Source organism: Oncorhynchus clarkii, chromosome 5 (genome assembly GCF_045791955.1).
Source record: "Oncorhynchus clarkii lewisi isolate Uvic-CL-2024 chromosome 5, UVic_Ocla_1.0, whole genome shotgun sequence".
NCBI lineage: Eukaryota > Metazoa > Chordata > Actinopteri > Salmoniformes > Salmonidae > Oncorhynchus > Oncorhynchus clarkii.
This window is the reverse complement of record NC_092151.1, coordinates 97,493,994-97,566,082: the sequence shown is the minus strand read 5'-3', so window position 1 is coordinate 97,566,082 and position 72,089 is coordinate 97,493,994. Positions and strand designations below refer to the sequence as shown.

General features: G+C 44.1%; 1 protein-coding gene across 1 annotated transcript; it reads left to right on the top strand.

The window, feature by feature from the left end:
* Nucleotides 1–34,452: 34,452 nt before the first annotated feature.
* Nucleotides 34,453–64,381, top strand: LOC139409599 (mitochondrial import receptor subunit TOM70-like). The gene is made up of 12 exons (XM_071155005.1): nt 34,453–34,841; nt 45,121–45,294; nt 47,131–47,257; nt 48,359–48,468; nt 52,548–52,696; nt 53,041–53,248; nt 58,461–58,595; nt 58,870–58,977; nt 61,780–61,896; nt 62,053–62,150; nt 62,351–62,473; nt 63,150–64,381. Exons 1-12 carry the CDS (start codon nt 34,596–34,598, stop codon nt 63,301–63,303), a joined length of 1,749 nt encoding a protein of 582 aa, XP_071011106.1. The 5' UTR covers nt 34,453–34,595; the 3' UTR covers nt 63,304–64,381.
* Nucleotides 64,382–72,089: the final 7,708 nt, after the last annotated feature.

The following is a 72,089-nucleotide window of genomic DNA, read 5'->3' as shown; positions in this document are numbered from 1 at the left end:
CAGTGATGAGTGGAGGTCGTTTGACCGCTGACCCATTACGGATGCAGGCAATGAGGAAGTGATCGCTGAGATCTTGGTTGAAGACAGCAGAGGTGTATTTAGAGGGCAAGTTGGTTAGGATGATATCTATGAGGGTGCCCGTGTTTAAGGCTTTGGGGAGGTACCTGGTAGGTTCATTGATAATTTGTGTGAGATTGAGGGCATCAAGTTTAGATTGCAGGATGGCTTGGGTGTTAAGCATGTTATAGAGAGTTTATATAGAGATAGAGTTTATATATAGAGAGTTTATATAGAGAGATTTTATATATAGAGTTTATATATAGAGAGTTTATATAGAGAGAGTTTATATAGAGAGAGTATATATATAGAGAGTTTATATAGATATAGAGTTATATAGAGATAGTTTATATAGAGAGAGTTTATATATAGAGAGTTTATATAGAGATATAGTTTATATATAGAGAGTTTGTATAGAGGGATTTTATATATAGAGTTTATATAAATAGAGTCTATATATATAGTCTATATGTAGAGAGTTTATATATAGAGTTTATATATTGTCACGTTCTGACCTTTATTTCCTTTGTTTTGTATTTATTTAGTATGGTCAGGGCGTGAGTTGGGTAGGCAGTCTATGTTTGTTTTTCTATGTTTTGGGGTATTTCTATGTTTCGGCCTAGTATGGTTCTCAATCAGAGGCAGGTGTCATTAGTTGTCTCTGATTGAGAATCATACTTAGGTAGCCTGGGTTTCACTGTGTGTTTGTGGGTGATTGTTCCTGTCTCTGTGTTTGCACCAGATAGGGCTGTTTTGAGTTTTCACATTTCTTGTTTTGTTAGTTATTTCATGTATAGTTGTCTTTATTAAAAACATGAATAACCACCACGCTGCATTTTGGTCCGCCTCTCCTTCAGATGAAGAAAACCGTTACATATATAGAGAGTTTATATATAGAGTTTATATATAGAGTGTTTATATATAGAGAGTCTGTATATAGAGAGTTTATATATAGAGAGTCTGTATATAGAGAGTTTATATATAGAGAGTCTGTATATAGAGAGTTTATATATAGAGAGTCTGTATATAGAGAGTTTATATATAGAGTTTATATATAGAGTGTTTATATATAGAGAGTCTGTATATAGAGAGTTTATATATAGAGTTTATATATAGAGTGTTTATATATAGAGAGTCTGTATATAGAGAGTTTATATATAGAGTTTATATATAGAGTGTTTATATATAGAGAGTTTATATAGAGAGAGAGTTTATATATAGAGAGTCTGTATATAGAGAGTTTATATATGGAGAGTTTATATATAGTCTATATATAGAGTATATATATATACAGAGTCTATTTATAGAGAGTTTATATATAGAGAGAGTTTATATATATATAGAGAGTCCATATATAGAGAGTTCATATATATAGAGTCTATATATAGAGAGTTTATATATAGAGAGAGTTTATATATAGAGAGTTTATATATAGAGTGTATATATAGAGAGTTTATATAGAGAGAGAGTTTATATATATAGAGAGAGTTTATATCTATAGAGTCTATATATAGAGAGTTTATATATAGAGAGAGTTTATATATAGAGAGAGTTTATATATATATATAGAGTTTATATATAGAGAGAGTTTATATATAGAGAGAGTTTATATATATAGAGTATATACAGTATATAGAGAGAGTTTATATACTGTATATAGAGTCTATACATAGAGAGTTTATATAGAGAGAGTTTATATATAGAGAGTTTATATATATAGAGTTTATTTATAGAGAGAGTTTATATATAGAGAGTCTATATAGAGAGAGTTTATATATATAGAGTTTATATATATAGAGTCTATATATAGAGAGTTTATATATAGAGAGTTGTCATGACGTTGGCCTGGGGGTAGGTTTATGACAGTCAAATACCTCTTTCCCCCTTTTCCCTCTCTCTACCCTACTGATGTTACATTTGCAAACCCCTTGGTTAATATAGAGATTCTGGGAACATCAGAAGGTGGTGGGAAATGAACTATATTCTGGTAATCCGACCAATTGAACATATGCGGTGGTACTTAATTAATATGATGTCAGTTCGGTTGTCATCTGAGACATTCTCATCAATGATAAGATGACATAAACTCTACAGTGGAAAGTCTACACATCAGAGTTATCGGATTCACATGGAATTGTTGTTCAATTTAAATGTTTGAATATTAAATTATTTGTGATGGGATGAAATGTGATTTTAGCTTCTAAAAGGTGAGATTTGGGTTTTCATAAGAGAGGGCTCTGCTCAATTAGTGGCCCGCACCTGTGAAGGAACATGGGCTATAAAACTTTTCCTCCTCCTCTCCCTTCCTATATAAAGCCTTGACGACAAACAACTTCCTGTTCCGAGGATGTAGGACGACGGTCCGATGTCAGAATGGTTCAGATAATAACTACAGAACGAAGCCAACATCAGCGTGAGCTTTGGTTGCGAATAGTATGAACTTTGAACTCTTATTCACTACAGAAGTGATACCTCCTAGCAATTGAGTTAGCAACAGCAGCTGCAAACGAGGGTTAGGAAGGAACAGACAGAGTATCCCGTCTATCACACAACACGTTACTACATGTGATTATGTGTATGTGATTAATTATGTGTATGTGTAATTCTGTGTGATTAGTTAGGTATTTAGTAAATAAATAATTAAACCCAATTTTGTATCGCTGATTCAACTTGTTAGCCAGAGTTCATGAAGATAACCAAGAATTTACATCTTTCAGATGAGACTGAATTAAGGTGACAATTAATATTGACTGCTATTGATGTAAAATATTACTAGGTCTTTAAGAGTTTATTCAGAAGATGACAGCTCTATAAACATTATTTCGTGGTGCCCCGACTCTCTAGTTAATTACATTTACATGATTAGCTCAATCAGGTAATATTAATTACGGAGAAATTATTTTATAGAATAGCATGTCATATCACTTAGTCTGGCATAGCCAAAGACACGACAGAGTTTATATATAGAGTTTATATATATAGTTTATATCTAGAGTTTACATATAGAGAGTCTATATATAGAGAGTTTATATAGCGAGAGTTTATATATAGAGAGTTTATATAGAGAGAGTCTGTATATATAGAGTTTATATATAGAGAGTTTGTATATATAGAGTCTTCACCTGCGGGATCGTTTGAGACCGGCCACCTGGACAGCTGATGAAACTGTGGGTTTGCTCAACCAAAGAATTTCTGCACAAACTGTCAGAAACCATCTCAGGGAAGCTCATTTGCATGCTCTTCGTCCTCACCAGGGTCTTGACATGACTGCAGTTCAGAGTCGTAACCGACTTCAGTGAGCAAATGCTCACCTTCAATGGCCACTGGCACGCTGGAGTAGAGTGCTCTTCATGGATGAATCCCGGTTTCAACTGTACCAGGCAGATAGCAGACACCGTGTGCAGTTTGCTGATGTCAACGTTGTGAACAGAGTGCCCCATGGTGGCAGTGGGGTTATGATATGGGCAGGAATAAGCTACAGACCACGAACACAATTGCATTTTATCTATGCGCAGTGGTTCCCAAACTTTTTATAGTCCCGTACCCCTTCAAACATTCAACCTCTAGCTGCGTACCCCCTCTAGCACCAGGGTCAGCTGTACCCCCTCTAGCACCAGGGTCAGCTGTACCCCCTCTAGCACCAGGGTCACCTGTACCCCCTCTAGCACCAGGGTCAGCGCGCTCTCAAATGTTGTTTTTTGCCATCATTATAAGTCTGCCACACACACACACTATACAATACATTTATTAAACATGAGAATGAGTGTGAGTTTTTGTCACAACCAGGCTCCTGGGAAGTGACAAAGAGCTCTTATAGGACCAGGGCACAAATAATAACAATAACCAATCATTTTGCTCTTTATTTAGCCATCTGACCCTATATGTTCATCAAAAATTGTGAATAACTTGCCACAGGTTAATGACAAGGTTGTGCTTGAAAGGATGCACATAACTCTGCAATGTTAGGTTGTATTGGAGAGTCTCATTCTTAAATAACTTTCAACACACAGTCTCTGTCTGTATTTAGTTTTCATGCTAGTGAGGGCCGAGAATCCACTTTCAAATACAGTTGAAGTCGGAAGTTTACATACACTTAGGTTGAAGTCATTAAAACTAGTTTTTCAACCACTCCACAAATTTCTTGTTAACAAACTATAGTTTTGGCAAGTCGGATAGGACATCTACTTTGTGCATGACACAGTAATTTTTCCAACAATTGTTTACAGACAGATTATTTCACTGTATCACAATTCCAGTGGGTCAGAAGTTTACATACACTAAGTTGACTGTGCCTTTAAACAGCTTGGCAAATTCCAGAAAATGATGTAATGACTTTAGAAGATTCTGATAGGCTAATTGACATCATTTGAGTCAATTGGACTATGGATGTATTTCAAGGCCTACCTTCAAACTCAGTGCCTCTTTGCTTGATATCATGGGAAAATCAAAAGAAATCATTCAAGACCTCCACAAATAGACCTCCACAAGTCTGGTTCATCCTTAGGAGCAATTTACAAATGCCTAAAGGTACCACGTTCATCTGTACAAACAATAGTACGCAAGTATAAACACCCTGGGACCACACAGCCGTCATACCACTCGTGAAGAAGACGTGTTCTGTCTCCTAGAGATGAACGTACTTTGGTGCGAAAAGTGCAAATCAATCCCAGAACAACAGCAAAGGATCTTGTGAAGATGCTGTGTCACGCCTATGTCCTTTTTTCTATGTTTTGTGTTTCTATGTTTTGGCCTGGTATGGTTCTCAATCAGGGACAGCTGTCTATCGTTGTCTCTGATTGAGAACCATACTTAGGTACCCTTTTGTGGCAAGTTAACTTTGTCTTTGTTCAGGGCACATAGCCCAAAGCTTCACGGTTTGGTTTTGTTCTTTGTTTTGTCGGCGTCATTTTCAATAAAGAGATAATGTACGCTTACCATGCTGCACCTTGGTCCAGTCCTTCAGACAGCCGTGACATGCTGGAGGAAACAGGTACAAAAGTATCTATATCCACAGAAAAACAAGTCTTATATCGACATAACCTGAAAGGCCGCTCAGCAAGGAAGAAGACACTGCTCCAAAACCGCCATAAAAAAGCCAGACTACGGTTTGCAACTGCACATGGGGACAAAGATCATACTTTTTGGAGAAATGTCCTCTGGTCTGATGAAACAAAAATAGAACTGTTTGGTCATAATGACCATCGTTAAGTTTGGAGGAAAAAGGGGGAGCCTTGCAAGCCGAAGAACACCATCCCAACTGTGAAGCACGGGGGTGGCAGCATCATGTGGGGGTGCTTTGCTACAGGAGGGACTGGTGCACTTCACAAAATAGATGGTAACATGAGGAAGGAAAGTTATATGGATATATTGAAGCAACATCTCAAGACATCAATCAGAAAGTTAAAGCTTGGTCGCAAATGGGTCTTCCAAATGGACAATGACCCCAAGCATACTTCCAAAATTGTGGCAAAATGGCTAAAGGACAACAAAGTCAAGGTATTGGAGTGGCCATCACAATGCCCTGACCTCAATCCCATAGAAAATGTGTGGGCAGAACTGAAAAAGCGTGTGCGAGCAAGGAGGCTACAAACCTGACTCAGTTACATCAGCTCTGTCAGGGGGAATGTGTAAGGGGAACTACCGCATGCATCGAAGGGTCCAACAAGTCCCCCACCGGAACCCAGCATCTCTCCTCCAGAAATGTACCCCTCCCAGTTCACCAGGTACTGAAGGCCCCTCGCCCGATGCCTCGAATCCAATATGGATCAAACGGAGTACGCCGGGGCCCCCTCGATGTACAGAGAGGGCGGAGGAACCTCCCGCACCTCAGACTCCACCACCGGCCTAAGGAGAGACACATGGAACGAGGGGTTAATACAGTAATCAGGGGAGCTGTAACCTGTATCTCACCTTGTTCAGTCTCCTCAGGACTTTAAGTGGCAAACAAACCGCGGACCCAGCTTCCGGCAGTGCAGGCGGAGGGGCAGCTTTTGGGTCGAGAGCCAGACCCGGTCCCCGGTGCGAATACCGGGGCCTCACTGCGGTGAAGGTCTGCGCTGGCTTTCTGGCACAGCAAGATGCACTGAAGGTGAACATGAGCGGCATCCCATGTCTCCTCCACGCGCCAAAACCAGTCCTCTACCGCAGGAGCCTCGGTCTGACTCTGATGCCAAGGAGCCAGAACTGGCTGATACCCCAGTACACACTGGAAGGCGGAGAGGTTAGTGGAGGAGTGGTGGAGCGAGTTCTGGGCCATCTCTGCCCAGGGCACGAACGCCGCCCACTCCCCCGGCCGGTCCTGGCAATAAGACCTCAGAAACCTATCCACAACCTGGTTCACTCTCTCCACCTGCCCGTTACTCTCCGGGTGAACCTGAGGTAAGGCTGATCGAGAACCCCAGACGTTCCATGAACGCCCTCCAGACCCTCGAAGTGAACTGGGGACCCCGATCAGACACTATGTCCTCAGGCACCCCGTAGTGCCAGAAGACGTGTAAACAAGGCCTCCGCAGTCTGCAGGGCCGTAGGAAGCCCGGGCAGAGGGAGGAGATGGCAGGGCTTAGAAAAATGGTCCACAACAACCAGGATTGTGGTGTTACCCTGTGAGGGAGGAAGATCGGTAAGGAAATCCACCACCAGGTGCGACCACGGCCGTTGTGGAACGGGCAAGGGCTGTAGCTTTCCTCTGGGCAGGTGCCTAGTAGCCTTACACTGGGTGCATACCGAGCAGGAGGAAACATAAACCCTCACATCCATAGCCAAAGTGGGCCACCAGTACTTCCCACTCAGACAGCACACCGTCCGACTGTTGCCTGGATGACCAGAGGAGGGTGACGTGTGGGCCCAATATTTCAGCCCGGTCATGGACAGCAGACGGAACGTACAGACACCCAGCTGGACACTGGAGGGGAGTGGGAACTGCACGTAGCGCCTGCTCAATGTCCTCGTCCAGCTCCCACACTCCCGGCGCCTTGTCCGGGTGGACGGTTGCCAGGTGGAGCCGTACAGCCGTACAGCCGGGACAATGCGTCTGCCTTAACGTTCTGGGAGCCTGGTCTGTAGGAAAGGGTAAACACAAAATGGGTTAAAAACATGGCCCACCTTGCCTGGCGAGGGTTCAGTTGCGGTGGTCAGTCCAGATGAGAAAAGGATGTCTAGCTCCCTCAAGCCAATGTCTCCACGCCTTCAAGGCCTTGACGACAGCCAACAACTCCCGGTCCCCCACGTCATAGTTTTGCGGTGGCGTTCCCGAGCACTGAGAGAGCACAGCTCCTATCCCAGCCTCGGACGCGTCCACCTCCACTATGAACGCCAAAGAGGGATCCGGATGGGCCAGCACGGGAGCCGAGGTAAACAAAGCCCTCAGGTGACTAAAAGCCCTGTCCGCCTCAGCTGTCCACTGCAAGCGCACCGGGCCCCCCTTCAGCAGTGAGGTAATGGGAGCCGCTACCTGACCAAAACCCCGGAGAAACCTCCAGTTGTAGTTGGCAAACCCTAAATATCACTGCACTCCTTAACCGTGGTGGGAGTCGGCCAAATACGCACAGCTGCAATGTGGTCGCTCTCCATCTCCACCCCTGACATGGAAATACGATACCCTAGGAAGGAGACGGACTGTTGGAAGAACAGGCATCTCTCAGCCTTGACGTATAGGTCATGCTCCAACAGATGACCAAGCACCCTGCACACCAGGGACACATGCTCGGTGCGTGTAGCGGAGTATATCAAAATGCCATCAATATTCACCACTACACCCTGCCCGTGCAGGTCCCTGAAAATCTCGTCTACAAAAGCTTGGAAGACTGGCGCATTCATCAACCCGTACGGCATGACGAGGTACTCATAGTGCCCAGAGGTGGTACTGAAAGCCGTCTTCCACTACTCTCCTTCTCGGACACGCTCCAGGTTGTAAGCACTCCGGAGATCTAGTTTGGTGAAGAAGCACGCCCGTGCATTGACTCTATCGCTGTGGCTATGAGCGGTAGCGGCTAACTGTACCTCACAGGGTTGATTAGGGTGACCTCCCTAATCAACCCTGGCCCTAATGGTCGACTATCTAAGGCGTGAACGGGGAAAGGCACAGCCACTGGGAAAATGGGGATCCATAAACTATGGGCTAAAACTTTACCAATGAAATTCCCAGCTGAGTCTGAATCGACGAGTGCCTTATGCTGGGAATGCGGGGAAAACTCGGGGAAATGCGGGGAAAAGTGACAGACACAAACATAGTAGATCTACTGTATCTATTATAATATGACAGACCAGCTAGATCTACTGTCTCTATTATATTATGACAGACCAGCTAGATCTACAGTCTCTTTTGGATTATGACAGACCAGCTAGATCTACTGTCTCTATTATATTATGACAGACCAGCTAGATCTACTGTCTCTATTATAATATGACAGACCAGTTAGATCTACTGTCTCTATTATATTATGACAGACCAGCTAGATCTACTGTCTCTATTATAATATGACAGACCAGGTAGATCTACTGTATATATTATAATATGACAGACCAGCTAGATCTACTGTCTCTATTATATTTTGACAGGCCAGCTAGATCTACTGAACTATTATAATATGACAGACCAGCTAGATATACTGTCTCTATTATAATATGACAGACCAGCTAGATCTACTGTGTCTATTATAATATGACAGACCAGCTAGATCTACTGTCTCTATTATTTAATGACAGACCAGCTACATCTACTGTCTGTATTAGATTATGACAGACCAGCTAGATCTACTGTCTCTGTCATAATATGACAGATCAGCTAGATATGCTGTCTCTATTGTATTATTACAGACCAGCTAGATCTACAGTCTCTATTATTATATGACAGACCAGCTAGATCTACTGTCTCTATTATAATATGACAGACCAGCTAGATCTACTGTCTCTATTATAATATGACAGACCAGCTAGATCTACTGTCTCAATTATTTAATGACAGACCAGCTACATCTACTGTCTATATTAATTTATGACAGACCAGCTAGATCTACTGTCTCTGTCTCTATTATATTATTACAGACCAGCTAGATCTACTGTCACTATTTTATTATGACAGACCAGCTAGATCTACTGTCTCTATTGTATTACGACAGACCAGGTAGATCTACCGTCGCTATTATATTATGACAGACCAGCTAGATCTACTGTCTCTATTATAATATGACAGACCAGCTTGATCTACTGTCTCTATGTCTCTATTATATTATGACAGACCAGCTAGATCTACTGTCTCTATCATAATATGACAGACCAGCTAGATCTACTGTCTCTATTATATTATGACAGACCAGCTAGATCTAATGTCTCTATTATATTATGAAAAACCAGCTAGATCTACTGTCTCTATAATATTATGACAGACCAGCTAGATCTACTGTCTATATTATATTATGACAGACCAGCTAGATCTACTGTATCTATTATAATATGAAGGACCAGCTAGATCTACAAGTCTCTATAATAATATGAAAGACCAGCTATATCTACTGTATCTATTTTATTATGACAGACCAGCTAGATCTACTGTCTCTATTATAATATGACAGACCAGCTAGATCCACTGTCTCTATTATATTATGACAGACCAGGTTGATCTACTGTCTCTACTATATTATGACAGACCAGCTAGATCTACTGTATCTATTATAATATGACAGACCAGCTAGATCTGTTGTCTTTTCTATAATATGACAAACCAGCTATAGCTACTGTCTCTATAATAATATGACAGACCAGCTAGATATGCTGTCTCTACTATATTATGAAAGACCAGCTAGGTCTACTGTCTCTATTATAATATGACAGACCAGCTAGATCTACTGTATCAATTATAATATGGCAGACAAGCTAGATCTACTGTCTCTAAAATAATATGACAGACCAGCTAGATCTACTGTCTCTATTTTATTATGACAGACCAGCTAGATCTACTGTCTCTATTATATTATGACAGACCAGCTAGATCTACTGTCTCTATTATATTATGACAGACCAGCTAGATCTACTGTCTCTATTAAATGATGACAGACCAGCTAGATCTACTGTCGCTATTAAATTATGACAGACTAGCTAGATCTACTGTCTCTATTATATTATGACAGACCAGGTAGATCTACTGTCTCTACTATATTATGACAGACCAGCTAGATCTACTGTATCTATTATATTATGACAGACCAGCTAGATCTACTGTCTCTATGTCTCTATTATATTATGACAGACCAGCTAGATCTACTGTCTCTATCATAATATGACAGACCAGCTAGAGCTACTGTCTCTATTATATTATGACAAACCAGCTAGATCTACTGTCTCTATTGTATTACGACAGACCAGGTAGATCTACCGTCTCTATTATATTATGACAGACCAGCTAGATCTACTGTCGCTATTATAATATGACAGACCAGCTTGATCTACTGTCTCTATGTCTCTATTATATTATGACAGACCAGCTAGATCTACTGTCTCTATCATAATATGACAGACCAGCTAGAGCTACTGTCTCTATTATATTATGACAAACCAGCTAGATCTAATGTCTCTATTATAATATGACAGACCAGCTAGATCTACTGTCTCTATCATAATATGACAGACCAGCTAGATCTACTGTCTCTATTATAATATGACAGACCAGCTAGATCTATTGTCTCTATTATAATATGACAAACCAGCTATAGCTACTGTCTCTATAATAATATGACAGACCAGCTAGATATGTTGTCTCTGTCTCTATTATATTACTACAGACCAGCTAGATCTACTGTCACTATTTTATTATGACAAACCAGCTAGATCTACTGTCTCTATTGTTTAACGACAGACCAGGTAGATCTACCGTCTCTATTATAGTATGACAGACCAGCTAGATCTACTGTCTCTATTATAATATGACAGACCAGCTTGATCTACTGTCTCTATGTCTCTATTATATTATGACAGACCAGCTAGATCTACTGTCTCTATCATAATATGACAGACCAGCTAGATCTACTGTCTCTATTATATTATGACAGACCAGCTAGATCTAATGTCTCTATTATAATATGACAGACCAGCTAGATCTACTGTCTCTATCATAATATGACAGACCAGCTAGGTCTACTGTATCTAAAATAATATGACAGACCAGCTAGATCTACTGTCTCTATTTTATTATGACAGACCAGCTAGATCTACTGTCTCTATTATATTATGACAGACCAGCTAGATCTACTGTCTCTATTATATTATGACAGACCAGCTAGATCTACTGTCTCTATTATATTATGACAGACCAGCTAGATCTACTGTCTCTATTATATTATGACAGACCAGCTAGATCTACTGTCGCTATTAAATTATGACAGACTAGCTAGATCTATTGTCTTTTCTATAATATGACAAACCAGCTATAGCTAATGTCTCTATAATAATATGACAGACCAAATCAAATCAAATCAAATTTATTTATATAGCCCTTCAAACATCAGCTGATATCTCAAAGTGCTGTACAGAAACCCAGCCTAAAACCCCAAACAGCAAGCAATGCAGGTGTAGAAGCACGGTGGCTAGGAAAAACTCCCTAGAAAGGCCAAAACCTAGGAAGAAACCTAGAGAGGAACCAGGCTATGTGGGGTGGCCAGTCCTCTTCTGGCTGTGCCGGGTGGCGATTATAACAAAACATGGTCAAGATGTTCAAATGTTCATAAATGACCAGCATGGTCGAATAATAATAAGGCAGAATATTTGAAACTGGAGCAGCAGCACAGTCAGGTGGACTGGGGACAGCAAGGAGTCATCATGTCAGGTATTCCTGGGGCATGGTCCTAGGGCTCAGGTCCTCCGAGAGAGAGAAAGAAAGAGAGAATTAGAGAGAGCATATGTGGGATGGCCAGTCCTCTTCTGGCTGTGCCGGGTGGAGATTATAACAGAACATGGCCAAGATGTTCAAATGTTCATACATGACCAGCATGGTCGAATAATAATAAGGCAGAACAGTTGAAACTGGAGCAGCAGCACAGCCAGGTGGACTGGGGACAGCAAGGAGTCATCATGTCAGGTAGTCCTGGGGCATGGTCCTAGGGCTCAGGTCCTCCGAGAGAGAGAAAGAGAGAAGGAGAGAATTAGAGAACGCACACTTAGATTCACACAGGACACCGAATAGGACAGTAGAAGTACTCCAGATATAACAAACTGACCCTAGCCCCCCGACACATAAACTACTGCAGCATAAATACTGGAGGCTGAGACAGGAGGGGTCAGGAGACACTGTGGCCCACTCCGAGGACACCCCCGGACAGGGCCAAACAGGAAGGATATAACCCCACCCACTTTGCCAAAGCACAGCCCCCACACCACTAGAGGGATATCTTCAACCACCAACTTACCATCCTGAGACAAGGCTGAGTATAGCCCACAAAGACCTCCGCCACGTCACAACCCAAGGGGGGGGGGGGGGGGGGGCGCCAACCCAGACAGGATGACCACAACAGTGACTCAACCCACTCAGGTGACGCACCCCCTCCAGGGACGGCATGAGAGAGCGCCAGTAAAGCCAGTGACTCAGCCCCTGTAATAAGATTAGAGGCAGAGAATCCCAGTGGAGCTAGATATGCTGTCTCTACTATATTATGAAAGACCAGCTAGGTCTAATGTCTCTATTATAATATGACAGACCAGCTAGATCTACTGTATCAATTATAATATGGCAGACAAGCTAGATCTATTGTATCTAAAATAATATGACAGACCAGCTAGATCTACTGTCTCTATTTTATTATGACAGACCAGCTAGATCTACTGTCTCTATTATATTATGAAAGACCAGCTAGATCTACTGTCTCTATTATATTATGACAGACCAGCTAGATCTACTGTCTCTATTGTATTATGACAGACCAGCTAGATCTACTGTCTCTATTATATTATGACAGACCAGCTAGATCTACTGTCTCTATTAAATGATGACAGACCAGCTAGATCTACTGTCGCTATTAAATTATGACAGACTAGCTAGATCTACTGTCTCTATTATATTATGACAGACCAGGTAGATCTACTGTCTCTATTATATTATGACAGACCAGCTAGATCTACCGTATCTATTATAATATGACAGACCAGCTAGATCTATTGTCTTTTCTATAATATGACAAACCAGCTATAGCTACTGTCTCTATAATAATATGACAGACCAAATCAAATCAAATTTATTTATATAGCCCTTCGTACATCAGCTGATATCTCAAAGTGCTGTACAGAAACCCAGCCTAAAACCCCAAACAGCAAGCAATGCAGGTGTAGAAGCACGGTGGCTAGGAAAAACTCCCTAGAAAGGCCAAAACCTAGGAAGAAACCTAGAGAGGAACCAGGCTATGTGGGGTGGCCAGTCCTCTTCTGGCTGTGCCGGGTGGCGATTATAACAAAACATGGTCAAGATGTTCAAATGTTCATAAATGACCAGCATGGTCGAATAATAATAAGGCAGAATAGTTGAAACTGGAGCAGCAGCACAGTCAGGTGGACTGGGGACAGCAAGGAGTCATCATGTCAGTTATTCCTGGGGCATGGTCCTAGGGCTCAGGTCCTCCGAGAGAAAGAAAGAAAGAGAGAATTAGAGAGAGCATATGTGGGATGGCCAGTCCTCTTCTGGCTGTGCAGGGTGGAGAATATAACAGAACATGGCCAAGATGTTCAAATGTTCATAAATGACCAGCATGGTCGAATAATAATAAGGCAGAACAGTTGAAACTGGAGCAGCAGCACAGCCAGTTGGACTGGGGACAGCAAGGAGTCATCATGTCAGGTAGTCCTGGGGCATGGTCCTAGGGCTCAGGTCCTCCGAGAGAGAGAAAGAGAGAAGGAGAGGATTAGAGAACGCACACTTAGATTCACACAGGACACCGAATAGGACAGGAGAAGTACTCCAGATATAACAAACTGACCCTAGCCCCCCGACACATAAACTACTGCAGCATAAATACTGGAGGCTGAGACAGGAGGGGTCAGGAGACACTGTGGCCCACTCCGAGGACACCCCCGGACAGGGCCAAACAGGAAGGATATAACCCCACCCACTTTGCCAAAGCACAGCCCCCACACCACACCACTGCGCATTATGCCCTGAATATAGTCTACCATGCCCAGAAACCTGCTCCTCTTATTCTCTGTCCCCAACGCCCTAGGCGACCAGTTTTGATAGCCTTCAGCCGCACCCTCATACTACTCCTTCTCTGTTCCGCGGGTGATGTGGAGGTAAACCCAGGCCCTGCATGTCCCCAGGCACCCTCATTTGTTGACTTCTGTGATCGAAAAAGCCTTGGTTTCATGCATGTCAACATCAGAAGCCTCCTCCCTAAGTTTGTCTTACTCACTGCTCTAGCATACTCTGCTAACCCTGACGTCCTTGCCGTGTCTGAATCCTGGCTCAGGAAGGCCACCAAAAATTCTGAGATTTCCATACCCAACTATAACATCTTCCGTCAAGATAGAACTGCCAAAGGGGGAGGAGTTGCAGTCTACTGCAGAGATAGCCTGCAAAGTAATGTCATACTTTCCAGGTCCATACCCAAACAGTTCGAACTACTAATTTTGAAAATTACTCTCTCCAGAAATAAGTCTCTCACTGTTGCCGCCTGCTACCGACCACCCTCAGCTCCCAGCTGTGCCCTGGACACCATTTGTGAATTGATCGCCCCCCATCTAGCTTCAGAGTTTGTTCTGTTAGGTGACCTAAACTGGGATATGCTTAACACCCCGGCAGTCCTACAATCTAAGCTAGATGCCCTCAATCTCACTCAAATCATCAAGGAACCCACCAGGTACAACCCTAACTCTGTAAACAAGGGCACCCTCATTGACGTCATCCTGACCAACTGGCCCTCCAAATACACCTCCGCTGTCTTCAACCAGGATCTCAGCGATCACTGCCTCATTGCCTGTATCCGCTACGGAGCCGCAGTCAAACGACCACCCCTCATCACTGTCAAACGCTCCCTAAAACACTTCTGTGAGCAGGCCTTTCTAATTGACCTGGCCCGGGTATCCTGGAAGGACATTGACCTCATCCCGTCAGTTGAGGATGCCTGGTCTTTCTTTAAAAGTAACTTCCTCACCATTTTAGATAAGCATGCTCCGTTCAAAAAATGCAGAACTAAGCACAGATATAGCCCCTGGTTCACTCCAGACCTGACTGCCCTCGACCAGCACAAAAACATCCTGTGGCGGACTGCACTAACATCGAATAGTCCCCGCGATATGCAACTGTTCAGGGAAGTCAGGAACCAATACACACAGTCAGTCAGGAAAGCTAAAGCCAACTTCTTCAGGCAGAAGTTTGCATCCTGTAGCTCCAACTCCAAAAAGTTCTGGGACACTGTGAAGTCCATGGAGAACAAGAGCACCTCCTCCCAGCTGCCCACTGCACTGAGGCTAGGTAACACGGTCACCACCGATAAATCCATGATTATCGAAAACTTCAACAAGCATTTCTCAACGGCTGGCCATGCCTTCCGCCTGGCTACTCCAACCTCGGCCAACAGCTCCCCCCCCCCCCCGCAGCTACTCGCCCAAGCCTCTCCAGGTTCTCCTTTACCCAAATCCAGATAGCAGATGTTCTGAAAGAGCTGCAAAACCTGGACCCGTACAAATCAGCTGGGCTTGACAATCTGGACCCTCTATTCCTGAAACTATCCGCCGCCATTGTCGCAACCCCTATTACCAGCCTGTTCAACCTCTCTTTCATATCGTCTGAGATCCCCAAGGATTGGAAAGCTGCCGCAGTCATCCCCCTCTTCAAAGGGGGCGACACCCTGGACCCAAACTGTTACAGACCTATATCCATCCTGCCCTGCCTATCTAAGGTCTTTGAAAGCCAAGTCAACAAACAGGTCACTGACCATCTTGAATCCCACCGTACCTTCTCCGCTGTGCAATCTGGTTTCCGAGCCGGTCACGGGTGTACCTCAGCCACGCTCAAGGTACTAAACGATATCATAACCGCCATCGATAAAAGACAGTACTGTGCAGCCGTCTTCCTAGACCTTGCCAAGGCTTTCGACTCTGTCAATCACCGTATTCTTATCGGCAGACTCAGTAGCCTCGGTTTTTCGGATGACTGCCTTGCCTGGTTCACCAATTACTTTGCAGACAGAGTTCAGTGTGTCAAATCGGAGGGCATGCTGTCCGGTCCTCTGGCAGTCTCTATGGGGGTGCCACAGGGTTCAATTCTCGGGCCGACTCTTTTCTCTCTATATATCAATGATGTTTCTCATGCTGCGGGCGATTCCCTGATCCACCTCTACGCAGACGACACCATTCTATATACTTCCGGCCCGTCCTTGGACACTGTGCTATCTAACCTCCAAACGAGCTTCAATGCCATACAGCACTCCTTCCGTGGCCTCCAACTGCTCTTAAACGCTAGTAAAACCAAATGCATGCTTTTCAACCGTTCGCTGCCTGCACCCGCACGCCTGACCAGCATCACCACCCTGGATGATTCCGACCTTGAATATGTGGACATCTATAAGTACCTAGGTGTCTGGCTAGACTCTAAACTCTCCTTCCAGACCCATATCAAACATCTCCAATCGAAAATCAAATCAAGAGTCGGCTTTCTATTCCGCAACAAAGCCTCCTTCACTCACGCCGCCAAACTTACCCTAGTAAAACTGACTATCCTACCGATCCTCGACTTCGGCGATGTCATCTACAAAATTGCTTCCAACACTCTACTCAGCAAACTGGATGCAGTTTATCACAGTGCCATCCGTTTTGTCACTAAAGCACCTTATACCACCCACCACTGCGACTTGTATGCTCTAGTCGGCTGGCCCTCGCTACATATTCGTCGCCAGACCCACTGGCTCCAGGTCATCTACAAGTCCATGCTAGGTAAAGCTCCGCCTTATCTCAGTTCACTGGTTACGATGGCAACACCCATCCGTAGCACGCGCTCCAGCAGGTGTATCTCACTGATCATCCCTAAAGCCAACACCTCATTTGGCCGCCTTTCGTTCCAGTTCTCTGCTGCCTGTGACTGGAACGAATTGCAAAAATCGCTGAAGTTGGAGACTTTTATCTCCCTCACCAACTTCAAACATCTGCTATCTGAGCAGCTAACCGATCGCTGCAGCTGTACATAGTCTATTGGTAAATAGCCCACCCATTTTCACCTACCTCATCCTCATACTGTTTTTATTTATTTATTTTTCTGCTCTTTTGCACACCAATATCTCTACCTGTACATAACCATCTGATCATTTATCACTCCAGTGTTAATCTGCATAATTGTAATTATTTGCCTACCTTCTCATGCCTTTTGCACACAATGTATATATAGACTCCCCTTTTTTCTACTGTGTTATTGACTTGTTAATTGTTTACTCCATGTGTAACTCTGTGTTGTCTGTTCACACTGCTATGCCTTATCTTGGCCAGGTCGCAGTTGCAAATGAGAACTTGTTCTCAACTAGCCTACCTGGTTAAATAAAGGTGAAATAAAAAAAATAAAAAAAAATAGAGGGATATCTTCAACTACCAACTTACCATCCTGAGACAAGGCTGAGTACAGCCCACAAGGACCTCCGCCACGGCACAACCCAAGGGGGGGGGGGGGGGGGCGCCAACCCAGACAGGATGACCACAACAGTGACTCAACCCACTCAGGTGACGCACCCCCTCCAGGGACGGCATGAGAGAGCGCCAGTAAAGCCAGTGACTCAGCCCCTGTAATAGGGTTAGAGGCAGAATCCCAGTGGAGCTAGATATGCTGTCTCTACTATATTATGAAAGACCAGCTAGGTCTACTGTCTCTATTATAATATGACAGACCAGCTAGATCTACTGTATCAATTATAGTATGGCAGACAAGCTAGATCTACTGTATCTAAAATAATATGACAGACCAGCTAGATCTACTGTCTCTATTTTATTATGACAGACCAGCTAGATCTACTGTCTCTATTATATTATGACAGACCAGCTAGATCTACTGTCTCTATTAAATGATGACAGACCAGCTAGATCTACTGTCGCTATTAAATTATGACAGACTAGCTAGATCTACTGTCTCTATTATATTATGACAGACCAGGTAGATCTACTGTCTCTACTATATTATGACAGACCAGCTAGATCTACTGTCTCTATTAAATGATGACAGACCAGCTAGATCTACTGTCGCTATTAAATTATGACAGACTAGCTAGATCTACTGTCTCTATTATATTATGACAGACCAGGTAGATCTACTGTCTCTACTATATTATGACAGACCAGCTAGATCTACTGTATCTATTATAATATGACAGACCAGCTGGATCTATTGTCTCTATTATAATATGACAAACCAGCTATAGCTACTGTCTCTATAATAATATGACAGACCATCTAGATATGCTGTCTCTACTATATTATGAAAGACCAGCTAGGTCTACTGTCTCTATTATAATATGACAGACCAGCTAGATCTACTGTATCTATTATAATATGGCAGACAAGGTAGATCTACTGTCTCTAAAATAATATGACAGACCAGCTAGATCTACTGTCTCTATTTTATTATGACAGACCAGCTAGATCTACTGTCTCTGTCATAATATGGCAAATCAGCTAGATATGCTGTCTCTATTATAATATGACAGACCAGCTAGATCTACTGTCTCTATTATAATATGACAGACCAGCTACATCTACTGTCTCTGTTATTTAATGACAGACCAGCTACATCTACTGTCTATATTAATTTATGACAGACCAGCTAGATCTACTGTCTCTATTATTTAATGACAGACCAGCTACATCTACTGTCTATATTATATTATGACAGACCAGCTAGATCTACTGTCTCTGTCATAATATGACAGATCAGCTAGATATGCTGTCTCTATTATATTATTACAGACCAGCTAGATCTACTGTCTCTATTATTATATGACAGACCAGCTAGATCCACTGTATCTATTATAATATGACATACCAGCTAGATCTACTGTCTCTAATATAATATGACAGACCAGCTAGATCTACTGTCACTATTTTATTATGACAGACCAGCTAGATCTACTGTCTCTATTGTATTACGACAGACCAGGTAGATCTACCATCTCTATTATATTATGACATACCAGCTAGATCTACTGTCTCTATTATAATATGACAGACCAGCTTGATCTACTGTCTCTATGTCTCTATTATATTATGACAGACCAGCTAGATCTACTGTCTCTATCATAATATGACAGACCAGCTAGATCTACTGTCTCTATTATATTATGACAGACCAGCTAGATCTAATGTCTCTATTATATTATGAAAGACCAGCTAGATCTACTGTATCTATTATAATATGATGGACCAGCTAGATCTACTGTCTCTATTATATTATGACAGACCAGCTAGATCTACTGTCTCTATTATATTATGACAGACCATCTAGATCTACTGTCTCTATTATATTATGACAGACCAGCTAGATCTACTGTCTCTATTATACTATGACAGACCAGCTAGATCTACTGTCTCTATTATATTATGACAGACCAGCTAGATCTACTGTCTCTATTAAATAATGACAGACCAGCTAGATCTACTGTCGCTATTAAATTATGACAGACTAGCTAGATCTACTGTCTCTATTATATTATGACAGACCAGCTAGATCTACTATCTCTACTATATTATGACAGACCAGCTAGATCTACTGTATCTATTATAATATGACAGACCAGCTAGATCTATTGTCTTTTCTATAATATGACAAACCAGCTATAGCTACTGTCTCTATAATAATATGACAGACCAGCTAGATATGCTGTCTCTACTATATTATGAAAGACCAGCTAGGTCTACTGTATCTATTATAATATGACAGACCAGCTAGATCTACTATCTCTACTATATTATGACAGACCAGCAAGATCTACTGTCTCTATTATAATATGACAGACCAGCTAGATCTACTGTATCTATTATAATATGGCAGACAAGCTAGATCTACTGTCTCTAAAATAATATGACAGACCAGCTAGATCTACTGTCTCTATTTTATTATGACAGACCAGCTAGATCTACTGTCTCTATTATATTATGACAGACCAGCTAGATCTACTGTCTCTATTATATTATGACAGACCAGCTAGATCTACTGTCTCTATTAAATGATGACAGACCAGCTAGATCTACTGTCGCTATTAAATTATGACAGACTAGCTAGATCTACGGTCTCTATTATATTATGACAGACCAGGTAGATCTACTGTCTCTACTATATTATGACAGACCAGCTAGATCTACTGTATCTATTATAATATGACAGACCAGCTAGATCTATTGTCTCTATTATAATATGACAAACCAGCTATAGCTACTGTCTCTATTATAATATGACAGACCAGCTAGATCTACTGTATCTATTATAATATGGCAGACAAGGTAGATCTACTGTCTCTAAAATAATATGACAGACCAGCTAGATCTACTGTCTCTATTATAATATGACAGACCAGCTACATCTACTGTCTATATTAATTTATGACAGACCAGCTAGATCTACTGTCTCTGTCTCTATTATATTACTACAGACCAGCTAGATCTACTGTCACTATTTTATTATGACAGACTACCTAGATCTACTGTCTCTATTGTATTACGACAGACCAGGTAGATCTACCGTCTCTATTATATTATGACAGACCAGCTAGATCTACTGTCGCTATTATAATATGACAGACCAGCTTGATCTACTGTCTCTATGTCTCTATTATATTATGACAGACCAGCTAGATCTACTGTCTCTATCATAATATGACAGACCAGCTAGATCTTCTGTCTCTATTATATTATAACAGACCAGCTAGATCTACTGTCTCTATTATATTATGACAGACCAGCTAGATCTACTCTCTCTATTATATTATGACAGACCAGCTAGATCTACTCTCTCTATTATATTATGACAGACCAGCTAGATCTACTGTCTCTATTATATTATGACAGACCAGCTAGATCTCCTGTCTCTATTATATTATGACAGACCAGCTAGATCTACTGTCTCTCTTATATTATGACAGACCAGCTAGATCTACTGTCTCTATTATATTATGACAGACCAGCTAGATCTACTGTCTCAATTATAATATGATAGACCAGCTTGATCTACTGTCTCTATGTCTCTATTATATTATGACAGACCAGCAAGATCTACTGTCTCTATTATAATATGACAGACCAGCTAGAACTACTATCTCTATTATAATTTGACAGACCAGCTAGATCTGCTGTCTCTATAATAATATGACAGACCAGCTAGATCTACTGTCTCTATTATATTATGACAGACCAGCTTGATCTACTGTCTCTGTTATATTATGACAGACCAGCTAGATCTACTGTCTCTATTATATTATGACAGACCAGCTTGATCTACTGTCTCTATGTCTCTATTATATTATGACAGACCAGCTAGATCTACTGTCTCTATTATATTATGACAGACCAGCTGGATCTACTGTCTCTATAATAATATGACAGACCAGCTAGATCTACTGTCTCTGTTATATTATAACAGATCAGCTAGATCTACTGTTTCTATTATAATATGGAGGCCAGGTATAATGTGTAGGCCAGGTCATCTGCTGCAGCACTCCATCACTCTCCTTAGTCAAATAGCTCTTACACATCCTGGAGGTGTGTTTTGGGTCATTGTCCTGTTGAAAAACAAATTATAGTTCCACTAAGCGCAAACCAGATGGGATTGCATATCGCTGCAGAATGCTGTGGTAGCCTGCTGGTTAAGTGTGCCTTGAATTCTAAATAAATCACAGACAATGTTACCAGCAAAACACCCCCACATCATCGCACCTCCCCCTCCATCATCGCACCTCCCCCTCCATGCTTCATGGCGGGATCCACACATGCAGAGATCATCCGTTCACCTGCGTCTCACAAAGACACGATGGTTGGAACAAAGAATTTCAAATTTGGACTCCAGACCAAAGGACAGATTTCCACCGGTTTGATGTCCATTGCTTGGCCCAAGCAAGTCTCTTCTTATTATTGGTGTCCTTTAGTGGTTTCTTTGCAACCATGAAAACTGATTCACGCAGTCTCCTCTGAACAGTTGATGTTGAGATGTGTCTGTTACTTGAACTCTGTGAAGCATTTTTTTGGGCTGCAATCTGAGGTGTGGTTAACTCTAATAAACTTATCCTCTACAGCTGGGTCTTTCTTTCCTGTGGCTGTTGTCATGAGAGCCAGTTTCATCACAGCGCTTGATGGTTTTTGCAACTGCACTTTCAGTTTCACTTTCAAATTCTCAGAATTTACTGATCTACATGTGTTAAAGTAATGATGGACTGTCATTTCTCTTTGCTTATTTGTGCTGTTCTTGCCATAATATGGACTTTTACCAAACAGGGTTATCTTCTATATACCACCCCTACCTTGTCACAACACAACTGATTGGCTTAAACGCATTAAGAAGGAAAGAAATTCCACAACTTAACTTTTAAGAAGGCACACCTGTTCATTGAAATTGATTCCAGGTGACTACCTCTTGGTCACTACATGATTCCATATGTATTATTTCATAGTTCTGATGTCTTCACTGTGATTCTACTATGTATACATTTTTAAAAAATAAAGAAAAACCCTTGAATGGTTAGATGTGTCCAAACTTTTGATTGGTACTGTAGGTCCTGGATGGCAGGAAGCTTGGCCCCAGTGATGTACTGGGTCGTCCCCATACCCTCTGTAGCGCCTTTAGGTCGGATGCCGAGCAGCTGCCATACCAGGCGGTGATGCAACCGGTCAGGATCCTCTCGATTGTGCTGCTATAGATTTTTTTGAGGATCTGGGGACCCATGGCCAATATTTTCAGTCTCCTGGTGGAAAAATATATTGTCGTGCCCTCTTCACGACTGTCTTGGTGTGTTTGGACCATGATAGTTCGTTGGTGATGTGGACACCAAGGAACTTGAAACTCTCGACCCACTCCACTACAGCCCTGTCGATGTTAATGGGGGCCTGTTTGGCCCTCCTTTTCCCTGTAGTCCATGATCAACTCCTTTGTTTTGCCCATGTTGAGGGAGAGGTTGTTGTCCTGGCACCACACTACCAGGTTTCTGACCTCCTCCCTATAGGCTGTCTCGTCGTTGTCGGTGATCAGGCCTCCCACTGTTGTGTCAAAATGTAGTGATGGTGTTGGAGTCATGCCACAGCGTAGCCTAGTGGTTAGAGCGTTGGACTAGTAACCGGAAGGTTGCAAGTTCAAACCCCCGAGCTGACAAGGTAAACTTGTCGTTCTGCTCCTGAACAGGCAGTTAACCCACTGTTCCTTGGCCGTCATTGAAAATAAGAATTTGTTCTTAACTGACTTGCCTAGTTAAATAAAGGTCAAATAAAAAAAAATTAAAAATGCCTGGCCAGTTATACGTGGGTCAACAGGGAGTACAAGAGAGGACTAAGCACGCCGCCCTGAGGGCCCCGGTGTTGAGGATCAGCGTGGCAGATGTGTTGTTTCCTACCCTTACCACCTGGGGACGGCTCATCAAGAAGTCCAGGATCCAGTTGCAGAGGGAGGTGTTTAGTCCCAGGGTCCTTAGCTTAGTGAATGGATTTGTGGGCACTATGGTGTTGAACGCTGAGCTGTAGTCAATGAACAGCATTCTCACATAGGTGTTCCTTTTGTCCAGGTGGGAAAGGGCAGTGTGGAGTGCGATTGAGATTGAGTCATCTGTGGATCTGTTGGGGCAGTATGTGAATTGGACTGGGTCCAGGGTTTCTGGGATGATGGTGTTGATATGGGCCATGACCAGCCTTTCTGCTACGGGGTGGTAGTAATTTAGGCAGGTTACCTTCACATTCTTGGTACAGGTACTATGGTGGTCTGCTTGAAACATGTGGGTATTACAGACTCGGTCAGGGAGATGTTGAAAATATCAGTGAAGACACTTGCCAGTTGGTCCGCGCATGCGCAGTGTACACGTCCTGGTAATATGTCTGGTCCCACGGCCTTATGAATGTGGACCTGTTTAAAGGTCTTGCTCACATCGGCCATGGAGAGCGTGATCATACAGTTGTCCGGAACAGCTGGTGCTCTCATGCATGTATAACAGTATAAATTTAGACCGTCCCCTCGCCCATACCCGGGCGCGAACCAGGGACCTTCTGCACACATCAACAACTGACACCCACGAAGCATCGTTACCCATCGCTCCACAAAAGCCGCGGCCCTTGAAGAGCAAGGGGAACTACTACTTCAAGGTCTCAGAGCAAGTGACGTCACCGATTGAAACGCTATTTAGCGCACACTGCTAACTAAGCTAGCCGTTTCACATCCGTTACACATGCTTCAGTGTTGCTTGCCTCGAAGCGAGCATAAAAGGCATTTAGCTCTTCTGGTAGGCTCACGTCACTGGGCAACACGTGGCTGGGTTTCCCTTTCTAGTCCATAATAGTTTGCAAGCCCTGCCACATCCAACGAGCGTCGGAGCCGGTGTCGATCTATTAGATCAAAGATTAGCTCAGATTTGAATAAATGCTCAACATTTTTACCTCACTCCCTCGGCCAGTCTCCTCTCCTTGGGTCTTGATGACAAGACCATCATCCTGATAACAGGGCCTGGCTTCACACCCTGGGAATACCAAGGGGCACTTAGATCATCAAATTGACATCTCTCATTTATATGACTCATATTAGCCTTCAATAAACATCCGCACAGCCTTACCATTGTTCTTGACTTGTGCTACCTCTTTTCACTCTCAGTGCAGCTATGGATGAGGGAACCGCACCAATCCCAAGTTGAGAGGTGCTGTCTGGTAGAGCAGTGTTTTTAAAATTAGATTGAAAAAACAGATAAAAATACACCTTATGGAACAGCGGGGACTGTGAAGCAACACAAACATAGGCACAGACACATGCACACACACGTAACCTACACACACACACGATAACATATGCACTATACACACACATACACATGGATTTAGTACTGTGGATATGTGGTAGTTGTGGAGTCGGGGCCTGAGGGCACATAGTGTGTTGTTAAATCTGTGAATGTATTGTAATGTTTTTAAAGTTGTATAAACTACCTTAATTTTGCTGGGCAGCAGCTGTTGGAGATCCATAATAAATACAAATAAAAACTGTGGACGGGGGAGCAGCACCAATCCCAAGTTGAGAGGTGCTGTCTGGTAGAGCAGTGCAACTGTGTGGTTGTGGCACAATGTAGTCCCAGCAACACAGGAGCAGCAGCAGAGGGCCAGGATGACAGGGAGTGAGTCCTTTAACACAATGTGTGTAGATAATGAAAGGATAAATCAACAATTCTCAGCAATAACAGTGATGTTCAAATGTAGGTAAGTCAACAAACCAAACTCAGAGAAAAACATCCTCACACTACTTTATGGGGAGCCTATCCTAAATTCACACCTTAAGTGGATTATTTAGTACAGTTTAACAGTGTATATGCTGACTACACTATCTATCTAGCAAATCAATTTCCAAGTAGCCACGCCAATACGTTATTTTTAAACTTTGTAAATGTATTTTACCTTTATTTATTTATACAGGTTTTTCTCATTGAGATAACATCTCTTTTCCAAGAGAGACCTGGTCCAATAGCAGCAGGGGGAACAACGTTTCAGACACTAACACAACATTAAACAAAACTATAAACACACATACAGTACAACAATTACATATTACATTAAAAACACAAACATCTTGACTAGAAACAGCTGGCCTAAAAACAATTACACTCTTCTATGATATATACATCGATCAAGTGTTCAAACTCCACCAACGAAACTAGATCATCACATTTTAAAATGTTCAGGAGAGAATTCCAGGACCACGGAGCTGAGTAACTAAAACTATTTCTACCATGACCTGTTCTAATTTTTGGTACTGTTAGAAGAAAATCAGAATGGGACCGTAATTGATATTTATTTACTGACCTGACTAAAAAATAACAGAGATAAAATGGCATTTTACCCAATATGACCTTATAAATCAGTGTAAACCAGTGTTAAAGCCAACGCAAGGTCAATGACGACCAGCCAACAGCGCTGTAGAGATCACAATCATGTGTTAGACGTTTCTGATTTGTAATGAACCTGAGGGCTGCATGATACACTGAATCAAGTGCTCTCAGGGTAGTGGCTGAGGCCTGCATATATCACTCAAATCTAAAACCGACAGTAATGTATATCGTACCAGCTCCTTCCTGGCCCCCAAAGAAAAACAAGCCTTATGCCGGTAATAAAATCCTATTCTCAGCTTGAGCTTCCTTATCAAGTTCTCTACATGCACAGTGAAGCTCAGCTTATCATCAACCCACACACCCAAATATTTGTACACTTTAACTTGCTCTATAGTATGTCCAGCCAATGTAGCAATGACATGATTAGCAATATGCCTGGCATTTGAAAATACCATGCATTTTGTTTTACCTGAATTTAGAATCAGCTTTAAATCAATCATACAGATTATGTTGTGTGATGTTAAATGCTCTTTGGGCATTTTCAAAAGCTAAAGATAAACTACTACCACTTGAGTAAAGTACAGTATCATCTGCTTAAAAATTTACATCCGCTGTTTCAATAAGATCCCCAATGTTGTTGATGTACAAAATGAACAACAGTGGGCCTAAAATAGAACCTTGCGGAACACCTGAGCACACCTCTATGGACTCAGATTTACAACCATCCACGATTACACATTGTGTACGATTTGATAGGTAATTTATTAACCAATCTAGAGCATGACCAGTAATTCCACAACATTTTAACCTTTGCACTAACACAGCATGGTCCACGGTGTCAAAAGCCTTCGACAAATCAATGAAAACAGACACACAATGTAACTTCTTATCAAGAGCACAGTGGATATCATTTAAAACCTTCAATGTTGCTGAAACAGTGCTGTGGCCAGACCTAAAACCTGATTACATTCCATTTAAGATGTTTTCTTGGAAATAGGTCTTTAGCTGCCTACTAACTAAGGACTCCAGTACCTTTGACAGTACAGACAATGTTGATATGGGTTGATAGTTGTCAAGTAGCGAAGGATCTCCACCTTTCAGAGGCAGTACAAAAGCAGATTTCCATAACTTGGGGATTTCCTTAACATCAAGCGTAAGGTTAAAAATACATGTTCAGGGGGAGCAATGATGATGATGACGGCTAGGTGTAGGAGGCGGGGGTCTAGTTCTTCAGGGCCAGGGGATTTTTTTAAATCATTTTCTTTCAGGGCTTTACACACTTCTGAAACAGAGAAGGATGAGAAGGAGAACCTTATTTGAGACACTTATAAATCCCCAGCTCCAACACTGACCTCTAGAGGCTGCATCTTCCACACTGACCTCCATGTGTGTTTTGTATCAAAAGGTGGTTGAGCCTCTCTGTATGTAATAAGAGAGCAGCCTTCACTTCTGTTTATTTACAAACCACTCCTACATAATCATCCGATGCATCTGACATCACTAATCAATGTCAAAACAATAGAATACAGTACAAGAGCACCCTATTGGATAGTGCTAGATGTTCCAAGGTAGCTTCTGATTTAGGGAGAGCTGCTTTGGGTTTTTATATTCCACAGATGTGGAATGTGTTGCAGGGGAGGCTCAGGCTGGGATGTGTTGCAGGGGAGGCTCAGGCTGGAATGTGTTGCAGGGGAGGCTCAGGCTGGAATGTGTTGCAGGGGAGGCTCAGGCTGGAATGTGTTGCAGGGGAGGCTCAGGCTGGAATGTGTTGCAGGGGAGGCTCAGGTTTGAATGTGTTGCAGGGGAGGCTCAGGCTGGAATGTGTTGCAGGGGAGGCTCAGGTTTGAATGTGTTGCAGGGGAGGCTCAGGCTGGGATGTGTTGCAGGAAGAGCTGCTTTGGGTTTTTATATTCCACATATGTGGAATGTGTTGCAGGGGAGGCTCAGGCTGGAATGTGTTGCAGGGGAGGCTCAGGCTGGAATGTGTTGCAGGGGAGGCTCAGGCTGGAATGTGTTGCAGGGGAAGCTTGAATGCCTGTTCCGTTTAGGGAATTTAGTATTTTATATTGATGTATGTGTTTGTATTGTGCAGGGCTCATTTGAAAAAGAGACTTGAGCTGTGTTTGAATTCCCATACAAACCGCACTAAGCGTACTATTTGTGACGTAAATTGAGTATATAGTACGCTTATTGGTCATAGTATGGATATAGTTAGCATGCCAAAAGTTCACAGATGTTGTACTACACGTACATTCGCCAAAATACGAAGTATAAAAGCAGTGGACACTATTTCTGTACTTTTAGGGCCCATAATGCAAATCTTCAGGAAATGGTCATAGCTTCACAACGTTTTGATATTTGAGGAAAATGGCGGAAAATATGCAGCGAAGTACAACTGGAGCGGATACAAATTCATTGCTTTAACAAATTATGATAAATGTTGAGAAAATGTTGAGCAATGTAATAAAGTAATGACTTTTCAAATAAATTACCTTACACGTTATGTTGGCTGACAATTTGTTAGCTAAGCTTTCCTTATGAACACATAGCATATCATTACAGCAATATGTACCGGTATTCCCGTCATTCTTAGCTTAGGTAAATGGTATAGCCGTTGTGCGTACTCAATGGACAATCGAGTGCTTTTGTAAATTTGCTCTGACCATCTACTCCGAGTTACCAGAGCACAGAATAACTGATGAATTTACAAGCGCTCAACACCAGTTGAAAATGGCTGGTGTCAGCAAACTTTGCAAAAAAGCGTAATTAAATTGTTGCCAACAGCACAGTTACAGTCACCACCGCTCTTGATAACATGAAAACTGCCTAACCAGCTCTGCTGGGGCGAGTAAAATGGTCAGAGTGGTCTCATTTGTGTCTGGAAGTAGCTAGCAAGCTAGCCAACGTTATCTTGGGTCCTTGACTGCCGTTGTAAGGTCAGAACGCTCAAATCAACCCTACTCCTGTCCAGTGTCTGAATTTACTAATGGACAATCTGACAACACTTTGAGCGAGTGCATTCTGGCACTCCAGATTGAATTTAAGAACACACCCGAAGTTGTAAAATGTATAACTACTAATTTGTTTTGCTAACTACCTAGCAAGAGGATGCATAACAACAGTATCAACTTCCGGTAGACAGGCGAAGAGCTATATGCTCAAATGAAACAATACCATTTGTTTCCAGTATGCTAAAATTAACTAGTAGTATATAGTATGTAGTATACAGTATGTTAGTATGGGTATTGGAACACAGCTCTAGACCTATAGACTAATAGTATATAGTATACAGTATGTAGTATACAGTATTTTAGTATGGGTATTGGAACACAGCTCTAGACCTATAGACTAATAGTATATAGTATATAGTATGTAGTATACAGACTAATAGTATATAGTATTTAGTATATAGTATGTAGTATACAGTATGTTAGTATGGGTATTGGAACACAGCTCTAGTCTCTAGACCTATAGACGAATAGTATATAGTATAGAGTATGTAGTATACAGTGTGTTAGTATGGGTATTGGAACACAGCTCTAGACCTATAGACTAATAGTATATAGTATATAGTATGTAGTATACAGACTAATAGTATATAGTATTTAGTATATAGTATGTAGTATGTTAGTATGGAGGTCTTTGTGGGCTATACTCAGCCTTGTCTCAGGATGGTAAGTTGGTGGTTGAAGATATCCCTCTAGTGGTGTGGGGGCTGTGCTTTGGCAAAGTGGGTGGGGTTATATCCTTCCTGTTTGGCCCTGTCCGGGGGTGTCCTCGGATGGGACCACAGTGTCTCCTGACCCATCCTGTCTCAGCCTCCAGTATTTATGCTGCAGTAGTTTATGTGTCGGGGGGCTAGGGTCAGTTTGTTATATCTGGAGTACCTCTCCTGTCCTATTCGGTGTCCTGTGTGAATCTAAGTGTGCGTTCTCTAATTCTCTCCTTCTCTCTTTCTTTCTCTCTCTCGGAGGACCTGAGCCCTAGGACCATGCCCCAGGAATACCTGACATGATGACTCCTTGCTGTCCCCAGTCCACCTGGCCTTGCTGCTGCTCCAGTTTCAACTGTTCTGCCTTATTATTATTTGACCATGCTGGTCATTTATGAACATTTGAACATCTTGGCCATGTTCTGTTATAATCTCCACCCGGCACAGCCAGAAGAGGACTGGCCACCCCACATAGCCTGGTTCCTCTCTAGGTTTCTTCCTAGGTTTTGGCCTTTCTAGGGAGTTTTTCCTAGCCACCGTGCTTCTACACCTGTATTGCTTGCTGTTTGGGATTTTAGGCTGGGTTTCTGTACAGCAAATCAAATCAAATGTATTTATATAGCCCTTCGTACATCAGCTGATATCTCAAAGTGCTGTACAGAAACCCAGCCTAAAATCCCAAACAGCAAGCAATACAGGTGTAGAAGCACGGTGGCTAGGAAAAACTCCCTAGAAAGTAGAAGCACGGTGGCTAGGAAAAACTCCCTAGAAAGGCTCCCTAGCCACCGTGCTTCTACTTTCTAGGGAGTTTTTCCTAGCCACCGTGCTTCTACACCTGTATTGCTTGCTGTTTGGGATTTTAGGCTGGGTTTCTGTACAGCACTTTGAGATATCAGCTGATGTACGAAGGGCTATATAAATAAATTTGATTTGATTTGATTTGAGTATGGGTATTGGAACACAGCTCTAGTCTCTAGACCTATAGACTAATAGTATACAGTATACAGTATATAGTATACAGTATGTTAGTATGGGTATTGGAACACAGCTCTAGTCTCTAGACCTATAGACTAATAGTATACAGTATACAGTATATAGTATACAGTATGTTAGTGTGGGTATTAGAACACAGCTCTAGTCTCTAGACCTATAGACTAATAGTATACAGTATGTAGTATACAGTATGTTAGTATGGGTATTGGAACACAGCTCTAGTCTCTAGACTAATAGTATATAGTATGTAGTATGTAGTATACAGTATGTAGTATACAGTATGTAGTATACAGTATATTAGTATGGGTATTGGAACACAGCTCTAGTCTCTAGACTAATAGTATATACGCATTAAGTATGTAGTATACAGTATGTTAGTATGGGTATTAGAACACAGCTCTAGTCTCTAGACCTATAGACTAATAGTATATAGTATGTAGTATACAGTATGTTAGTATGGGTATTGGAACACAGCTCTAGACCTATAGACTAATAGTATATAGTATGTAGTATATAGTATACAGTATGTAGTATACAGTATGTAGTATACAGTATATTAGTATGGGTATTGGAACACAGCTCTAGTCTCTAGACCTATAGACTAATAGTATATAGTATGTAGTATATAGTATACAGTATGTAGTATACAGTATATTAGTATGGGTATTGGAACACAGCTCTAGTCTCTAGACCTATAGACTAATAGTATATAGTATGTAGTATACAGTATGTTAGTATGGGTATTGGAACACAGCTCTAGTCTCTAGACTAATAGTATATACTATGTAGTATGTAGTATACAGTATGTTAGTATGGGTATTGGAACACAGCTCTAGACCTATAGACTAATAGTATATAGTATATGGTGTGTAGTATACAGTGTGTAGTATACAGTATGTAGTATACAGTGTGTTAGTATGGGTATTGGAACACAGCTCTAGTCTCTAGACCTATAGACTAATAGTATATAGTATATAGTATGTAGTATACAGTATGTTAGTGTGGGTATTGGAACACAGCTCTAGTCTCTAGACCTATAGACTAATAGTATATAGTATATAGTATGTAGTATACAGTATATTAGTATGGGTATTAGAACACAGCTCTAGTCTCTAGACCTATAGACTAATAGTATATAGTATATAGTATACAGTGTGTAGTATACAGTATGTAGTATACAGTATGTTAGTATGGGTATTAGAACACAGCTCTAGTCTCTAGACCTATAGACTAATAGTATATAGTATATAGTATGTAGTATACAGTATGTTAGTGTGGGTGTTGGAACACAGCTCTAGTCTCTAGACCTATAGACTAATAGTATTTAGTATATAGTATATAGTATACAGTATGTAGTATACAGTATGTTAGTATGGGTGTTGGAACACAGCTCTAGTCTCTAGACCTATAGACTAATAGTATTTAGTATATAGTATATAGTATACAGTATGTTAGTATGGGTATTAGAACACAGCTCTAGTCTCTAGACCTATAGACTAATAGTATATAGTATATAGTATGTAGTATACAGTATGTTAGTATGGGTATTGGAACACAGTTCTAGTCTCTAGACCTATAGACTAATAGTATGTAGTATATAGTATACAGTATGTTAGTATGGGTATTAGAACACAGCTCTAGTCTCTAGACCTATAGACTAATAGTATATAGTATATAGTATGTAGTATACAGTATGTTAGTATGGGTATTAGAACACAGCTCTAGTCTCTAGACCTATAGACTAATAGTATATAGTATATAGTATACAGTATACAGTATGTTAGTATGGGTATTAGAACACAGCTCTAGTCTCTAGACCTATAGACTAATAGTATATAGTATGTCGTATACAGTATGTTAGTATGGGTATTAGAACACAGCTCTAGTCTCTAGACCTATAGACTAATAGTATATAGTATATAGTATGTAGTATACAGTATGTTAGTATGGGTATTAGAACACAGCTCTAGTCTCTAGACCTATAGACTAATAGTATATAGTATATAGTATGTAGTATACAGTATGTTAGTATGGGTATTAGAACACAGCTCTAGTCTCTAGACCTATAGACTAATAGTATACAGTATATAGTATACAGTATGTTAGTATGGGTATTGGAACACAGTTCTAGTCTCTAGACCTATAGACTAATAGTATACAGTATATAGTATACAGTATGTTAGTGTGGGTATTGGAACACAGCTCTAGTCTCTAGACCTATAGACTAATAGTATATAGTATATAGTATGTAGTATATAGTATGTTAGTATGTAGTATACAGTATGTTAGTATGGGTATTGGAACACAGTTCTAGTCTCTAGACCTATAGACTAATAGTATACAGTATATAGTATACAGTATGTTAGTGTGGGTATTAGAACACAGCTCTAGTCTCTAGACCTATAGACTAATAGTATATAGTATATAGTATGTAGTATATAGTATACAGTATGTAGTATACAGTATGTTAGTATGGGTATTGGAACACAGTTCTAGTCTCTAGACCTATAGACTAATAGTATACAGTATATAGTATGTAGTATACAGTATGTTAGTATGGGTATTAGAACACAGCTCTAGACCTATAGACTAATAGTATATAGTATGTAGTATACAGTGTGTAGTATACAGTGTGTAGTATACAGTATGTAGTATACAGTATGTTAGTATGGGTATTAGAACACAGCTCTAGTCTCTAGACCTATAGACTAATAGTATATAGTATGTAGTATACAGTATGTTAGTATGGGTATTAGAACACAGCTCTAGTCTCTAGACTAATAGTATATAGTATACAGTATGTTAGTGTGGGTATTAGAACACAGCTCTAGACCTATAGACTAATAGTATATAGTATACAGTATGTTAGTGTGGGTATTAGAACACAGCTCTAGACCTATAGACTAATAGTATATAGTATGTAGTATGTAGTATATAGTATGTAGTATACAGTATGTTAGTATGGGTATTGGAACACAGCTCTAGTCTCTAGACCTATAGACTAATAGTATATAGTATGTAGTATGTAGTATACAGTATGTTAGTATGGGTATTAGAACACAGCTCTAGACCTATAGACTAATAGTATATAGTATACAGTATGTTAGTGTGGGTATTAGAACACAGCTCTAGACCTATAGACTAATAGTATATAGTATGTAGTATGTAGTATATAGTATGTAGTATACAGTATGTTAGTATGGGTATTGGAACACAGCTCTAGACCTATAGACTAATAGTATATAGTATATAGTATGCAGTATGTTAGTATGGGTATTGGAACACAGCTCTAGACCTATAGACTAATAGTATATAGTATATAGTATACAGTATGTTAGTATGGGTATTGGAACACAGCTCTAGACCTATATACTAATAGTATATAGTATGTAGTATGTAGTATACAGTATGTATTGGTATGGGTATTCAAACGCAGCTTTGGTCTCAATATGACACCTTGTTAAAATAAAGGTTAATAACATTAACAGTTTATGTGTGTTAAATAATGACCATCTTTATCAGTGGTAAAGCACAGGTGGTAAAGCACAACAAATACAGACACTGTATCTCTCATAGTCAAGGTGGGTCTGTTGATATGAATTTGTTGCAGCCTCCATTACATACAACGTACACTAGATGGGGCCCTTGCACTGCATGTCATTTTGCAGTGGTGTTTTTGTTGTTGTTGTCCTGTGTAGTCCGGAAGTACAGAGTACCCCGCCCCGGTTGCAGTTGCAAGGCGCCCGCCAGTATCCCAAGATTCCGCTGTTTCTGCAATGACCTCGCCGATAACGGAGTCGGTAGTGTAAGCAGTGTTGTGTGCTCTCCTTGCATGGTGGATGATGGCCGCTTCAAAGCCCGTTGAGCCGCAGTCCGGGAGCAGTCTCCCTCGCTGGCAGCTGGCCCTCCTGATCGGAACCCCCATAGTGCTGGGTGTAGGAGCTGTTTACCTGTGGAACCGCAGCAAGACGAAGGACTCACCGGGGAAACGGAATGGGGAACGGACAACTCCAGAAGGCAGCGCGAGCCCCGTCCAGGGCCAAGACGGCGCAGCTAACCGAACCAGTCGCGAGCTGGAGGACATGGTATGAGAATCTCAGGCTCTCCTAGATATAACTCTGCTTTACTCCAGTTTTCCTGCCCAGCCTGGTACTAGCTATAACACTAAATCCGTGTTCCTTGAGCAGAATTTGTTCAGTACCGAAATACATTCAAGGACAGACAGTCAATGAATCCCACCTACATGTAGCAGATGGCCGCTAACTAGCTAGGTAGCTAGTTAGAATGGTAAAAAAAAGCACGCTAACTAACGTTAACTAGGCGCCTAAATAACAATTGCAATGAAGGAAACTAATGTAGTTACACTAAGTCATATTTTGCATGGTATGAGCAAAACATGTCGCTAACTAGCTAGTTGAACTGAGAGCCAAGCACATGTTTTACTAATTCTATAGAGCCATCAAGAAGGATTCATACCCCTTGACTTTTTAAATTTAACCTTAACCGGGAGGCAAGTCAGTTAAGAACAAATTCGTACAATGACGGCCTAGGAACAGTGGGTTAACTGTCTGTTCAGAGGCAGCTCGGGGATTTGATCTAGCAACCTCCCAGTCCAACTCTCTGACCACTAGGCTACCTGACTCCCGGTCCAACTCTCTGACCACTAGGCTACCTGCCTCCCGGTCCAACTCTCTAAACACTAGGCTACCTGCCTCCCGGTCCTACTCTCTAACCACTGGGCTACCTGCCTCCCGGTACTACTCTCCAACCACTAGGCTACCTGACTCCCGGTCCAACTCTCTGACCACTAGGCTACCTGCCTCCCGGTCCAACTCTCTAACCACTAGGCTACCTGCCTCCCGGTCCTACTCTCTAACCACTGGGCTACCTGCCTCCCGGTCCAACTCTCTAACCACTGGGCTACCTGCCTCCCGGTCCAACTCTCTAACCACTGGGCTACCTGCCTCCCGGTCCAACTCTCTAACCACTAGGCTACCTGCCTCCCGGTACTACTCTCTAACCACTAGGCTACCTGCCTCCCGGTCCAACTCTCTAACCACTAGGCTACCTGCCTCCCGGTCCTACTCTCTAACCACTAGGCTACCTGCCTCCCGGTACTACTCTCTAACCACTAGGCTACCTGCCTCCCGGTCCAACTCTCTAACCACTGGGCTACCTGCCTCCCGGTCCAACTCTCTAACCACTAGGCTACCTGCCTCCCGGTCCAACTCTCTAACCACTAGGCTACCTGCCTCCCGGTCCTACTCTCTAACCACTGGGCTACCTGCCTCCCGGTCCAACTCTCTAACCACTAGGCTACCTGCCTCCCGGTCCAACTCTCTAACCACTGGGCTACCTGCCTCCCGGTCCTACTCTCTAACCACTAGGCTACCTGCCTCCCAGTCCAACTCTCTAACCACTAGGCTACCTGCCTCCCGGTCCAACTCTCTAAACAGTAGGCTACCTGCCTCACGGTCCAACTCTCTAACCACTGGGCTACCTGCCTCCCGGTCCTACTCTCTAACCACTAGGCTACCTGCCTCCCGGTCCAACTCTCTAACCACTGGGCTACCTGCCTCCCGGTCCTACTCTCTAACCGCTAGGCTACCTGCCTCCCGGTCCAACTCTCTAAACAGTAGGCTACTTGCCTCCCGGTCCAACTCTCTAAACAGTAGGCTACCTGCCTCCCGGTCCAACTCTCTAAACAGTAGGCTACCTGCCTCCCGATCCAACTCTCTAAACAGTAGGCTACCTGCCTCCCGGTCCAACTCTCTAACCACAGGGCTACCTGCCTCCCGGTCCAACTCTCTAACCACTGGGCTACCTGCCTCCCGGTCCAACTCTCTAACCACTGGGCTACCTGCCTCCCGGTCCTACTCTCTAACCACTAGGCTACCTGCCTCCCGGTCCTACTCTCTAACCACTAGGCTACCTGCCTCCCGGTCCTACTCTCTAACCACTAGGCTACCTGCCTCCCGGTCCTACTCTCTAACCACTGGGCTACCTGCCTCCCGGTCCTACTCTCTAACCACTGGGCTACCTGCCTCCCGGTACTACTCTCTAACCACTAGGCTACCTGCCTCCCGGTCCAACTCTCTAACCACTAGGCTACCTGCCTCCCGGTCCAACTCTCTAACCACTAGGCTACCTGCCTCCCGGTCCTACTCTCTAACCACTGGGCTACCTGCCTCCCGGTCCAACTCTCTAACCACTGGGCTACCTGCCTCCCGGTCCAACTCTCTAACCACTACAGTATTACTTTAGTGCCTTGTTGCAAACAAGGTTTTGGAGTATTAGTATTCTGTACAGGCTTCGTTCTTTTCACTCTGTCAATTAGTTTAGTATTGTGGAATAACTACAATGTTGTTGATCCATCCTCAGTTCTCTCCTATCACAACCATTAAACTCTGTAACTGTTTTAAAGTCACCATTGGCCTCATGGTGAAATCCCTGAGCAGTTTCCTTCTTCTCCGGCAACTGAGTTAGGAAGGACGCCTGTATCTTTGTAGTGATTGGGTTTTATTGATACACCATCCAACGTGTAATTAATAACTTCACCATGATCAAAGGGATATTCAAGGTGTGCTTTTTTAAACATTTTACCCATCGAGGCTTTGGAAAACATCCCTGGTCTTTGGTTGAATCTGTTTTGAAATTCAGTGCTGGACTGAGGGACCTTACAGATGTAGTCATTCAAAATCATGTTAAACAACTTATTTAGCGGTTGAATACTTATTGACTCAAGTCATATACATTTTTTCATTTATTTATTAATTTGTAACAATTTCAATAAACACAATTCCACTTTGACATTATGGGGTATTGTGTGTGTTTTGGCCAGTGACCAAAACAATCTCAATTGTATCCCTTTTATAAATTCAGGCTGTGTAACAACAAAATGTGGAAAAAGGGGTGTGAATATTTTCTGACTGTATTGAGTCACCTTGCTTTTCCTTTCGTTTACTCGTTAGCTAACAAGTCACCAAACACTACGGATGGTCAGAACTCCTGCTCATTGTTGCTCATTGGTTGGTCTCTGTGATTGCCCTTGTTCCCATAGTTGGTAAGGGGGGACAGATCTTAATTGGTTCAGACAGGGAAGGGCTTGCCAGTCAAACAAAAAGTCTGATCCTGAATCTGCATTTAAAGGTAGCTACATAGTTCTGACATCTTGTTGTGTTACTTGCTTGTACACATTCACACAACCCAATCAATGTGACAAGTCCACAGTCAGTGTTGTATAGAAACCTTCCACTGCACTGCCTCACTCCATTCTGAGGTCATTTGTAACCTGCTAGCTACACCCAACATGAGTCCACAGTTCAAAGTCTCTCCTCATTTGAATGAATTCACCCACAGAAGTGATCTGTCTGTGATGAGCCTAACGTCTAGCTATGCAGGTGAGCTGCCAATGAGTAAGGCACACAATCATACCATTATTGTGGACTGTCAGATTAATATAATAGTTTGAATAAAACATTTGCGTGATATGCAAGAACGATTTCCCTAATAATCCTGTTTACATGGACTGAAATCAGGCTACCTGTTGGGACTTCGTCAATCAAAATAAACGTTCTAATACAGCGACCATGTTCTTTTTGGGAAGCGTATTTGATTTGATAAAATGTGTATGTTTACTAAAATGCATACTCCCCTCACTCGCCCTAAAGAGGGAGGCCCACTCGCCCTAAAGAGGGAGGCCCACTCGCCCTAAAGAGGGAGGCCCCCTCGCCCTAAAGAGGGAGGCCCACTCGCCCTAAAGAGGGAGGCCCACTCGTCCTAAAGAGGGAGGCCCACTCGCCCTAAAGAGGGAGGCCCCCTCGCCCTAAAGAGGGAGGCCCCCTCGCCCTAAAGAGGGAGGCCCACTCGCCCTAAAGAGGGAGGCCCACTCGCCCTAAAGAGGGAGGCCCACTCGTCCTAAAGAGGGAGGCCCACTCGCCCTAAAGAGGGAGGCCCCCTCGCCCTAAAGAGGGAGGCCCACTCGCCCTAAAGAGGGAGGCCCCCTCGCCCTAAAGAGGGAGGCCCCCTCGCCCTAAAGAGGGAGGCCCCCTCGCCCTAAAGAGGGAGGCCCACTCGCCCTAAAGAGGGAGGCCCACTCGCCCTAAAGAGGGAGGCCCACTCGCCCTAAAGAGGGAGGCCCACTCGCCCTAAAGAGGGAGGCCCACTCGCCCTAAAGAGGGAGGCCCCCTCGCCCTAAAGAGGGAGGCCCCCTCGCCCTAAAGAGGGAGGCCCACTCGCCCTAAAGAGGGAGGCCCACTCGCCCTAAAGAGGGAGGCCCACTCGTCCTAAAGAGGGAGGCCCACTCGCCCTAAAGAGGGAGGCCCCCTCGCCCTAAAGAGGGAGGCCCACTCGCCCTAAAGAGGGAGGCCCCCTCGCCCTAAAGAGGGAGGCCCACTCGGCTGGTGCTGGCACGTGCGCAGATCAAACACACCACTGGAACGCCCATTAAGGTGTTTACTTGTCCGAATCATTCAAAACATTGCTCAGAAAACCAGGTGTTTTAATCAGCGTATGTTTACTTGTATTATTAACTTATGTTGATTTTAAGATAAGGTGTTTAAATTACTACTGCCATAATGTTTAATATTCAATTATTAGTGTGCATGTAAACTTAATCAATGTCAGGGCTGCAGGTTTGCAGGGGTCTCCGTTTACACAAGTCAGCATCATGAAGCCCACTCCTCCCTAGTGTCTTTAGGCTTATTTTCAAGCCAACAAGAACCACTCAGCCTGTCTGTCTAACCCCTCCCTTTCTTGGACATGGTCGATTACACCATCTGAGTGGGATCCCTTCTCACTCCCTGGAGTAGGGGGACAGTGTGGCTGGATGGTTAGGGATGGAGTAGGGGGACAGTCAGGATGGATGGTTAGGATGGAGTAGGGGGACAGTCAGGCTGGATGGATGGTTAGGGATGGAGTAGGGGGACAGTCAGGATGGATGGTTAGGATGGAGTAGGGGGACAGTCAGGCTGGATGGATGGTTAGGGATGGAGTAGGGGGACAGTCAGGCTGGATGGATGGTTAGGGATGGAGTAGGGGGACAGTCAGGATGGATGGTTAGGGATGGAGTAGGGGGACAGTCAGGATGGATGGTTAGGATGGAGTAGGGGGACAGTCAGGATGGATGGATGGATGGTTAGGATGGAGTAGGGGAACAGGATGGATGGTTAGGGATGGAGTAGGGGGACAGTCAGGATGGATGGATGGTTAGGGACGGAGTAGGGGGACAGTGTGGCTGGATGGATGGTTAGGGATGGAGTAGGGGGACAGTCAGGCTGGATGGTTAGGGATGGAGTAGGGGGACAGTCAGGCTGGATGGTTAGGATGGAGTAGGGGGACAGTCAGGCTGGATGGATGGTTAGGGATGGAGTAGGGGGACAGTCAAGCTGGATGGTTAGGGATGGAGTAGGGGGACAGTTTGGATGGATGGTTAGGATGGAGTAGGGGGACAGGATGGATGGATGGTTAGGATGGAGTAGGGGGACAGGATGGATGGATGGTTAGGGATGGAGTAGGGGGACAGGATGGTTAGGGATGGAGTAGGGGGACAGTCAGGATGGATGGTTAGGATGGAGTAGGGGGACAGGATGGATGGATGGTTAGGATGGAGTAGGGGGACAGGATGGATGGATGGTTAGGGATGGAGTAGGGGGACAGGATGGATGGATGGTTAGGGATGGAGTAGGGGGACAGGATGGATGGATGGTTAGGGATGGAGTAGGGGGACAGTCAGGATGGATGGTTAGGGGGACAGTCGGGATGGATGGATGGTTAGGGACGGAGTAGGGGGACAGTCAGGATGGATGGATGGTTAGGGATGGAGTAGGGGGACAGTCAGGATGGATGGATGGTTAGGGACAGAGTAGGGGGACAGTGTGGCTGGATGGATGGTTTGGATGGGGGACAGCCAGGATGGATGGTTAGGGATGGAGTAGGGGGACAGTCAGGCTGGATGGTTAGGGATGGAGTAGGGGGACAGTCAGGCTGGATGGTTAGGGATGGAGTAGGGGGACAGTCAGGCTGGATGGTTAGGGATGGAGTAGGGGGACAGTCAGGCTGGATGGTTAGGGATGGAGTAGGGGGACAGTCTGGCTGGATGGATGGTTAGGATGGAGTAGGGGGACAGTCAGGCTGGATGGTTAGGGATGGAGTAGGGGGACAGTCAGGCTGGATGGTTAGGATGGAGTAGGGGGACAGTCTGGCTGGATGGATGTGTCATGATGTTGGCCTGGGAGGTAGGTTTATGACAGTCATAAACTGTCCTTTCTCTACCCAACTGAGGTTACATTTGCAAAACCCTTGGTTAACATAAAGATTCTGGGAACATCAGAAGGTGGTGGGAAATGAACTATATTCTGGTAATCCGAATAATTGAACATATGCGGTGGTACTTAATGAATATGATGTCAGTTCGGTTGTCATCTGAGACATTCTCATCAATGATAAGATGACAAACTCTACAGTGGAAAGTCTACACATCAGAGTTATCGGATTCACATGGAATTGTTGTTCAATTTAAATGTTTGAATATTAAATTATTTGTGATGGGATGAAATGTGATTTTAGCTTCTAAAAGGTGAGATTTGGGTTTTCATAAGAGAGGGCTCTGCTCAATTAGTGGCCCGCACCTGTGAAGGAACATGGGCTATAAAACTTTTCAAACACCCCCTCCTCTCCCTTCCTATATAAGCCCTTGACGACAATATAACTTCCTGTTCCCGAGGATGTAGGACGACGGTCCAATGTCAGAATGGTTCAGATAATAACTACAGAATGAAGCCAACATCAGCGTGAGCTTTGGTTGCGAATGGTATGAACTTTGAACTCTTATTCACTACAGAAGTGATACCTCCTAGCAGTTGAGTTAGCAACCGCAGATGCAACAAGGGTTAGGAAGGAACAGACAGAGTATCCCGTCTATCACACAATGACGTTACTACATCGTATCCAATTGACAACCAGAGACATTCTTCAAAGGACTCAGTTTGGCAACACGGCCTTCCATCTACCACCAACCTACCGAAGCGCAGCTCAGAGTAAATATTTATTGCAGTTTCCTTTTCCAAATGGGCGGTAATTTAGAATGCAGCAGATACTGTATTTACGATAGCACAGCTTCTCCCTGTGTCCCTCAGTCTTCCCGCTCTTTCACTCAAACCCAGCCCTTTTCCTTTGTGTAACAAGCTGTCATATCTGTTCCGCCCGCTAGGGACGTTTTCCTTTATGACGTAATTTGTAATCAAGTTATGATTGAATTATATGTATGTGTAATTCTGTGTGATTAGTTAGGTATTTAGTAAATAAATAATTAAACCCAATTTTGTATTGCTGATTCAAATTGTTAGCCAGGGTTCGTGCAGATAACCAAGAATTTACAACTTTCAGATGAGACTGAATTAAGATCACGATTGATATTGACTGCTATTGATGTAAAATATTACTAGGTCTTTAAGAGTTTATTCGGAAGATAACAGCTCTATAAATATTATTTCGTGGTGCCCCGACTCTCTAGTTAATTACATTTACATGATTAGCTCAATCAGGTGATATTAATTACGGATAAATTATTTTATAGAATAGCATGTCATATCACTTAATCCGGCATAGCCAAAGACACTACATAATTGGAGCCCCCTGATAGGAATCTAAAATAGAATGACGCTTTCATTTTGATTCAGCCTGTATAAAATTGAATGGCAGATTACATAATATACCACGTTTATCGTACACATTTTTGGAGTGGTAGACGAGCATTATTGTGTGTGTGTGCTGAGGCTTCCCCTCCTCCGTGTTGTTCTCTGACGTAGTCGGTGGGTAATACAGTTCTGTATTAGGGCCCGAGAAAGCTAATTATAGAAATCTGAGAAATAGAGCGTTTGGCCAAACGCGTTTCAGACGCGGGTAGGCTCGGTAATTATTAATTTCTCGAGCGAGGACAAAGAGCCAGCCGATCGGGAGATGTAAGCTTGACCAGCGATATATGTCTCTGTCTCTCTCATGAGTAGACCAAGGCACATTTCGTTGTTGCCGCGTGTTCTGGTTAAAACATTGTCAAAAAAACGCTGAAAAGGGTTTGAACATAATACGTTCTAAGGAAAACCTTTCCCTTGCCAAGGGAATCCTATGTGCTGCATTTTCAGGCACAAAGGAGGCTTTAGCTTGCATGCTAAAGCTAACAAGGGAAAATGCCATTTGGGTTTCTTGTGCTACGTTAAAACTCCTCCGCCTTGCGGAATGGAAGTTCCGCCCCGGGTAGTTCCTTTTGATTTCAGCGTGTGAAATTATTGACCGCTGACTGGTGCCTACTATATTCGTTCATGAAGAATTATTCAGGTCATGCTCAAGTCATTACTTATGATATCCAGACGGATATCAATGTCTTATCCAATTGAACTAATAAGTGTAAACCTGGCAATTTACATTCTGAAATAGATATTTTAAATAATATCCAAATTGATGAGTTTTCTAAATAAGACATTGTAAACTTTTTCCAAACTAACCTAGATGAAGCAACTTCTCAGGTTAATTCAAGTTTCATTCCCAAATAGCCTATACAGGTCTGATTTATCATTAAATTGATAAATCAGTAAAATTTGTTTTTTGCAAAACCATTCAGTAATCCAGTACTGACAGAAGCCCCGCCCCAGCAGGAATCCCATGTGGCTTCGGCCTTAGGGAGAAGTGCACCACAGTGTTGAATGTTCCCAACATTTGATCTACTCTTTACACTTATGATATCCAATCAATGGAGATTGTATGGATTATCGTCTCATTCCATTTTTAATAAGTTAAATTGTTGAACATAACTGAATGTTCTTCTAATCAAATGAGACACTTTTAAACTTCTCATATTAACCTAGATGAAGAAACTTCTCAGGTTAATTAAAGTTTAATACCCAGATAGCCTACCCAGGTAGGATTAATCATTGGCATTGATTAATGAATTAAATTTGCTTTTGCAAATTCATTCACTTCCAACTTCCACATTACTGGTACAGTACTGATAGTTCGTCAACATCTATAAATAGATTAAACGTGTCTTTGCAGATTCCAATGAATTCCAAACCCAAACTTTGAAAGAAAATAGGAAAAATGTTCCTCTAAATGTTTCTAATAATGTGCAAGCTATCAAAGGTGGTCCTCCGCTAATTAGTGAACCTCCACCCATAAAAGGATTGATCTCTGACCACATACCAACCCTAATTATGCCATTAGCGAAAAAACTGCCGAAATTGCAAAAGGCTCTCCAAAATCAACCATCAAACACAGGCTTTGTGACGGTTCTCCCCACTTTTGCACTGATGTATCACCATAAAAATGTGGCATCGGCTAATACTCTACAATTCTCACCACAGTTGATCACTACCCAACTGACAGTTCCATTCCCCCCAAGATAAAGGAAACCTGGAGGGGTACTCCCTGTCCTATCTCACCAGAGGTATAGCTGGGTTGGTTCAAACATAGGTTAAGGACCCTCTTTGTTTTCGTTAGGCACACACATGCATTCCTCTCTTCCCCCCTCCAACCCAGTTGGAGCTGTGTTTATTATTTTTAATTACTCCTTGTTCACCCTTGACCCAGAGTGCCACTAACTCTGTCTCCCTCCCTTCCATCCTGCAGAGTCCTCTGGACCGAGCCCTGGGTGCCACTAACTCTCCCTTCCATCCTGTAGAGTCCTCTGGACCGGGCCCAGGGTGCCACTAACTCTCCCTTCCATCCTGTAGAGTCCTCTGGACCGGGCCCAGGGTGCCACTAACTCTCCCTTCCATCCTGTAGAGTCCTCTGGATCGGGCCCAGGGTGCTACTAACTCTCCCTTCCATCCTGTAGAGTCCTCTGGATCGGGCCCAGGGTGCTACTAACTCTCCCTTCCATCCTGTAGAGTCCTCTGGACCGGGCCCAGAGTGCCACTAACTCTGTCTCCCTCCCTTCCATCCTGCAGAGTCCTCTGGACCGGGCCCAGGGTGCCACTAACTCTCCCTTCCATCCTGTAGAGTCCTCTGGACCGGGCCCAGGGTGCCACTAACTCTCCCTTCCATCCTGTAGAGTCCTCTGGATCGGGCCCAGGGTGCTACTAACTCTCCCTTCCATCCTGCAGAGTCCTCTGGACCGGGCCCAGGGTGCCACTAACTCTCCCTTCCATCCTGTAGAGTCCTCTGGACCGGGCCCAGGGTGCTACTAACTCTCCCTTCCATCCTGCAGAGTCCTCTGGACTGGGCCCAGGGTGCTACTAACTCTCCCTCTTTTCCATCCTGTAGAGTCCTCTGGACCGGGCCCAGGGTGCCACTAACTCTCCCTTCCATCCTGTAGAGTCCTCTGGACCGGGCCCAGGGTGCTACTAACTCTCCCTCTTTTCCATTCTGTAGAGTCCTCTGGACCGGGCCCAGGGTGCTAAGAACAAGGGTAACAAGTACTTCAAAGCTGGGAAGTATGAGCAGGCCATCCAGTGTTACACAGAGGCCATCGGTCTGTGTCCTAGAGACAACCAGACAGACCTGTCCACCTTCTACCAGAACAGAGCTGCTGCCTACGAACAGCAGGTTAGTGACAACTATCACCATGGAAACCATTCATTATGTTGCTCTGTATGTGTTCATGTGGGTTTATAGCAGTGGAGGCTGGTGAGGGGAGGACAGCTCATAATACTAGCTGGAATGGAATGCCGTTTCATTAATTCCATACCAGCCATTACAATGAGCCCATCTTCTGATTGAAGGTGTCATCAGACATCACTGGTTTACACTGGACAACTAGAGTGTCCTCGTGTTAACATTAACAACATTGGTTGTCACCTCTAGGTGAAGTGGACAGAGGTGGTACCCAGGGTTTGGGTTTCATGTGGTGCTGTACCCAGGGTTTGGGTTTTATGTGGTGCTGTATCCAGGGTTTGGGTTTTATGTGGTGCTGTACCCAGGGTTTGGGTTTCATGTGGTGCTGTACCCAGGGTTTGGGTTTTATGTGGTGCTGTATCCAGGGTTTGGGTTTTATGTGGTGCTGTATCCAGGGTTTGGGTTTCATGTGGTGCTGTATCCAGGGTTTGGGTTTCATGTGGTGCTGTACCCAGGGTTTGGGTTTCATGTGGTGCTGTATCCAGGGTTTGGGTTTTATGTGGTGCTGTATCCAGGGTTTGGGTTTTATGTGGTGCTGTATCCAGGGTTTGGGTTTTATGTGGTGCTGTATCCAGGGTTTGGGTTTCATGTGGTGCTGTACCCAGGGTTTGGGTTTTATGTGGTGCTGTATCCAGGGTTTGGGTTTTATGTGGTGCTGTATCCAGGGTTTGGGTTTTATGTGGTGCTGTATCCAGGGTTTGGGTTTCATGTGGTGCTGTATCCAGGGTTTGGGTTTCATGTGGTGCTGTATCCAGGGTTTGGGTTTCATGTGGTGCTGTATCCAGGGTTTGGGTTTTATGTGGTGCTGTACCCAGGGTTTGGGTTTCATGTGGTGCTGTACCCAGGGTTTGGGTTTCATGTGGTGCTGTACCCAGGGTTTGGGTTGTATGTGGTGCTGTATCCAGGGTTTGGGTTTTATGTGGTGCTGTATCCAGGGTTTGGGTTTCATGTGGTCCTGTACCCAGGGTTTGGGTTTTATGTGGTGCTGTATCCAGGGTTTGGGTTTTATGTGGTGCTGTATCCAGGGTTTGGGTTTCATGTGGTGCTGTATCCAGGGTTTGGGTTTCATGTGGTGCTGTACCCAGGGTTTGGGTTTCATGTGGTGCTGTATCCAGGGTTTGGGTTTCATGTGGTGCTGTATCCAGGGTTTGGGTTTTATGTGGTGCTGTATCCAGGGTTTGGGTTTTATGTGGTGCTGTATCCAGGGTTTGGGTTTTATGTGGTGCTGTATCCAGGATTTGGGTTTTATGTGGTGCTGTACCCAGGGTTTGGGTTTTATGTGGTGCTGTACCCAGGGTTTGGGTTTTATGTGGTGCTGTACCCAGGGTTTGGGTTTTATGTGGTGCTGTACCCAGGGTTTGGGTTTTATGTGGTGGTGTACCCAGGGTTTGGGTTTCATGTGGTGCTGTACCCAGGGTTTGGGTTTCATGTGGTGCTGTATCCAGGGTTTGGGTTTTATGTGGTGCTGTACCCAGGGTTTGGGTTTCATGTGGTGCTGTACCCAGGGTTTGGGTTGTATGTGGTGCTGTACCCAGGGTTTGGGTTGTATGTGGTGCTGTACCCAGGGTTTGGGTTGTATGTGGTGCTGTACCCAGGGTTTGGGTTGTATGTGGTGCTGTACCCAGGGTTTGGGTTGTATGTGGTGCTGTATCCAGGGTTTGGGTTTTATGTGGTGCTGTATCCAGGGTTTGGGTTTCATGTGGTGCTGTACCCAGGGTTTGGGTTTTATGTGGTGCTGTGTTGTTGACATAAACTGTCTGTTTGTAGATGATGTGGACAGAGGTGGTGCAGGACTGTACCCAGGCTGTAGAGATGAACCCACGCTACATCAAGGCCCTGTTCAGGAGGGCCAAGGCCCTGGAGAGACTGGACAACAAGAAGGAGTGCCTGGAAGGTAGACACACACACACACACACACACACACACACACACACACACACACACACACACACACACACACACACACACACACACTGGATAACAAGAACTACATGGTAGACACACACACACACACTGGACAACAATAACTACATTGAAGGTAGACTCTCACACACACACTGGACAACAAGGAGGAAGGCCTGGAGGATAGGTATATCCTATACCCCCCCCCCCCCCACACACACACACTGGATAACAAGAACTACATGGAAGGTAGACACACACACACACACTGGATAACAAGAACTACATGGAAGGTAGACACACACACACACACTGGATAACAAGAACTACATGGAAAGTACACACACACACACACACACACACACACACACACACACACACACTGGATAACAAGAACTACATGGAAGGTAGACACACACACACACACACACACACACACACACACACACACACACTGGATAACAATAACTACATTGAAGGTAGACTCTCACACACTGGATAACAAGAACTACATGGAAGGTAGACACACACACACACACTGGATAACAAGAACTACATGGAAGGTAGACACACACACACACACACACACACACACACACACACACACACACTGGATAACAAGAACTACATGGTAGACACACACACACACTGGACAACAAGAACTACATGGTAGACACACACACACTGGACAACAAGAACTACATTGAAGGTAGACACACTGGACAACAAGATCTACATGGTAGACACACACACACACTAGACAACAAGAACTACATGGTAGACACACACACACACACACACTAGACAACAAGATCTACATGGTAGACACACACACACTGGACAACAATAACTACATTGAAGGTAGACTCTCACACACACACTGGACAACAAGGAGGAAGGCCTGGAGGATAGGTATATCCTATACCCCCCCCCCCAGTTCCTGTAGATGACAAGGGAACCCCCATATATTCCCCCTCCTGTTCCTGTAGATGACAAGGGAACCCCCATATATTCCCCCTCCTGTTCCTGTAGATAACAAGGGAACCCCCATATATTCCCCCCCCCCCCCCCCCCCCCCTTCCTGTTCCTGTAGATGTGACGGCGGTGTGTATCCTGGAGGCCTTCCAGAACCAGCAGAGTATGCTGCTAGCAGACAAAGTCCTCAAACTGCTGGGGAAGGAGAAGGCCAAAGACAAATACAAGGTGAGAGGATGTCCCAGCTCTCCTGTTGCTCCTTACTGAACTTAGATGCTGTTTGATTACAACTAAACTCAGCAAAAAAAAAAGAAATGTCCTCTCACTGTCAACTGCGTTTATTTTCAGCAAACTTAACATGTGTAAATATTTGTATGAACATAACAAGATTCAACAACTGAGACATGAACTGAACAAGTTCCACAGACATGTGACTAACAGAAATGGAATAATGTGTCCCTGAACAAAGGGGGGGGGGGGTGGTGTGTGTCAAAATCAAAAGTAACAGTCAGTATCTGGTGTGGCCACCAGCTGCATTAAATACTGCAATGCATCTCCTCCTGCACCATATTTGCCAGTTCTTTCTGTGAGATGTTACCCCACTCTTCCACCAAGGTACCTGCAAGTTCCTGCGGGGAATGACCATAGCCCTCAACCTCCGATCCAACAGGTCCTAGACGTGCTCAATGGGATTGAGATCCGGGCTCAACGCTAGCCATGGCAGAACACTGACATTCCTGTCTTGCAGGAAATGACGCACAGAACGAGCAGTATGGCTGGTGGCATTGTCATGCTGGAGAGTCATGTCAGAATGAGCCTGCAGGAAGGGTACCACATGAGGGAGGAGGATGTCTTCCCTGTAACGCACAGCGTTGAGATTGCCTGCAATGACAACAAGCTCAGTCTGATGATGCTGTGACACACCGCCCCAGACCATGACGGACCCTCCACCTCCAAATCGATCTCGCTCCAGAGTACAGGCCTCGGTGTAACGCTCATTCATTCAACGATAAACACAAATCCGACCATCACCCCTGGTGAGACAACCGCTGCTCGTCAGTGAAGAGCACTTTTTGCCAGTCCTGTCTGGTCCAGCGACGGTGGGTTTGTGCCCATAGGCGAGGTTGTTGCCGGTGATGTCTGGTGAGAACCTGCCTTACAACAGGCCTACAAGCCCTCAGTCCAGCCTCTCTCAGCCTATTGCGGAGTCTGAGCACTGATGGAGGGATTGTGCGTTCCTGGTGTAACTCGGGCAGTTGTTGCTGTACTGTACCTGTCCCGCTGGTGTGATGTTCGGATGTACCGATCCTGTGCAGGTGTTGTTACACGTGGTCTGCCACTGCGAGGACGATCAGCTGTCCGTCCTGTCTCCCTGTAGCGCTGTCTTTGGCGTCTCACAGTACGGACATTGGCCACATCTGCAGTCCTCATGCCTCCTTTCAGCATGCCTAAGGCACGTTCACGCAGATGAGCAGGGACCCTGGGCATCTTTCTTTTGGTGTTTTTCAGAGTCAGTAGAAAGGCCTCTTTAGTGTACTAAGTTTTCATATGTGTGACCTTAATTTCCTACCGTCTGTAAGCTGTTAGTGTCTTAACGACCGTTCCACAGGTGCATGTTCATGAATTGTTTATGGTTCATTGAACAAGCATGGGAAACAGTGTTTAACCCCTTTACAATGAAGGTCTGTGAAGTGTTTTGGATTTTTACAAATTAGGGGTCCTGAAAGGGTCCTGGAAAAGGGACGTTTCTTTTTTTTGCGGAGTTTAATAGAATTTTGGTGCATTGTCACTGCCAGTCTTAGTGTTTGGTATGGTGCATTATCACTGTCAGGCTTAGTGTTTGGTTTGGTGCATTATCACTGTCGGGCTTAGTGCTTGGTATGGTGCATTATCACTGCCAGTCTTAGTGTTTGGTATGGTGCATTATCACTGTCAGGCTTAGTGTTTGGTATGGTGCATTATCACTGTCAGGCTTAGTGTTTGGTATGGTGCATTATCACTGTTCGGCTTAGTGTTTGGTTTGGTGCATTATCACTGTCGGGCTTAGTGTTTGGTATGGTGCATTATCACTGCCAGTCTTAGTGTTTGTTATGGTGCATTATCACTGCCAGTCTTAGTGTTTGGTATGGTGCATTATCACTGTCAGGCTTAGTGTTTGGTTTGGTGCATTATCACTGCCAGGCTTAGTGGCAGTGATAATGCACCATACCAAACACAGTCAGGCTCAGGGAAGCTCATCCTCGTGCTTGTCATCCTCACTAGTCTTGATCTGACTGCAGCTTGGCGTCATAACTGACTTCAGTGGCCACTGGCACGCTGGAGAAGTGTGCTGTTCACGGATGAATCACAGGTTCAACTGTACTGAGCGGGCAGCGTAGTGTGTATGGTGTCCCAGTTCTTCCATGGTCTGCATACTCACCAGACATGTCACCCATTGAGCATGTTTGGGATGCTCTGGATCAACTTGTCTAGTTGGCTCATTCATTGGCCCTGATCAGAACATTCTACCAGCTTGTTGTGTAGTTTATCAAGTGGATGATGTTGCTCTTCACTCGCAGTAGCCTACTCCCTACCGGTCACTTAGTAACCCAGACCTACTCCCTGCCGGTCACTTAGTAGCCCAGACCTACTCCCTACCGGTCACTTAGTAGCCCAGACCTACTCCCTACCGGTCACTTAGTAGCCCAGACCTACTCCCTACCGGTCACTTAGTAGCCTAGACCTACTCCCTACCGGTCACTTAGTAGCCCAGGCCTACTCCCTACCGGTCACTTAGTAGCCTAGTCCTACTCCCTACAACAAGCCTCTGACTTTTTTGGATTTTGCTTCACTGAATCTCTGTCTGTATAGGCCATTTGGTTAATTGGTTTCTTGCTGGGCAAATAAGTGTAGGTGGAATAGCTAATCTAGTACTGATCAGAAACATTTAGGATGATAGAATGTTGCCCAAATCAAGTGTAGGGCTATTATTCTGCTAGATCCTGTAAAGGCAACTCCAAAAGCCCACGGAGGTTGTGAAATATGAACGAGACATGCTTTTGAAAATAGGATTCATATTTTCTATTTGTATCATGATGAAGGTAAGACACTACGCCTGTTCCCTAACATCGCAGAGTGGGGGTAGGAAAGAGGTGGAACGTGGATAACGAAGCAGAGTGGGGGTAGGAAAGAGGTGGAACGTGGATAACATCGCAGAGTGGGGGTAGGAAAGAGGTGGAACGTGGATAACACTGCAGAGTGGGGGTAGGAAAGAGGTGGAACGTGGATAACACCGCAGAGTGGGGGTAGGAAAGAGGTGGAACGTGGATAACACTGCAGAGTTGGGGGTAGGAAAGAGGTGGAACGTGGATAACGAAGCAGAGTGGGGGTAGGAAAGAGGTGGAACGTGGATAACGAAGCAGAGTGGGGGTAGGAAAGAGGTGGAACGTGGATAACGAAGCAGAGTGGGGGTAGGAAAGAGGTGGAACGTGGATAACGAAGCAGAGTGGGGGTAGGAAAGAGGTAGAACGTGGATAACGAAGCAGAGTGGGGGTAGGAAAGAGGTGGAACGTGGATAACGAAGCAGAGTGGGGTTAGGAAAGAGGTAAAACGCGGATAACGAAGCAGAGTGGAGGTAGGAAAGAGGTGAAACGCGGATAACGAAGCAGAGTGGGGTTAGGAAAGAGGTAAAACGCGGATAACGAAGCAGAGTGGGGTTAGGAAAGAGGTGAAACGCGGATAACGAAGCATGGGCTTGGGCTCTGTTTCTAAATATCACTTGTTTTATATGACAGCGGCTCCATACATTCCCGTCACACAAGTTGTGTGGAAAGAATATTTGATGTATTTTATTCTGTTATGTTCCATTATATTCTTACTATACAATATATGTATGTTGACTGTGATCGTGTGTCGTGTCTGTTTCATGAACAAGGTAACTAACTATTGATTTCATTTGGATGGCGTAGCGATGGCTGCACAGACCCGTAACATCGGCCCAATTCAACTAAAAATATTCTGTTCTGGTCTTTTGAAAATACATCTAAAAAAAATATCATTCTTGCCTCAATGAATTAATAATGGATTCATTTTTGATGGTGTATTTTCTCAATGGATTTATTAAAATAAGACAGCCAACCACATCCACACACCACTACTACCACTCATCCCCGGCATGCGCACCGGATGGCAAAAAGGTGGGCCTGTTCGTAAGGGGGTCATATAAACAATGGCCTCGATATATATATATATATATTTTTTAAGCAAAATACCGTAAATACTTTGAAAGCAGTACAAGTCTCTCCCTCTATTTCCATCTCTCTCTACAGAACCGTGACCCCCTGATGCCTTCTCCTCAGTTCATCAAGTCCTACTTCAGCTCCTTCACCGATGACATAATCAGCCAGCCGCTCCAGAAGGGCGAGAAGAAGGACGAGGACAAGGACAACGAGGGCGAGGCCGCAGAGGTCACAGAAAGGTCAGAAGTCACTGTGTGATGTCACTTTCCGTATGTTGGCTCTGGATGAAAAGGCCTGCCTAACTACTAGTCCCTCCCCTCAGGCCTTCTTGTCCAATGGGTTTTGAGAAGGTGAGGACCGAGGATTGATAGGAATTGAGGAAAGATACATTTTGAAAGATCCTAATATGTCAACCCTGTCCTTAACCTCTAACCTCTGTCCTGTCCATAATTCTGGTTATCTGAAGGCCAAGCAGTACATTAACCCTGTCCTTAACCTCTAACCTGTCCATAGTTCTGGTTACCTGAAGGCCAAGCAGTACATTAACCCTGTCCTTAACCTCTGACCTCTGTCCTGTCCATAGTTCTGGTTATCTGAAGGCCAAGCAGTATATGGAGGAGGAGAACTATGATAAGATCATCAGTGAGTGCACTAAGGAGGTGGATTCAGGGGGCCGGTACACTGCTGAGGCATTGTTGCTACGGGCAACCTTCTACCTCCTGATTGGCAACGCCACCGGCGCCCAGCCCGACCTGGACCGGGTCATCAACATGGAGGACGCCAACATCAAGGTAGGGTTTTTCAGGACTCACAGTTCATAGAAGGAAATCAGTCAAATGAAATGCATTCATTAGGTCCTAATCTATGGATGTCACATGACTGGGAATACATTCATTAGGTCCTAATCTATGGATGTCACATGACTGGGAATACATTCATTAGGTCCTAATCTATGGATGTCACATGACTGGGAATACATTCATTAGGTCCTAATCTATGGATGTCACATGACTGGGAATACATTCATTAGGTCCTAATCTATGGATGTCACATGGCTGGGAATACATTCATTAGGCCCTAATCTATGGATGTCACATGACTGGGAATACATTCATTAGGTCCTAATCTATGGATGTCACATGACTGGGAATACATTCATTAGGTCCTAATCTATGGATGTCACATGACTGGGAATACATTCATTAGGTCCTAATCTATGGATGTCACATGACTGGGAATACATTAATTAGGTCCTAATCTATGGATGTCACATGACTGGGAATACATTCATTAGGTCCTAATCTATGGATGTCGCATGACTGGGAATACATTCATTAGGTCCTAATCTATGGATGTCGCATGACTGGGAATACATTCATTAGGTCCTAATCTATGGATGTCACATGACTGGGAATACATTCATTAGGTCCTAATCTATGGATGTCACATGACTGGGAATACATTCATTAGGTCCTAATCTATGGATGTCACATGACTGGGAATACATTCATTAGGTCCTAATCTATGGATGTCACATGACTGGGAATACATTCATTAGGTCCTAATCTATGGATGTCGCATGACTGGGAATACATTCATTAGGTCCTAATCTATGGATGTCGCATGACTGGGAATACATTCATTAGGTCCTAATCTATGGATGTCGCATGACTGGGAATACATTCATTAGGTCCTAATCTATGGATGTCACATGACTGGGAATACATTCATTAGGTCCTAATCTATGGATGTCACATGACTGGGAATACATTCATTAGGTCCTAATCTATGGATGTCGCATGACTGGGAATACATTCATTAGGTCCTAATCTATGGTTGTCGCATGACTGGGAATACATTCATTAGGTCCTAATCTATGGATGTCGCATGACTGGGAATACATTCATTAGGTCCTAATCTATGGATGTCACATGACTGGGAATACATTCATTAGGTCCTAATCTATGGATGTCACATGACTGGGAATACATTCATTAGGTCCTAATCTATGGATGTCACATGACTGGGAATACATTCATTAGGTCCTAATCTATGGATGTCACATGACTGGGAATACATTCATTAGGTCCTAATCTATGGATGTCACATGACTGGGAATACATTCATTAGGTCCTAATCTATGGATGTCACATGACTGGGAATACATTCATTAGGTCCTAATCTATGGATGTCACATGACTGGGAATACATTCATTAGGTCCTAATCTATGGATGTCACATGACTGGGAATACATTCATTAGGTCCTAATCTATGGATGTCACATGACTGGGAATACATTCATTAGGTCCTAATCTATGGATGTCACATGACTGGGAATACATTCATTAGGTCCTAATCTATGGATGTCACATGACTGGGAATACATTCATTAGGTCCTAATCTATGGATGTCACATGACTGGGAATACATTCATTAGGTCCTAATCTATGGATGTCACATGACTGGGAATACATTCATTAGGTCCTAATCTATGGATGTCACATGACTGGGAATACATTCATTAGGTCCTAATCTATGGATGTCACATGACTGGGAATACATTCATTAGGTCCTAATCTATGGATGTCACATGACTGGGAATACATTCATTAGGTCCTAATCTATGGATGTCACATGACTGGGAATACATTCATTAGGTCCTAATCTATGGATGTCACATGACTGGGAATACATTCATTAGGTCCTAATCTATGGATGTCACATGACTGGGAATACATTCATTAGGTCCTAATCTATGGATGTCACATGACTGGGAATACATTCATTAGGTCCTAATCTATGGATGTCACATGACTGGGAATACATTCATTAGGTCCTAATCTATGGATGTCACATGACTGGGAATACATTCATTAGGTCCTAATCTATGGATGTCACATGACTGGGAATACATTCATTAGGTCCTAATCTATGGATGTCACATGACTGGGAATACATTCATTAGGTCCTAATCTATGGATGTCACATGACTGGGAATACATTCATTAGGTCCTAATCTATGGATGTCACATGACTGGGAATACATTCATTAGGTCCTAATCTATGGATGTCACATGACTGGGAATACATTCATTAGGTCCTAATCTATGGATGTCACATGACTGGGAATACATTCATTAGGTCCTAATCTATGGATGTCACATGACTGGGAATACATTCATTAGGTCCTAATCTATGGATGTCACATGACTGGGAATACATTCATTAGGTCCTAATCTATGGATGTCGCATGACTGGGAATACATTCATTAGGCCCTAATCTATGGATGTCACATGACTGGGAATACATTCATTAGGCCCTAATCTATGGATGTCACATGACTGGGAATACATTCATTAGGTCCTAATCTATGGATGTCACATGACTGGGAATACATTCATTAGGTCCTAATCTATGGATGTCACATGACTGGGAATACATTCATTAGGTCCTAATCTATGGATGTCACATGACTGGGAATACATTCATTAGGTCCTAATCTATGGATGTCACATGACTGGGAATACATTCATTAGGTCCTAATCTATGGATGTCACATGACTGGGAATACATTCATTAGGTCCTAATCTATGGATGTCACATGACTGGGAATACATTCATTAGGTCCTAATCTATGGATGTCACATGACTGGGAATACATTCATTAGGTCCTAATCTATGGATGTCACATGACTGGGAATACATTCATTAGGTCCTAATCTATGGATGTCACATGACTGGGAATACATTCATTAGGTCCTAATCTATGGATGTCACATGACTGGGAATACATTCATTAGGTCCTAATCTATGGATGTCACATGACTGGGAATCCAGATAAAAACAAAGGTGGGGGGTGGATCAGAAAACCAGTCAGTATCTGACCAGCATTCACATCATACAGCAGATACATCTCCTTCACATAGAGTTGATCAGGCTGTTGATTGTGACCTGTGGAATGTTGTCCCACTCCTCTTCAATGGCTGTACGAAGTTGCTGGATATTGGCGAGAACTGGAACACGCTGTCGTACACGCTATGCAGGGTAACACCTTAAACACAAAAACAAATTTGTTGGAGCATGTTAACGCTTTTCGATACAGATTGCAACGCACCTGTGAGTTTGAGGCTCAAACTAAAATCTACGTTTGTTACGAACGAAAAGCCCAATCCGTACTTTTGATCTGGGTGACCAAGTTTCTGTTTTGTTGCCCGTTCTGGGCTCACTGTTGCAAGCCCGCTTTTCAGGCCCTTACCCCATGGTGAAAAATCTGGATCTGGATTACATTATCGCCACACCGGAGCGCAGGAAGAAAACGCCTGTGTCATGTCAACATGTTGAAACCGTACTTCACCCGCTACGATCGGGGTGGCGAAGTCGGTGGAAACTGGTAGTTTGACTATAGTCTTCCTCGAGAGCACGAGGAAGGTCCAATACACCCGCTTTGCTTGTCCTGTCTCTGTCCTAGTACTGCAGCTCAGGGCCAATGCTCTGACTGAAACCCTGTGTTTGTCCGGTCTCTGTCCTGGTACTGCAGCTCAGGGCCAATGCTCTGACTGAAACCCTGTGTTTGTCCTGTCTCTGTCCTGGTACTGCAGCTCAGGGCCAATGCTCTGACTGAAACCCTGTGTTTGTCCTGTCTCTGTCCTGGTACTGCAGCTCAGGGCCAATGCTCTGACTGAAACCCTGTGTTTGTCCTGTCTCTGTCCTGGTACTGCAGCTCAGGGCCAATGCTCTGACTGAAACCCTGTTTTTGTCCTGTCTCTGTCCTGGTACTGCAGCTCAGGGCCAATGCTCTGACTCAAACCCTGTGTTTGTCCTGTCTCTGTCCTGGTACTGCAGCTCAGGGCCAATGCTCTGACTGAAACCCTGTGTTTGTCCTGTCTCTGTCCTGGTACTGCAGCTCAGGGCCAATGCTCTGACTGAAACCCTGTGTTTGTCCTGTCTCTGTCCTGGTACTGCAGCTCAGGGCCAATGCTCTGACTGAAACCCTGTGTTTGTCCTGTCTCTGTCCTGGTACTGCAGCTCAGGACCAATGCTCTGACTGAAACCCTGTGTTTGTCCTGTCTCTGTCCTGGTACTGCAGCTCAGGGCCAATGCTCTGACTGAAACCCTGTTTTTGTCCTGTCTCTGTCCTGGTACTGCAGCTCAGGGCCAATGCTCTGACTGAAACCCTGTGTTTGTCCTGTCTCTGTCCTGGTACTGCAGCTCAGGGCCAATGCTCTGACTGAAACCCTGTGTTTGTCCTGTCTCTGTCCTGGTACTGCAGCTCAGGGCCAATGCTCTGACTGAAACCCTGTGTTTGTCCGGTCTCTGTCCTGGTACTGCAGCTCAGGGCCAATGCTCTGACTGAAACCCTGTGTTTGTCCTGTCTCTGTCCTGGTACTGCAGCTCAGGGCCAATGCTCTGACTGAAACCCTGTGTTTGTCCTGTCTCTGTCCTGGTACTGCAGCTCAGGGCCAATGCTCTGACTGAAACCCTGTGTTTGTCCTGTCTCTGTCCTGGTACTGCAGCTCAGGGCCAATGCTCTGACTGAAACCCTGTTTTTGTCCTGTCTCTGTCCTGGTACTGCAGCTCAGGGCCAATGCTCTGACTCAAACCCTGTGTTTGTCCTGTCTCTGTCCTGGTACTGCAGCTCAGGGCCAATGCTCTGACTGAAACCCTGTGTTTGTCCTGTCTCTGTCCTGGTACTGCAGCTCAGGGCCAATGCTCTGACTGAAACCCTGTGTTTGTCCTGTCTCTGTCCTGGTACTGCAGCTCAGGGCCAATGCTCTGACTGAAACCCTGTGTTTGTCCTGTCTCTGTCCTGGTACTGCAGCTCAGGGCCAATGCTCTGACTGAAACCCTGTTTTTGTCCTGTCTCTGTCCTGGTACTGCAGCTCAGGGCCAATGCTCTGACTGAAACCCTGTGTTTGTCCTGTCTCTGTCCTGGTACTACAGCTCAGGGCCAATGCTCTGACTGAAACCCTGTGTTTGTCCTGTCTCTGTCCTGGTACTGCAGCTGAGGGCCAATGCTCTGATCAAGCGTGGCAGTATGTACATGCAGCAGCAGCAGCCTATGATGTCAACACAGGACTTCAACATGGCCGCTGAGATCGACACGCGCAACGCAGACGTCTACCACCACCGGGGACAGGTAGGGCTGTCTCTATCACTATCCATTACGGCCCAAATGGCACCCTATTTAGTTCCCTACCCATAGGGCTCTGGTCAAAAGTAGTGCACTACCCATAGGGCTCTGGTCAAAAGTAGTGCACTACCCATTTGGCTCTTGTCAAAAGTAGTGCACTAAATGGAGAAAAAGGTTCCATTTGTGACTAAATCTATGTTGCAATCATAAAGTTACATTAAGTCACGTCAGGCTTGTTGCCATTGGTTGACCCTAACACACCGACGTGTTTCCCCTTCAGTTGAAGATCCTTCTGGACCAGGTGGAGGAGGCCGTCGGAGACTTTGATGAGTGCATCCTGCTCAGACCTGACTCTGCTCTGGCACAGGCTCAGAAATGTTTCGCACTGGTGGGTGGACACCAGAACACCACTGTACAGTACACTACACAGTGTTAGGACAGTACACTCTACACAGTGTTAGGACAGTACACTCTACACAGTGTTAGGACAGTACACTCTACACAGTGTTAGGACAGTACACTCTACACAGTGTTAGGACAGTACACTCTACACAGTGTTAGGACAGTACACTCTACACAGTGTTAGGACAGTACACTCTACACAGTGTTAGGACAGTACACTCTACACAGTGTTAGGACAGTACACTCTACACAGTGTTAGGACAGTACACTCTACACAGTGTTAGGACAGTACACTCTACACAGTGTTGGGACAGTACACTCTACACAGTGTTAGGACAGTACACTCTACACAGTGTTAGGACAGTACACTCTACACAGTGTTAGGACAGTACACTCTACACAGTGTTAGGACAGTACACTCTACACAGTGTTAGGACAGTACACTCTACACAGTGTTAGGACAGTACACTCTACACAGTGTTAGGACAGTACACTCTACACAGTGTTAGGACAGTACACTCTACACAGTGTTAGGACAGTACACTCTACACAGTGTTAGGACAGTACACTCTACACAGTGTTAGGACATTACACTCTACACAGTGTTAGGACAGTACACTCTACACAGTGTTAGGACAGTACACTCTACACAGTGTTAGGACAGTACACTCTACACAGTGTTAGGACAGTACACTCTACACAGTGTTAGGACAGTACACTCTACACAGTGTTAGGACAGTACACTCTACACAGTGTTAGGACAGTACACTCTACACAGTGTTGGGACAGTACACTCTACACAGTGTTGGGACAGTACACTCTACACAGTGTTAGGACAGTACACTCTACACAGTGTTAGGACAGTACACTCTACACAGTGTTGGGACAGTACACTCTACAGTGTTGGGACAGTACACTCTACAGTGTTGGGACAGTACACTCTACACAGTGTTGGGACAGTACACTCTACACAGTGTTAGGACAGTGTTAGGACAGTACACTCTACACAGTGTTAGGACAGTACACTCTACACAGTGTTAGGACAGTACACTCTACACAGTGTTAGGACAGTACACTCTACACAGTGTTAGGACAGTACACTCTACACAGTGTTAGGACAGTACACTCTACACAGTGTTAGGACAGTACACTCTACACAGTGTTAGGACAGTACACTCTACACAGTGTTAGGACAGTACACTCTACACAGTGTTGGGACAGTACACTCTACACAGTGTTGGGACAGTACACTCTACAGTGTTGGGACAGTACACTCTACAGTGTTGGGACAGTACACTCTACAGTGTTGGGACAGTACACTCTACACAGTGTTAGGACAGTGTTAGGACAGTACACTCTACACAGTGTTAGGACAGTACACTCTACACAGTGTTAGGACAGTACACTCTACACAGTGTTAGGACAGTACACTCTACACAGTGTTAGGACAGTACACTCTACACAGTGTTAGGACAGTACACTCTACACAGTGTTAGGACAGTACACTCTACACAGTGTTAGGACAGTACACTCTACACAGTGTTAGGACAGTACACTCTACACAGTGTTAGGACAGTACACTCTACACAGTGTTGGGACAGTACACTCTACACAGTGTTGGGACAGTACACTCTACAGTGTTGGGACAGTACACTCTACACAGTGTTAGGACAGTGTTAGGACAGTACACTCTACACAGTGTTAGGACAGTACACTCTACACAGTGTTAGGACAGTACACTCTACACAGTGTTAGGACAGTACACTCTACAGAGTGTTAGGACAGTACACTCTACACAGTGTTAGGACAGTACACTCTACACAGTGTTAGGACAGTACACTCTACACAGTGTTAGGACAGTACACTCTACACAGTGTTAGGACAGTACACTCTACACAGTGTTGGGACAGTACACTCTACACAGTGTTGGGACAGTACACTCTACACAGTGTTAGGACAGTACACTCTACACAGTGTTAGGACAGTACACTCTACACAGTGTTAGGACAGTACACTCTACACAGTGTTAGGACAGTACACTCTACACAGTGTTAGGACAGTACACTCTACACAGTGTTAGGACAGTACACTCTACACAGTGTTAGGACAGTACACTCTACACAGTGTTAGGACAGTACACTCTACACAGTGTTAGGACAGTACACTCTACAGAGTGTTAGGACAGTACACTCTACACAGTGTTAGGACAGTACACTCTACACAGTGTTAGGACAGTACACTCTACACAGTGTTAGGACAGTGTTAGGACAGTACACTCTACACAGTGTTAGGACAGTACACTCTACACAGTGTTAGGACAGTACACTCTACACAGTGTTAGGACAGTACACTCTACAGAGTGTTAGGACAGTACACTCTACACAGTGTTAGGACAGTACACTCTACACAGTGTTAGGACAGTACACTCTACACAGTGTTAGGACAGTACACTCTACACAGTGTTAGGACAGTACACTCTACACAGTGTTGGGACAGTACACTCTACACAGTGTTAGGACAGTACACTCTACACAGTGTTAGGACAGTACACTCTACACAGTGTTAGGACAGTACACTCTACACAGGCAGTATGGAGTATAGCTCTCTAGGGTTGGTGCAGTATGGAGTATAGCTCTCTAAGGTTGGTGCAGTATGGCGTATAGCTCTCTAAGGTTGGTGCAGTATGGAGTATAGCTCTCTAAGGTTGGTGCAGTATGGAGTATACTAAATGTGTGTTGATTATAGTTTAACCAGCTAGTCTGAGTCTCTTGTGCTAATTTCCCTCCAGTACAGACAGGCGTACACTGGCAACAGCCAGTCCCAGGTGCAGACGGCCATGGACGGCTTTGAGGACGTCATCAGGAGGTTCCCTAAGTGTGCCGAGGGGTACGCTCTGTACGCTCAGGTAAACGTCTCACACACATACTGCAAGTCTCGCCTGTCTGGCACACTATCGTAACATCACGTCTCACTTGCAGTACATTGTGTCTGGTTGTCTCAAAACTAACTTGAGTATGTGAATCACCCTGAACCGTTTCTCCTGTGACGCTGTGTTGTTCAGGCGTTGACTGACCAGCAGCAGTTTGGCAAGGCAGATCAGATGTACAACAAGTGTATTGACCTGGAGCCTGATAACGCTACAACATACGTCCACAAGGGGTGAGTTAGTCTGACAACACTACAACATACGTCCACAAGGGGTGAGTTAGTCTGACAACGCTACAACATACGTCCACAAGGGGTGAGTTAGTCTGACAACGCTACAACATACATCCACAAGGGGTGAGTTAGTCTGACAACACTACACCAGACGTTCTGTGTGTGCCCAGCCAGTTGCCAATGCCTCTCGGTGTATTCAGGTTGTTGCAGCTCCAGTGGAAGCAGGACTTGGACCTCGGCCTGGACCTCATCAGCAAGGCCATCGAGATTGACAACAAATGTGACTTTGCCTACGAAACCATGGGAACTATCGAAGTTCAAAGGTTAGCTGAATACTTTCAAAATATTGGCCAGTAATAAACACTTAACACACTTTGGAGTTTGGTTTAAAAGGCATGAAATAACTGATGTTTAGGTTTATATGCTGATACACATTAAATGTGATGTCATACAATATATACTGGGTGGACAAAACATTACACTGACCAGGTGAAAGCTATGATCCCTTATTGATGTCTCTTGTTAAATCCACTTCAATCAGTGCAGATGAAGGGGGGGAGACGGGTTAAAGAAGGATTTTTAAGCCTTGAGACATGGATTTATGTATGTGTGTCATTCAGATGGTGAATGGGCAAAGCATAAGTGCCTTTGAATGGGGTATTTTAGTAGGTGCCAGGCGCACCGGTTTGTGTCAAGAACTGCAACGCTGCTGGGTTTTTCACGCTCAACAGATTTGTGTGTGTATCAACAATGGTCCACCACCCAAAGGACATCCAGCCAACTTGACACAACTGTGGGAAGCATTGGAGTCAACATGGACCAGAATCCCTGTGGGACGTTTTCAACACCTTGTAGAGTCCATGGCCCTGATGAATGGAGGCTGTTCTGAGGGCAGAGGGGGGTGCAACTCAATCATTTAGAAAGGTGTTTAATGTTTTGTCCACAGTGTATAAAACACGTTAAAATAATAATTTATTAACATCCCTCTCTCCCTCCCAGGGGCAACCTGGACAAGGCAATAGACATGTTCAACAAGGCCATAAACCTAGCCAAGTCCGAGATGGAGATGGCCCACCTCTACTCACTGTGTGACGCAGCATACGCCCAGACTGAGGTAGCCAGGAAGTATGGGCTGAAGCCACCCACACTGTAACTACCCTGTCACATGACCCAAGACCCTCCCACTCTCCACTGCTGAACCTGATTGTATTATAACTGCAGATGTTTCAGTCATTTGGTTTTGTAGACATACTGAATAAATAAAAAAGAGAAACTTGATCTGTGACCAAATATCAGCATTTCCCAAACTCTGTCCGGGGGGGGGGGGCAGGCAGAGTTCGGGAAACGCTGCACTACATGATCATGTTTACGTCACGTTGAATCGAGCTGTAACAAAGGAGAGGCTTTACTGTTCACAACCAAGGCCAGAACCCAAACATCTGGTAATTAATGGTCTTAACCCACACACCCCTCTTCATCAAGGCCCTTAGTTTGACCCACACACCCCTCTGTTTCTTGGTACTTAGTTTAACCCAGGTCACCAACCCTTATGATCCTTCCTGTACCTCACTGTCTGGTCTGTTATCAGAAACATGTGAATGGCCATGTGAAACCAGGTATCTACCCAGAAATAATTCAACCTTCTAAAATCAAAAGGGAGATTCTTTCAATAGACTTCTCATTCTCATTGACTAATCCATATTCGGAAGTATTTAAGATGATTAACGTTGTATGTTGCCTGCACACTGAGAACGGAATAGAGTTCCAATGGACTGTTCATTTGTTTGTTACTGTTCTCTACCACGTTTCTGTCCGGGCACTTCCATATCCTCAAGATGATGTAACATTATCGAATGGCTAATTAAATGAAGGATTAAAATGTTAGTCAAATGTGTGTGTATAATGATGGATGTCTGTGTTTGGTGTAATGCTGGAGTTGACGATGTGTGGGATAAGGGTCCTAAAGTAGTGTGGGATAAGGGTCCTAAAGTAGTGTGGGATAAGGGTCCTAAAGTAGTGTGGGATAAGGGTCCTAAAGTAGTGTGGGATAAGGGTGGAGTTAGGGTCCTAAAGTAGTGTGGGATACGGGTGAAGTTAGGGTCCTAAAGTAGTGTGGGATAAGGGTCCTAAAGTAGTGTGGGATAAGGGTCCTAAAGTAGTGTGGGATAAGGGTGGAGTTAGGGTCCTAAAGTAGTGTGGGATAAGGGTCCTAAAGTAGTGTGGGATACGGGTGAAGTTAGGGTCCTGAAGTAGTGTGGGATAAGGGTCCTAAAGTAGTGTGGGATAAGGGTGAATTTAGGGTCCTAAAGTAGTGTGGGATAAGGGTCCTAAAGTAGTGTGGGATAAGGGTGAATTTAGGGTCCTAAAGTAGTGTGGGATACGGGTGAAGTTAGGGTCCTAAAGTAGTGTGGGATAAGGGTCCTAAAGTAGTGTGGGATAAGGGTCCTAAAGTAGTGTGGGATACGGGTGAAGTTAGGGTCCTAAAGTAGTGTGGGATAAGGGTCCTAAAGTAGTGTGGGATAAGGGTCCTAAAGTAGTGTGGGATAAGGGTGGAGTTAGGGTCCTAAAGTAGTGTGGGATACGGGTGAAGTTAGGGTCCTAAAGTAGTGTGGGATACGGGTGAAGTTAGGGTCCTGAAGTAGTGTGGGATAAGGGTCCTAAAGTAGTGTGGGATAAGGGTGAATTTAGGGTCCTAAAGTAGTGTGGGATAAGGGTCCTAAAGTAGTGTGGGATAAGGGTGAATTTAGGGTCCTAAAGTAGTGTGGGATACGGGTGAAGTTAGGGTCCTAAAGTAGTGTGGGATAAGGGTCCTAAAGTAGTGTGGGATAAGGGTCCTAAAGTAGTGTGGGATAAGGGTGGAGTTAGGGTCCTAAAGTAGTGTGGGATAAGGGTCCTAAAGTAGTGTGGGATACGGGTGAAGTTAGGGTCCTGAAGTAGTGTGGGATAAGGGTCCTAAAGTAGTGTGGGATAAGGGTGAATTTAGGGTCCTAAAGTAGTGTGGGATAAGGGTCCTAAAGTAGTGTGGGATAAGGGTGAATTTAGGGTCCTAAAGTAGTGTGGGATACGGGTGAAGTTAGGGTCCTAAAGTAGTGTGGGATAAGGGTGAATTTAGGGTCCTAAAGTAGTGTGGGATAAGGGTGAATTTAGGGTCCTAAAGTAGTGTGGGATACGGGTGAATTTAGGGTCCTAAAGTAGTGTGGGATACGGGTGAAGTTAGGGTCCTAAAGTAGTGTGGGATAAGGGTCCTAAAGTAGTGTGGGATAAGGGTCCTAAAGTAGTGTGGGATACGGGTGAAGTTAGGGTCCTAAAGTAGTGTGGGATAAGGGTCCTAAAGTAGTGTGGGATAAGGGTCCTAAAGTAGTGTGGGATAAGGGTCCTAAAGTAGTGTGGGATAAGGATCCTAAAGTAGTGTGGGATAAGGATCCTAAAGTAGTGTGGGATAAGGATCCTAAAGTAGTGTGGGATACGGGTGAAGTTAGGGTCCTAAAGTAGTGTGGGATAAGGGTCCTAAAGTAGTGTGGGATACGGGTGAAGTTGGGGTCCTAAAGTAGTGTGGGATACGGGTGAATTTAGGGTCCTAAAGTAGTGTGGGATAAGGGTCCTAAAGTAGTGTGGGATAAGGGTGAATTTAGGGTCCTAAAGTAGTGTGGGATACGGGTGAAGTTAGGGTCCTGAAGTAGTGTGGGATAAGGGTCCTAAAGTAGTGTGGGATAAGGGTGAATTTAGGGTCCTAAAGTAGTGTGGGATACGGGTGAATTTAGGGTCCTAAAGTAGTGTGGGATAAGGGTGGAGTTAGGGTCCTAAAGTAGTGTGGGATAAGGGTGAATTTAGGGTCCTAAAGTAGTGTGGGATACGGGTGAAGTTAGGGTCCTAAAGTAGTGTGGGATAAGGGTCCTAAAGTAGTGTGGGATAAGGGTGGAGTTAGGGTCCTTAAGTAGTGTGGGATACGGGAGAAGTTAGGGTCCTAAAGTAGTGTGGGATAAGGGAGAAGTTAGGGTCCTAAAATAGTGTGGGATACGGGTGGAGTTGGGGTCCTAAAGTAGTGTTTAATTTGAGGGGATTGCCTGTTTTTCTATATTCCGTACAGCATGTGATATTTCTCTAAGTAAATGTTGATGCTGAAGTCATCTGGCCATGTTGGAAATGCTGACGTGAACATTTAGACCTGAAGTTATTCATGGCCTGATTCAGAATAATTCTCAATGTACCGCTTTTATTTTTATGTGGTTGTTTCCCCAACTTGTAGATTCAGAAAATGTCAGAAGGGACAATTATTTTAAATCTGTTTTCATGCTGTCGTATATTGCAGAGGGCAGGTATGCCATCATATGTAGTGGATCTGTGGATGTTTGAGGCAGTGCCACAGAATAAAACATGTGACTATGTTGGGAAACAGCACTGACATTCTTCCCACACAGAGATGTATCATGACCAAAGTCAGAGAGAGGACATGGAAAATAAAGATGGAACTGACACGTTATTTGAATCCTTGGTAACATATCATTCTTATATAGTTGTTTATTTTCTTTTTCCCCGTTTTGAATAAAGGGTGAATTAAAATCTACCGAAACAATGTGAATATATACACTGGGTATATAAAACATTAAGAACACCTTCTCTTTCCATGACATAAACTGACCAGGTGAATCCAGGTGAAAGCTATGATCCCTTATTGATGTCACTTGTTAAATCCACTTCAATCAGTGTAGATGAAGGGGAGGAGACAGGTTAAAGAAGGATGTTTATGCCTTGAGAGAGTTGAAATATGGGTTACCTTAACCCTAACCATGTCCCTTTAGCCGTTGAAATGTTCAACTTCAATGGGTTGACATCAGAGTTAGGATGACACAAGGATCCCGTTGAGACTTTTACCTGAGAACACGCCCCTTTTGGGTTTCAAATGAAAAGCATTACTGATTTTCACTAACTGTTTATAGGTACTTACCGTGTATTAATAAAATAATAGAATTGATTGTAAACGCAAAACAAACATGTACATGTCAGGGTGCCAGCTACATTCAAACTAAGTACATGAACTCCCGGCGCCGACAGAGATGGCCACCTCGCTTTGCGTTCCTAGGAAACTGTGCAGTTTTTTGTTGTGTTATTTCTAACAAATTCTTAGGTTAAATTACTTGTTGGATATTACTGCAATGGTCGGAACTAGAAGCACAAGCATTTTGCTACACTCACATTAACATCTGCTAACCATGTGTATGTGACAAATAAAATGTGATTTCATTTGAGAAGGGGGTAGCTGCCCTAACCCGTTCAGATGCTAACTATCCGTCTGCATAAAAGGATTACAGACCTGTCGCTCTGAACTCTCAATTAAATCTCTTGAAAAGATCAAGGCATACATCAACACCACCAGTCACCTTGTTGACCCCCTCCAATCTGCATACATCATCAACACCAGTCACCTTGTTGACCCCCTCCAATCTGCATACATCAACACTACCAATCACCTTGTTGACCCCCTCCAATCTGCATACATCAACACCAGTCACCTTGTTGACCCCCTCCAATCTGCATACATCCTCAACACCAGTCACCTTGTTGACCCCCTCCAATCTGCATACATCATCAACACCAGTCACCTTGTTGACCCCCTCCAATCTGCATACATCCTCAACACCAGTCACCTTGTTGACCCCCTCCAATCTGCATACATCCTCAACACCAGTCACCTTGTTGACCCCCTCCAATCTGCATACATCATCAACACCAGTCACCTTGTTGACCCCCGCCAATCTGCATACATCATCAACACCACCAGTCACCTTGTTGACCCCCTCCAATCTGCATACATCATCAACACCAGTCACCTTGTTGACCCCCTCCAATCTGCATACATCATCAACACCAGTCACCTTGTTGACCCCCTCCAATCTGCATACATCATCAACACTACCAATCACCTTGTTGACCCCCTCCAATCTGCATACATCATCAACACTGCCAGTCACCTTGTTGACCCCCTCCAATTTGCATACATCCTCAACACCAGTCACCTTGTTGACCCCCTCCAATCTGCATACATCATCAACACTACCAATCACCTTGTTGACCCCCTCCAATCTGCATACATCAACACTACCAATCACCTTGTTGACCCCCTCCAATCTGCATACATCCTCAACACCAGTCACCTTGTTGACCCCCTCCAATCTGCATACATCATCAACACCACCAGTCACCTTGTTGACCCCCTCCAATCTGCATACATCATCAACACCAGTCACCTTGTTGACCCCCTCCAATCTGCATACATCCTCAACACCAGTCACCTTGTTGACCCCCTCCAATCTGCATACATCATCAACACCACCAGTCACCTTGTTGACCCCCTCCAATCTGCATACATCATCAACACCAGTCACCTTGTTGACCCCCTCCAATTTGCATACATCCTCAACACCAGTCACCTTGTTGACCCCCCCCAATCTGCATACATCATCAACACCACCAGTCACCTGGTTGACCCCCTCCAATCTGCATACATCATCAACACTACCAGTCACCTTGTTGACCCCCTCCAATTTGCATACATCCTCAACACCAGTCACCTTGTTGACCCCCTCCAATCTGCATACATCATCAACACTACCAATCACCTTGTTGACCCCCTCCAATCTGCATACATCATCAACACCACCAGTCACCTTGTTGACCCCCCCCCCCCAATCTGCATACCGGTCAGAGAGAGAGACAGATGATGCCATCCTTTCGCTCTTACATCTGGTGTACATGCATTTGTAGGGCAGTAAAACCCACGTGTGTATCATGTTTGCAGATTTCTCCTCGGCATCTAACACAATCAATCCATTGGTCCTTGTGGACAGACTGAGGAGACACGGATCACCAACTTCCTAACTGATAGGCCTCAGTAGTTAGGAGTTGGCAACACACTCTCTGAGGTGGGCACTGCTTCAGTTGGAACCCCACAGGGCAGTGTTCTTTCACCAATACTATACTTACTGTATACAGATAGCTGCCGGAGCCGGTTCCCAGGGAATATATTTAATATTAGATGGGATGACTCACACCAGACAGTAAAATCATTCAGAGCTGGTCCGTGCTCCACCTGATCAAATATGCTGACCATACAGCTTAGGTCAGTCTTCTCGAAGGGGATGAGATGGAGCACGGCCCGGCTCTGAATGATTTTACTGGTGTGAGTCATCCCATCTAATATTAAATACATCAAAAACAAAGGACGTGGTGTTTGACTTTGGAAGGAACATTACCGTGCACACACCATCACTTACAAAAGGTGAGCCCATTGACATAGTGGAGGAGTACAAATACCTTGGGCTAGTTATCGACAAGCAGCTGTCCTTGTACTGACGCTATTTTTAAGAAAGGCCAACGGAGACTGTATTTCCTATGGAAACTGCACTTCGTTTTAATGTTAATCTAACCATCATGGTTCTCTTGTATAAATAATTCATTGAGAGCATTATGTCCTACTGCTTGACCTGCTGGTTTGGGAATATCAAGGTTACACAGAAAAATAGGTTGGGCAAGATGGTCAGGACATCTGGGGAAATCATGGAGCAGCAACAGCAAGAACTGTCATCTCTCTACCTGGGCAGAGCCCTCCATCCCTCTACCTGGGCAGAGCCCTCCATCTCTCTACCTGGGCAGAGCCCTCCATCCCTCTACCTGGGCAGAGCCCTCCATCTCTCTAACTGGGCAGAGCCCTCCATCTCTCTACCTGGGCAGAGCCCTCCATCTCTCTAACTGGGCAGAGCCCTCCATCTCTCTACCTGGGCAGAGCCCTCCATCTCTCTAACTGGGCAGAGCCCTCCATCTCTCTACCTGGGCAGAGCCCTCCATCTCTCTACCTGGGCAGAGCCCTCCATCTCTCTACCTGGGCAGAGCCCTCCATCCCTCTACCTGGGCAGAGCCCTCCATCTATCTACCTGGGCAGAGCCCTCCATATATCTACCTGGGCAGAGCCCTCCATCCCTCTACCTGGGCAGAGCCCTCCATCTCTCTAACTGGGCAGAGCCCTCCATCTCTCTACCTGGGCAGAGCCCTCCATCTCTCTAACTGGGCAGAGCCCTCCATCCCTCTACCTGGGCAGAGCCCTCCATCTCTCTACCTGGGCAGAGCCCTCCAGGTGGCTAATAGAATAGCGGTTGACTCTTCCCATCCACTCCACCCTGAATAATTGCACTTAGCACTTACACTATGAAACAGCACTTACCCTGCCTATTTCTTTGTAAATACAGTGCCTTGCGAAAGTATTCGGCGACCTTTTGCCACATTTCAGGCTTCAAACATAAAGATATAAAACTGTATTTTTTTGTGAAGAATCAACAACAAGTGGGACACAATCATGAAGTGGAACGACATTTATTGGATATTTCAAACTTTTTTAACAAATCAAAAACTGAAAAATTGGGCGTGCAAAATTATTCAGCCCCCTTAAGTTAATACTTTGTAGCGCCACCTTTTGCTGCGATTACAGCTGTAAGTCGCTTGGGGTATGTCTCTATCAGTTTTGCACATCGAGAGACTGAAATTTTTTCCCATTCCTCCTTGCAAAACAGCTTGAGCTCAGTGAGGTTGGATGGAGAGCATTTGTGAACAGCAGTTTTCAGTTCTTTCCACAGATTCTCGATTGGATTCAGGTCTGGACTTTGACTTGGCCATTCTAACACCTGGATATGTTTATTTTTTAACCATTCCATTGTAGATTTTGCTTTATGTTTTGGATCAATGTCTTGTTGGAAGACAAATCTCCGTCCCAGTCTCAGGTCTTTTGCAGACTCCATCAGGTTTTCTTCCAGAATGGTCCTGTATTTGGCTCCAGCCATCTTCCCTGTCCCTGCTGAAGAAAAGCAGGCCCAAACCATGATGCTGCCACCACCATGTTTGACAGTGGGGATGGTGTGTTCAGCTGTGTTGCTTTTACGCTAAACATAACGTTTTGCATTGTTGCCAAAAAGTTCCATTTTGGTTTCATCTGACCAGAGCACCTTCTTCCACATGTTTGGTGTGTCTCCCAGATGGCTTGTGGCAAACTTTAAACAACACTTTTTATGGATATCTTTAAGAAATGGCTTTCTTCTTGCCACTCTTCCATAAAGGCCAGATTTGTGCAATATACGACTGATTGTTGTCCTATGGACAGAGTCTCCCACCTCCGCTGTAGATCTCTGCAGTTCATCCAGAGTGATCATGGGCCTCTTGGCTGCATCTCTGATCAGTTTCTCCTTGTATGAGCTGAAAGTTTAGAGGGACGGCCAGGTCTTGGTAGATTTGCAGTGGTCTGATACTCCTTCCATTTCAATATTATCGCTTGCACAGTGCTCCTTGGGATGTTTAAAGCTTGGGAAATCTTTTTGTATCCAAATCCGGCTTTAAACTTCTTCACAACAGTATCTCGGACCTGCCTGGTGTGTTCCTTGTTCTTCATGAGGCTCTCTGCGCTTTTAACGGACCTCTGAGACTATCACAGTGCAGTGCATTTATACGGAGACTTGATTACACACAGGTGGATTGTATTTATCATCATTAGTCGATTTAGGTCAACATTGGATCATTCAGAGATCCTCACTGAACTTCTGGAGAGAGTTTGCTGCACTAAAAGTAAAGGGGCTGAATAATTTTGCACGCCCAATTTTTCAGTTTTTGATTTGTTAAAAAAGTTTGAAATATCCAATAAATGTCGTTCCACTTCATGATTGTGTCCCACTTGTTGTTGATTCTTCACAAAAAAATACAGTTTTATATCTTTATGTTTGAAGCCTGAAATGTGGCAAAAGGTCGCAAAGTCGCAAAGTTCAAGGGGGCTGAATACTTTCGCAAGGCACTGTATCCTTTGCTATTTATTTAACATTTGTAGATATTTGTTTTATGACTGCTGCCAGATGAATTGCCTCTGAGGACATTAAAGTTTTCTGAATACTTTATTCATAAAGGTTC

Excerpts from the sequence above, each read along its gene's own strand:
- LOC139409599 (XM_071155005.1), top strand. The coding sequence starts at position 34,596 with ATGATGGCCGCTTCAAAGCCCGTTGAGCCGCAGTCCGGGAGCAGTCTC. Across the intron at positions 34,842-45,120 it reads GTCGCGAGCTGGAGGACATG|AGTCCTCTGGACCGGGCCCA; the intron begins GTATGAGAATCT and ends TCCATTCTGTAG. Across the intron at positions 58,596-58,869 it reads TCTACCACCACCGGGGACAG|TTGAAGATCCTTCTGGACCA; the intron begins GTAGGGCTGTCT and ends TTTCCCCTTCAG.